This window comes from Xenopus laevis, chromosome 1S (genome assembly GCF_017654675.1).
Source record: "Xenopus laevis strain J_2021 chromosome 1S, Xenopus_laevis_v10.1, whole genome shotgun sequence".
Classification (NCBI taxonomy): Eukaryota; Metazoa; Chordata; class Amphibia; order Anura; family Pipidae; genus Xenopus; species Xenopus laevis.
In genome coordinates, this window is record NC_054372.1 from 161,667,597 (window position 1) to 161,739,685 (window position 72,089).

Consider the following 72,089-nt stretch of genomic DNA (forward strand, 5'->3'; position numbering starts at 1 on the left):
AGTCTATTGAGGGAGGCAGCTGGCCATGAAGCCTGCCCCCATTAAAACACAAAGAAAACAAAAGTAACAGGAGGCAATAAGGCTCAGGCCCCTAACTCATTATGCCTAAGCTAACTGCCACCTCCCTCACCCATCCATAAAAATGGATTGGAGGGGCCACATACACCACTGCCACTGGACGCCTTTTGGGCAGGTCGGGAGGGCACATGGATGGGGGGACAAGCACTTGCCACCAAATGCTCTGACAGCAATAAGGAAGGCAACTGAAACACAGGCAGGCAAGGAGTAGCAAATATTGCACACCAGTGCCTTACCTGATCCAGGAGGTGAAGCACAGGAAACTCCAAGATATGAGGTAGTGTGCTGGGGAACCAAAGGTCCCATGGACCAAAACCCCTGTCCCTAGGACGCCTTATGGGCAGGCCTGGTGCTTTCCCAAGGTTAAAAAGAAAATGTTGCTTCCAATGGGTACAAACGCCAAAGCAAAAGAGAAGGACAAAAAAAGATGCCAGTAAGTGGGCGTGGTTGGCCTTTTAAAGGTTTGGGGAGGGTCCTTCTGATGGGAGCATGGGGAGGGGCTATCACGATGAGTACTGACATGGAGTTCGACAAGGGAAATTGTCCTCCTTCTACAAGGCTTAGATCAACAGCCAGGTCTGATGTGGTGGAGCATCTTCATTCAGCATCCACTGTGATAATACAGTGACCTTTAGGATTCAGTTCAGTTCATTTTTCATTAAGACAATGTACACTTGTGTTCAGGTCTGGATTGAGAATTCAAATAGGCCCTGGCATTTCAGGTACACAGAGGCCCAATCAGCCCAATCAGCCCACACAGAGGCCCAAACAGCCCACACCAGCCCACTAAATACTGACTTTCTATGGCACCTTATAGCAGCCCCTCTGGCATTTGCCAGAGCCCACAGATTGCCAGTCCGGGCTTGCTTGTGTTCAGAATAATAGCAGTGTGTTACAGCTCAAAATCCTTATATATTCTAATACTAGGCTGTACCAAAAAGTAGCAGTCTGCATTCTTCTTTACAAACTCATTCACTGTATAAACTTTTCAAAAATGTTTCAAAATGTAGCTTTTCTTTGAATCACTGAATTAACATCTGTGTTAAATGGAGTCCACCAACTTCTGGCACCTGTTACATTCCACAATTCTTCTGCATTTCTTGATGTCATTCCATTCTATTGGATTAAGGTCTGGGGGTTGGGCTGGCCACTCCATAACATCAATCTTATTGGTCTGGAACCAAGATGTTGCTTGTTTACTGGTGTGTTTGTGGTTATTGTCTTGTTGACACCCCCATTTCAAGGGCATTTCTTCTTCAGCATAAGGCAACATGAAGTCTTCAAGTATTTTGATGTATTAAAACGGATCCATGATCCCTGGTATGAGATAAATAGGCCCAACACCATAGTATGAGAAACATCCCCATATCATGATGCTTGTGCCACCATGTTTCACAGCTTTCACTCTGTACTGTGGTTTGAATTCAGTGTTTGTGAGTCATCTGACAAACTGTCTGCGGCCCCTAGACCCAAAAAGAACAATCTTGCTTTCATCAGGCCACAACATGTTGTACCATTTCTCTTTAGGCCAGTCAATGTGTTCTTTGGCAATCTGTAATCTCTTGAGCGTGTTTTTTTTTTTTTTTTCAACATTGGGATTTGGTGGGAACTTCTTGCCGACAACTTGGCTTCACATAGGCGTCTTCTGATTGTAGCAGTACTCACAGGTAACTTTAGACCGTCTTTGTTCTTCCTGGAGCCAAGTCTTAGCCATTTTGGATAATTTTCAGTGACGCGAAACGAGTCACATTCGCTCATAACTAGGAACAAGCTATTATTATTTTAAACAAGCCTCAATGAGTGATTCAATTACACAGAATCAGCAGCATGTCGCGACTATTGGGTCTGTTGGGTTTCTATTACTCTACTACACCTACTAGTAAATTATTTGCCATATAGAAATATAATTTCTACCAAAAACAGCGATTCATCAGGTTAGTGATGTCGGACTGCTATTATTCTGAATACAACTGCATATACAACTTTTTATAAAGAGCTGCTGTACAATCTTATAATATGTAAAAGCACCCAAGGGAGGACAAATACAATAAATATGTATGAATACACAGAAATTATGTGCCATGTGTGAAGAGAGAGATAGTAGAAATGACGTCTCTGCCCCATAGAGCTTACATTCTTAAGTACAACGGAATGCTTTTGGTGGCTGCTTACCACAGGGACTAGAGAATGACTGTGGTTCAGGGCTAATGGCTGAAGTGGTTTAAAGCCCAACTTGAGTAAATGTTTTATTCTCCACTAGAACCCATATCAGACTGACCAATGTGAGCAAATGGATCATAACTCTAATGCAGCAATCTGAATCTGAATCAAAGAATTTATCTTTGATTCCTGAGAATACAAAACATAGAAGGTTAATAGGATTTTGCACATTTTATGAACTTTTGGTGGCAGATTCATCAAGGGTCAAAGTGAATTCGAGGGAATTTTCGAAGTAAAAAAATTCGAAATTCAAAGTAATTTTTTGGATACTTTGGCCAACAAATAGAATACTACGACTTCAACTTAGATTCGAAGTAAAATAGTTCAAATATTAGACCATTCGACAATCGAAGTACTGTCTCTTTAAAAAAACTTTGACTTCAATACTTTGCCAAATTAAACCTGCCGAAGTGCTATGTTAGCCTATGGGGACCTTCTAGAGCAGTTTTCTAAGTCGAAGAAAAATCGTTCGAACGATGGCTGAAATCCTTCAAAGCATTCGATTCGAAGGATTTCATCGTTCGATTGGACGATTTTACTTCGACCGCAAATGCCTAAATTTGATGAAAAAAAACTTTGACTTCGATATTCGAAGTCGAAGTAATTCAATTCGATGGTCGAGTTTTGAAGTATTTTCAACTTCGAAATTCGACCCTTGATAAATCTGCCCCTTCCGCAAGTCATCTTTGGATTTAGAAATGGCCTTGATGGTGTGCTTCATGGGTCAGTACCACTTTATATAAGGTGCTCTGGAAGATATAGGTGTGACGTTATAAATACATTTAATTCATAATAATGTGTGGTGTCAGTATATTGCTTTCTGTTACTGCATATAGCATAGTACTTGGGTGCCAGACTCAGCTGCTTTCAGTTAATGTTGTCTAACTCCCTTTTACTTTTTTTAAACTACTTGGGGTGCCAGTACCTACTGCTTCTCACTGAATATAATGTGATGGGGTGTTAGTACTCTGTGCAGTATATTGCGCTGGGAGTTTCAGTAACTAATACCTTTCATTGTATAATATGATGGTGATGGTATTACATATTGTTCTCATTCTATAGTGTGCTCATTGCTTATAACTCTAAGGGGAAAATTTACCAAAGGGCGAAGTGGCTAACGTTACAATAATTTGCCAGCATGACGTCATTTTGCCACTACGCCAATTTACTAACGGGTGCTGATGTAAATTCAATTGCCAAGAAGACCTACTCTAGCGCTACTTCGCACCCTTACGTCAGACGAAGTTGCGCTCTGGCAAAGGGACGTAACTACACTAATTCACTAACTTGCGGATTTTACTGAACGTTACCTCTTGCGCCAGACTTTACTTCACCAGCTCACAGCAGTCGAAGTGCAATAGAGTAGATAGGAGTGGCGTTTTTTACTTTTTACTGGGTGATAGGCTGAAAAAGATTGTAATTTTTTTTAGGGGTACCCTGCTTCCCCCTTACATTTGGCACCTAAACTGTACAGTGGGCACATGTGTAGGGCAATATAAGACCTCTATTACGTTTTTCTGGCCTTGTGTAGTTTAATGTAGTTGCTGCAGCATACACGTCCATTGTACTTTAACTGCACGCCGTATGCTAATTCGGCATCGCTAGCGTAACTTCGGACTGCTTATCGTATTATCGCTAGCGCAACTTTGCAACCGTTCAGTAACCTGTGCGCAACTTTGGATCTTCGTGAATTTGCGCAGCCCTGGTGAAACTACGCCTGACGAAGTGTGGCGAAGTCGTCGCTAGCGAATTTTCTGCGCATAGGTAATTTGCCCCTAAGGGTAGGACTACACAGACGTTTTCAGTGCGATCTGACGCGCTGCGACAAAACACCAAGGTACAAAAATAGAAATGAAGTCGCAGCATTGATCCGATGCGGCACGACTGTCTTCATCCGACAATGCATTCACTTAGCTTATTTCCAGCACATGCGATTTTGACACCACGTTTGGTTGCAGCCCGTCGGATCGCCCCGAAAACGTCCGTGTCTAACTCAACTCTGTGCTGGCAATACTATTCAATTTCTGATTATGCTAGGGAAGCCTTTCTTCTCTGCTGTCATTGAATAATGTGCTAGGGATACCATCACTTATTGCGATCACAACAAATATTATAAATTATACATCTGTATATTAAAACAATGTCAGATAAAGGAGATACAAGAACCCCCTGTTCTATTGTGTAATAAGCTGGGATTACACTACCATTATAATATGCCTAATTACTAATAGGCAGCTTCTGCTTAGACCAGGAAATAAGCACTCGGACGACTGACACAAGTATTCCTTGAACCGGAAACAAAAAGCTACTACTAAGAGAGTGTGGATTAAAAAGTGCTTCATTGATCAGCATCCCCCGTCATTACCCCCTTGCACTACTTGTCCCCTTGGGCTGCCTTATGGGTCAAATACCAGATACAGTTTATTTGTGGTGCAAATTTACAAGTGCAGAGCCTGCAACCTTACCCCCATCCCACCTCCTCAATGTTCACATCAATCTCTGTTTCGGACCCTCCAATTTGACACCTGTCGGGTGTTTCTAGGTTTTAGGTCGATAAACCATGCATTGCTGCTAAAACTATAATTAGTCTATATTATGCCCCTTTTACTGCCAGGACATTCTCTCATGTACACTAGGAGCAGTTTCTACAAGTCAACACAAATAATGATTCATCTACATTATTGTAGTAAAATAAACTTGCATTTTATATGAGACAGGCAACCCTGAGAGTAACAGTTGTTCATTTTCCCTAGAACTTGAATTAGTGATTCAGTAATTTAGACACAGCACTATTATGCAATCGGTATTGCAACAGAGCTTTGTGTGTGTATGACTGCTATTATTTACACCTCATCATGTTTTAATCGTTCCCGTCGTGAGTGTTGCATATTAAAGATGTCTGGAAGACGTTTATTAATGAAGGAATTGCCACATACAGGTATGGGACCTGTTATCCAGAATGCTCGGGACCTGGGGTTTTCCAGATAACGGATGTTTCTGTAATTTGGATCTTCATACTGAAATGTTTTAAAGTGCTGTGCAACTGTGGATATTGTTACACAGCACTTTAAAACATTTCATAACATGGACTCGACAAAATTAAAATGTTGGACCTTAGAAAAAACAAATCTTGGAATACGTAAAGGGAATTTAGAACAGGCCCTTCTCAGACGGGAAAACAATTGGATTTTTAAAATGGATACAGTGTCCCCTAAGGGAATTAATGAAAATAACCTATTTACAGCCTTTATTTAATTTGATTTTATTTGATATTTGAAATATGTTATAATTGGAACGCATGTCAGTTTTAATTTAAGTAATTATTAAAGGTTTTTTTTAAAAAAAAGTTATATTAAAAATCATATTATGATATGTAGTTCTAAGATTTAACATCATCTTTTTGTCCAAATCATGTGCAGAACACAGTGGGAAGACATTCTGGAATAGGATCATATGGATGCACTGGGCAGCATCTATTAGATGCAATAGATACGAGTGGCCTGATCCTTGGTGATTGGATAGTAATGATCAGGTGACAGCTCCGCGAGTAGTGACATAGCGCATGATGTAGAAGCATCACGGGGGATGGCTCTATAGATAGCAACTGCGAGATTTAGCCTATGACGCTGAACCCGGAAGTAATTTAAGCATGGTTTACCGGAATGCCTGCCATTCTCCTTGAGAAAGCCTTACTTGCGAAACGCGCGTTGGCGAACTCTGCTACATAGCTTTTTATTGTTAGTTTCAAGCTTTTTACATTTAATTAATCCGAATTGGTCAAGGGGGGTGGCTGTTGTTTGAAACTTCGCACTAAAACCTAATTCTCCTCTCTTTCTATTGCAATCCCACACTGGGATTCCCAAGGGGGCAGGATTTGTGTTTTTTTGAGGTTTAGACAGTTTCTTAATCCCGTGGGGCTAGTGTAATATCCGAGACCACAGTCCTGGTTTTCCTGCCTTTCTTTGCTTTCCTGGTCAGTGGACAATTGCACTTTATGTAATTTCAGCGTTGTTAAGTGATTGAAATTTTAACACTAATACACTTAAGGTAGTCTATCACTAAATTATTGGTAATTTAGTGAATGGTAGGCAGAGAATTAATTAGAATTGATTTAATCTGCTTTTTTTTTTACATGAACTTAATTAATTATAATAAGTATTAAACTATGGAATTCAATAAATTTTTCTTATTGAATTGAATTAATAGCGCTAGCACTTTATTTAATAAGTACAAATCCAGTTGGGGTGATGACAGTTTGGTGTTAATTTATAGTGGATAAATTTGGAAATCGATTAATCGAAACGGACCATTGGGGTACTTGATAGAAGAGGGGTTCTTTTTCTTTTCTCTCCGTTGTTATAGTCTGAAATCATACTAATCTAATCAGACCTTGTCTTCTATTGAGGGGATACATCATAATTAAGGGTATCATTTAATTATTGGGGATTATTTGGATAACATGGAGTCAGCCTTTCTGTAATTTGAAGCTTTTTGGATAATGGGCTTCCAGATCCCATACCTGTATTACTTTTTTAGTACCAAACAACTGGTGCATCATATGTGACAGATGCTTTTGTTACATGTAGGGATGCACAGACAATATCATTTTTGGATTCCCCCAACTGCTCCAATATATTTTACGGCTCATTTTATGCAGTGGACCATAGCAATCACTCCGTTTTCATCTATTACCAGTTAGTTGATCCAAATTAAACTGCTCTGGTACAATTAAACAACTATCTAAGTTAATAGGCCACAAGATCTGAAGCCTTATTTAGAATAGAACTTTGGTTCTCTTGAGCTAAGTCACATGAGATGGGGAGGTCTATTTATCAAAATCAGAGTTTGTGAGATATTAGAGTTTTTTTCCAAATAAACTTACATTTTTAAAAAACACAAATGTCTACTTGCAGTATTTATTAAAAATATAAAAAGCTCAAATAACCATGGAATTAAAGGAAAAGGAAAGGTTAAAACAAAATAAGCTATATCAGAAAGGTCTCTATGAATACATTAGTAAACCATTGATGTAATGCTGCTCCGAGTCCTCGGTCAAAAGAAACACCATATTTTTTACCTTCTATTGTGTACTCATTCTGTATCAGACGTCCTGTTTTCAGCTTAAACCTTGAGGGCTTGAGCATGCTCAGTTTGCTCCTCACCGTTCACTTTCCCCCCTCCCTTCCCTTTTGTAATCTGAGGCCAGAGCTATGACTGAGCAGGGAGAGACTCGAGCAGGAAGTGATGTAACATCAAGCTAAATTGACAGCTGTTATCCTAAACAAACAGAGACAGTGTCTAGAGCGGTTTGGAAAAGCTTTCTAAAGAATAAAAATTGTGTTTTAGTTTGCACTGTTGTGGCTAATCTATTGGCAATAAACTGCCTTGGTAGCTTTCCTTCTTTAATATGAATAAAAATAGTAAAACCTTAAAATCCTCATTTTTGTATGAATTTTCAAAGCAAAGAAATATTTGTACATTTGGAAAAAGACAGTTACCATTGCCTGTCAGTTTTTAAATAGCAATGTTTTGTATTAAAGTATTTTGTGGGGCTTACACTTTAAAATTATAAGATTTTGTGGTTTAGAGTAATTAGTCAAATAAACAATTATCAGCTCTAATAAGTTTGATTTGGGCAAACAAAAAAATATGAACGTTCGTAAAACAGAAAATGTATTAATTCTGACAATAGTTTCTAGATCATAATTAGGTGTTCATCCAACTACCAGCTGCTTATTTATGACAACAATTGAATGGGTTAAATGCGATCTCATTCAATCACAGAAAATCGCATTGCTCCATTCATTTCAGAGAGGCTATAAAACTTGACTGTCTAAGGGCTCTCCCTCAAAAGTGCAGGAAGAGCCTATTGATTTAAAGGGGCTGTACTGACCCGGGCACATGCGCTAAATGCAGGTGAGACACAACATACTGTGTTCCACCTTCTTTTGGTGCTTACACACACCTGTGTCAGTACGTGGCCATTTAAAAGAGCTGTGTGTGTGTTCCTTCCGGTGCTCCCCTGCAAATAAATAAATGGAACACTTAAATGTTGAAGTTTCACATCCTTCTGAGTTGTGTAGCATCCCAGCAGGTTATAGGTGTTGAATTGGTCAAGTCGTCTGTATTTTCTTTTTTTTTTTAATAAATCTTGAAAATTCAAGTTTTAAAAGCTCAATTATGAATACATTCAAGACTGCATTTTTTGTGTGTGATTTTCTTAAATTGCAATGAAATACTATGAAGTACCGTGGCACATTTTCTCCAGAATTCCACAGCAGGCACCTACTACGTAATATGTGCCACAAATCTTGTGCAGTTCACCAATATATATACAATTAAGGGTGCACTGTGGTAATTTCCTCTCAAATTAAAGTGTAGGTCAGGGCACCCTTGTGTCTGAATTCTGCAGATTTTGATCTTTTTTTAGGACCCTCAAGTTTAATGGAATATGTGGGAAACACATACACCATGTGAAAGTTCCATTGGATGGAAAAAGCATCTACAATATTTGCATCCTGATCTGGAGTCCACGATGCATACGCAGGCATTTGCACATTCTCTCTTTGCTATTAGGTCCAAGGAAAACAAACCCCATTTCATCTGGATCATCTTGAAGGCCCATGAGAAAATAAAATGGTCAAGTTGAACAAGCTCCTCGATCCTGTCCCTCCTTACGTGTACAAATATATCACTGATGTAATGTTTGAACCATTGTTTGAACTGACCAACACTGGTTTGCTGTAGAGAAGGTCTTGGAATGCTAAAAGTCCCAGGAAAATGTTCTTTGATTCCTTCCAGTTGGATGAATTGGTTACCTCTTTTACTGCCCATCTGCCCTGCATCTTGATCTCCATTGTATGTGGTCTCTAATCCCACTTGCTGGCATGTGTGTTCATTACCACCCACTCTGGCTGGCGAAGTGACACTGGTTAAAGAAGACTGTCTTCTTAAACTACATTAGTGATTGTGCGGACATTGGGGCCATCCGAATTGGCTGATGAGGCATAAGATAATCATGGTCCCACTTTGACAAAAATCATTTTGAAAAATACTTGTATGGGAGCATGCCCACTTCACACACTCAGTGAGATGAACGTTTGGTCTGGCCAAGAAAGCACTGACCAACTCCTGAACATCATTAATTCTCCTGCTGGAAGACTAAGATTGACATTGTCACCTTGATCATGACCCCAGGATTTCCCAGTTTATCACTTAGAGGCCATAAAGGTAAGTCACCACCTTTTCTAAATGCATAAAACCTCTGTCTTATTGCGCATGCACCAAAATTCAGCATTATAACGGACCGTGCTGGCGGCACACATGACCCAGAGACTCCTACGAGGCGCACCTTCATCACGGAGCATCAGAAGAGGAGAGCCACACTTCTAGTATGTTCAGGGGGAGCAACAGGGGCATTAAAGATGGCGGCTGAAGTTGAAAGTAGGCTTTTTTATGTTGGTATATCCAGTCTCACTTGCATGGCAGGAGGGATTGAGCATGTTGCTAAGTGTAGAAATGGTAGATTGTAAGTGTACTAAAAACTATTGCAACAGAGAACATGTTTGAACTTGACAGCTTTTCATCAGACATATGCAGAAGAATTTGGAAACAGGCTAAAGAAAAAAATTTCTCACAAATATTGCTAACTTTTGGCACTTTAAAGGAGAATTTAGTCTGCCATACTACTGTAGTTTTAGTTTTAGCAACTATGCTGTTATTGTCTACCTGTCCCTATCCATTGTTGTTTGGCAGTTCAGCTTGCCATTGCTTGGTTGACACATGGGGCCCTACTAAGGATAGATTTTAACAAAAAAAAAGAACAATAATTGCAGAGGGAATGTAAACTCATACAAGGTTTCAATTATGATCAAGTACAAATCATAAATATGGCCCTTGGTGAGTGTCATGTTTTTCCAGACACATTAAATTATTTTGTAGTTTTTGAGACCAAACCACCTACCAATTTGTAGGTGGTTTGTCTTCTTAGAACTCTGTTTCCTCATGCTGCTTACATAACAAAATACTTATTTTCTGAAATTCCCTTTTTGTCATGCTTATCACAGCCTATCTGTGCTGTAATGGGTGCTAGAAGACATGCAGGGAGACCAATATCTGTCACAACAATGGAAGGCAGTAAAATGGACATACTGTCAGACCAGCAGCAATGGAAGCTCTGTGTCAGTGCTACCCTTGCTGTCCAAACACTGGCCACGTACTGTATCTATCAGACCTGTTTCTAAATTGTGTTGGGTGTGGACCACGGGCAAAGATCTCATTGGCGGACGAAATGTGGCCATCCCAATAAATTTAAGATAGTACTACCTTTAGGCATATGAACTAGTATATCATAAGGAATGCAATAGAAAACGGTCTGTGTTCTGGACCAACAGCTATAGACGTGGATACATGGGAAAACAAAATTTACCAAAACGTCACGTATAATAAAGACGGTATAAATGTTGTTTTGTACAATCCTGCAAGTGGATTAAAATCTGCCGCCATTTTAGGAGGATGCTTCAAGCAAAAGTTATAGCATATGAGGTCTATTGGTACCCCCTTCTCTTTGTGGGCCCTGGGCTCTCATGGGTTACTCACCTGATGGGCCTGCATAGGCCTCCACACTACACAATTTTATTATTCAGTGGCTCTTCAGTGTCTTTAGAATAGAAATATAAATGTGGTTACTTTAGATATTTTGCTGCTTGAAAACAATGTACACGTTCAAGAACTGAAGACCCTGTTAACATTTTTTTGCACATTTATTTACAGAGGATCGGCAGTAATATTATGCAAGTCATTGGCAGAGAAAATGTCATTTTAACGGGACACTGATTCATACGGTTTAGGTACCAGCTTACATTTTTTGATAGAAAAAAGAAGAATTACTACGAAAGATGCACATTTACGAAAGGCCACGTTGTTTAGCAGCACTGGCAGTAAGACAATGTGTTTTTCACAGGACAAAACTGAAGTTCTATTCTGAAAATCTGATGCATAAACCCAGGTTGTATATGCCTAATTAGATTTCCAAGTACAACTGTTTCGCATGGGTGGAGAAAAAAATGCAATTTATTATTGTTATAAAAGAAGATGGTGGCAGCAAGCTGTTTCTGTGGATAGTATGATTCTATTAGCTAGCAGTTTGCACTACAGAAGAATAAATTATTTTAGTTATTTGTAAAACAATAGCATGAAGTGTATACTGTACCACCACAGCACCAAACCCTTTGTAAAATCCCAGTCCACCTTCTTCCCTTTTAATGGTATTGATGCAGTCTTTCAGTCCTTCATATTGAGTGTTGATTGGGACAACTTCATGGCCAAGGTCTGTATTGTCTATAATAGTACGTGTTCCCTGAATGTGAAGTCTGTGCAGTACGGTCTCTAGAGGATAGAGCAAAACATCAGCACAAAGGCTTGCAGCAAAATTTGCTATAAGTTCTGGGAAATAATCTTCTAGTTTGTTTTGAACAGTGTTTGAGCCATCTGCTGGAAGCCGTGGAGGACTCTTTTTCTTTATGAAGAACAGGACACACTTCTGGACGGTGGAACTGACGATGTAATGTAGAATGCCATGAAGAACAGTGGGAAATGTAAGAACAAGAAGTGGTAGCAGCCGCTTACTGTAAGGGACACCTAGGTTCAGTACCCTGCCCATTCCTTCTTTTAGGCAATCCAATATTCCAGGGTTATCATGTATAATTTCACTCTAAGAAAAATGATAGGAAAAAAAGAACAGTTGTCAGAAATGTACTGTAAGTGTCTGACTATTCTTCCATCTTTTTATTCCTGTTTTTTTTTAAATTTTTCTCCTCTATTCCTTCTGTTCTCCCCATTGCTCTTTAACTTTATACTCAGTTTTTTGGTTTGATGCAACATGCCATTGACACTTTACCTTCCTTTTGCCAATTATTTTCCTTTTACCGCTGAAACAGACCCTTATTTTGGCAGCATTTTATCTTGAGATATGGAGTCCAGGGCTTCCATGTGGGCACAATGATGACTTATGAAGCCCTCCTATTAGTTAAGTGGCAGGAGATGTACTTCTGCATTTGTGACAGTTTGGAAATATGAGTTCAGGGCTTGGCCTAAGATTGTAAGATTTAGTAAGATTTCAACAGTGTGCGCCCAAAAATGAAGACAGCCAATTTGAGCTATCAGTTCTGCAATTCCAGATATTGCTAAATCAACACATTTATAGTATTTTTTAAGGGGCAAAGGTAGAAAAATGTACGTTAATCCAAAGTGGGTATGCTTGTCTTTCTACTCCAAAGCACCAAGCTGCAAACCTTTCCTAAATTTGTCAATTTTGGTTACATTTCCAAAAATCACCTCAATTTTAGCTTGGCATCTTTTCTCCCACATAGTAAAGTAGAACCCCCATTTTACATTTTTTAAGGGGACCAGAAAAAAATGGTGTAAAATCCAGGAAAATGTAAAATCAGGGAAATGTATTGTGCATAATATATAGGTGGGACCACAAAACAACAATGTAAAATCAAGGAAAAATTAAAATAAGGGGATTTAAAATCAGGGGATGTAAAATTGAGGTTCCACTGTATAAGGTACCAAGATAAAAGACCCTAAATATGAACGCCTGGAATCTGTTGAACAGTTCGATGTCCAATATGTATAGGTTTACCCAATATGTGGCATATAGGGGTCCCAAGATGAAGACACCCCAATATGATTTGTCATTCCAGGTACTGCAAAATAAACACATTTACACCATTTTTTGATGGGCAAAGGTAGAAAAATGTACTTTCGCTCCTAGAAAACCATATATTTTTGGAAAGTACACATTGACATGCCTACCCAATTTGGATTCAGGGAAATCCACTCCAAAGCACTAAGCCGCAAATCTTCCCTAAATTTGGCAATTTTGGGGCCATTTCTAAAAATCACCTCAAAACTTCCACCTTGCAGCATCTTATCTCCCATATACTATAGGTACCAAGATAAAACAACCTAAATATGAACAGTTTGATACCCAATGTACATTTTATGTAAGTATTTGACCTCAAAATCTACCTTGTGCATATAGTACTTATTTGATGACTTACATTTACCCTTATTTATAAACACTGCTTATTTTATGTGGGGTAAAAGCTACAAAAAACTATGGCGACCTCTGAAAGCAATTTATTTTCTGTTGAATCCAAAATGGGTAACTATGTCTTTCTACGCCAAACTACAAAGCTGCACTAAAGGAAGCGTTTAATGACATTTCTGAAATTGCATAAAAATATTGCAGTTTGCTGCATTTATCTCACCCAATGTTTAACATTTACACAATGGTAAAACACCCTAAATATGAACACCAAGGGTCTACTGAACAGTTTGCTGTCCAATATGCATACATATACCAAAGCAGCGGACATGCGCGGTCCCTAAATGAAAATAGTGCATAAGAATTTTCTCGGCTGTCAATTCGCCTTCTGTGAACAAAGCACCCTGACTGTATATTATGTGCCAAAAGAGCCCCCAAAAACCATATATTTTTGGAAAGTACATATTCTCAAAATGGTTAATTATCTCTTTTCAAACTAGCAAACTGCAAATCTACGCTAAAAGCAGGGGTTTTTATGACATTTCTGAAAATCATCTAAAAATATTAAAATTTGCCAAACTTATCTCACCTAATTTCTGACATACAGTGGTAAAACACCCTAAATATCAATGCAAAGGGACTACATTAAGGATGTAATTAAAAATCGCAAGTGTTATTTAAAATGGTGTTTTCCGCTTGCAGTGTTAAGTCATTCACTGGCGAATTATACATTGCTAAGAAAAAGTCAGCGTTAACACCTGCTCTGGAGTTTCTTTAAATATTTTGTCTCAAAATATGTTTACAAAATTGATATTACATACACTGTGAATGTTAGCAAAAGCCATTGGTTTGGTTCTGGTCATTGAGGTCTGTAATCGGTCAAAAACTACGCAAACATGGCTGCTAACATTCACAATGGTCTTTATGAACGTTTGTTGCGCTAATGGAACATATTAAATTCCCCCATAAATGTCCTATTTAGAAAAACTGAAGTTAGGAGAACTGCTGAAGTATAAAAATTACTCCAGTATCAAAGCTTAGGAAAAAGCAACAAAGAATAATTAAATATTGTGCAGTATATTATCTAAACATGGGCAAAACACAAGTATACAAAAAAGGCTGAATGGTCAGAAAAAAAAATAAATAGGGTCTCTTAGATGCTGCGGCCAGGAATGGCTGTTAGCGGAGTTTACTTAAAGGGCATCTAAGCTGATAAATATTAGCAGTTTTTTTTTTTATTAATACCAGGCTTCTGGATATACAGTTTTTTTCAGAAGTCAGAAAGAGACAATCCGCCATGTTTTCTGGACATTGTGTCTGACCCTGTACTTAAAAATTATATTTTGTGTTTGAAAAAATTTGACTAATCGAAGAAGTATTGATGAAATAATTGCAATTTCTGTTACATTGAGTACTGCAAGATGTTGTGAATTAACCTGCCAGATACAAATAGCTCAACTCAAACCAAGGTTAAAGGATTCACATTCTGAAAGCGCAACACTTACATTTGGAAGCTCCAGCAGAAACACTGGTTTGAGGTGATCATAAAGCAAAGCCTTTTGCCAAGACTGTGGAAGCATTACACAGCAATTTACATACCAACGAGGCAGAAGCAAAAATGTACAATGGCATTCATTCAACTAAATCTGTCATTAGGATTGGAATAATAATGAATAATAACAAAGATATTAAGCAATACAAAAGTAGAACTATAAAACAAAAAATATATATAAAAAACTATTAATCCATTCTACCTCGTTTAAAAAAGTAATTGCGCTTAAGATGCATGCATTTATGCTCCCCATGTAAAGCAGGTGCAATCAAATGCAACCATAACTGGGATATTTGCTATTTTTTTTTATGATAGCAGAGAAATTCTCCAGTTAGATTAATATCTAAGGCTTAGGGCCCATGTTTCTGCCAAAAATGTAATATATAAAGGCTGGAGTGCTTGAAAGGCTAACAATAGCCAGAACATGGTTTTCCCATCCTCAGGGTTTAATAAATTCTGAAAAATTTGTGATTTTTTTTTTTTTTTTTAAAGTCCGATTTTTTTGAATTCAGAGTTTAGTAAATAACACCCTAAGAGCTGGAAGATGGCGACCGGGAGCTATGCAGACTAACTAAGTATTAAGAGAGCTGCAAACAGAAGCAGTATTCTGGGTATCATGTTAGACATCCAGTCACTCCAGCCTTTATACATTACATTTTTGTCTAACTAACTATATTAGAAATATTTTTTACCCAGTTTTTTTTTACACTGAACTGTTCCTTTAAATGAACAATTTATTTTTTTAAATGAAAACAGTAAATATAGGGTTCTTGGGTTAAATAGATTCTTTGATGAGGTAATTTTGATGCAAAATGCATGCTTTTTATTTATATTAAAGAGCGTTAATTTATATTACATTTTCTTAGAGAACTGTGTGTGTGAATGAGCTCAGCATATAGTCTGCAAGTCACAAAACATTGAAATCAATCTGTTCTTCGGATTAGCCCTGTGTATGGCTTGCAAAAATCAGTGTTACATTTAGTAACATTTTATATGCATTGTATTATTTATATGTTAGCAAGGCTATTAACATCTTCAAATGGGTCACTGGACCTCTACCATTGACTTCAACGTGAACTCGTTAGGTTTTAGGTGGCAAATTCAAATTGGTCCCAGGGTCCAGTTATGATAAATCTCGAATTCGAATTAGGATTATTCCCAACTGGAATTTGTGAGTTTTGACCACTAATCCAACTCGAAAATTCAAATTTCCAATTTGAACTAGGGATGCACCGAATCCACTATTTTGGATTCGGCCGAACCCCTGAATCCTTTGCGAGAGATTCGGCCGAATACTGAACCGAATCCGAATTTGCATATGCAAATTAGGGGTGGGAAGGGGAAAACATTTTTTTTACTTCCTTGTTTTGTGACAAAAAGTCACGTGATTCGAATCCTGGATTCGGTGCATCCCTAATTTGAACCTTAATAAATCAGCCCCTGAATCTTGTTTAGTGTATTGTAATAAATATATTTACTTTTCTAACACAATAACTCTACCCTATAGGGCTTAAAATGTCAGGGGTCTGGGGCACACAGTGAAAACAATTTGACAGTGGATCCCAGTCTTCGGCCATATTAAACCGGGAGATGATTATCAATAATTTACTGCTTTGACTCCCATAGACTCCATTTAAATATTTTTTCATTTTTCTCTTTAATAATAAAACAGTACCTTGTACCTAAAGGATATAATTAATCCTTATTGGAGGCAAAAGTATCCTATTGGGTTTAATTCATGTTTAAAAGATTATTTAGTAGGCTTAAAATATGGGAATTAAAATTAAAGAAAGACCCCTTTCCCAGAAAAGCCCAGGTCCAGCGCATTCTCGATAACAGGTCTCATGTCTGTATAACAAACACTGAGCAAGAAGCTTAGGATGTATAAGGAATTACCTGGACGGTTTCAATGAGACTTGCCGAATAAAAGGGAGTTACAATAACATAGACCAATCTGCAAAAAAATAAATACAGTTACTTAAGAACAGAAGCATCTTACTGTTAAGGGCACACTTTATTACTAACAGTATTGTAGTATATGGCCAGTAGCTCAGAGGTCATTATCTCCACTGCCTTTAAACACCTTATGGCTCCTTCATCAACACTGGGCAAATTAGCTTATGGGCAGTAACCTATAGCAAACAATCAGTAATTGGCTTTTTTCTGACAGCTGCAGGAACAACAATAAATGCAACAATTTGATTGTTTGCCACGGTTTACTGCCCATGGACAAATTTACCTGGGGCAGATTTATCAAAGGTCGAGGTGAATTTTTGAATTGAAAAATTTAGAATTTCAAGCTATTTTGTGTACTTCGACTAGGGAATAGTCCAAATTCGATTTTGCAAAAAAAATTTGAATATCGAAATTTATCATGTACAGTCTCTTTAAAAATTCGACCATCTAAAACCTGCAGAATTGCTGTTTTAGCCTATGGGGGACCTCCTAGAACCTATTTGGAGTCAATTTGAAAAATCAAAGAGAAGAGTAGTAAAGATAAACTTCTTCATTATTTCAGAAACAGTACAGAATTTTTATTGATTAGATTTAGAAAACGTCTTATTTCAGTATGTTGAAGCTTATATTAAACTCTCATTTTCGCAATAGTTCCCCTTTAAGAGGTTTTATTACATACACTAAGCACTATCCACGGTGCAGCTCTCTATTTATCCTCCCTGGCTATCTCCTTTAAAAGGCAGGGAGGAGAAATCAAGCGCAGCACAATGGATTGTAGCCCTGTCACCGTTTCTGAAGAGGAGTGCATGCAGAGAATTGGTAAGTAATTTCTTAATATAAGCTTTGCGATTTAAAAGTTAAAACTGTCTTGGTGTTTTTTTTTTTCGTTACAAAGAAGCACATTTTTTGTTACTGGTCCTTTAAGCCTACTAGCATAAACACAAAAATAAATTAAAGCGTTTGAAAGTAATTTAAATATAATTTGAGTACAAGCTCTATGGGGCAGGGATTCCTTCCTAATGTATTGTTTACTACATTGCGCTTGATTGCTGCATATGTATGATTTACAATTTTTTTTTGAGATCTTCCCTGTGTGTACGTTTCTATACTGCAATGGGCTTATTTATCAAAGTCCAAATTTATCTCAATATTTTCTGAAAAAAAAAAATTCCAAATCCAAATTGGGCTAAATTTATTAATACACTTTCCTGAAAATTTTGTTTGTGGGAAAAAAAACAAAGAATCGTGAAAAATCAGATTTTCACGATTTTTTCACTCGAAAACTCAGAATCTTGCCTGAACTCTGAAAACTTTGGATTATTGACAAAAACCCAGCGCACATCAAAAAATCATTGGGACTTCCCCATTGACCTATATGCAACCTCGACAGGTCTGAGATGCCGTATTTTGTCAATCTGACTTTTCCATCCTCGGGGTTTAATAAATTCCGAAAAATTAGTGATTTTTTTTTTTTTTTTTTTTAAAAGTCCGATTTTATATAAAAAAAAAAAATCACACATTTTTCATGATTTTTGCAATCTGAGTTTAGTACAGTTTTTTTCCCTACTAAGCGCGCAATTATAAAAAAATGTTCAAATGTTTGCTTATTTATTACAAAATCAGAATAGAAAAATACAATTGAGGATAAAAAACCACAATATCCTTGAATTTGTGAATTTATAAACTCAAAATAACAAAAAAATCTTGAATTACAGAAAATTGCTTCAAAGCAAGTTTATTTGTGGTTTTCAAAAACCTCTAAATCCACTAAAATGATAAGTAGTAAGTAGGCCCCCCCTATGCCCTTTTTAAGTGCAAAAATATAATTATATTCTTGAAAATATCAGGATTATATTTTGGAAGGCTTTTTGTATCTTTTACAGAGGAATAAACAGCATGCAACATGAATGAAAAAAATAGCACCATATTTCTAATGGTATGTCCCATATAAAGTATCCTTGCTTAGTAAATAAAAGAAAGGGGGGCAAGTGAATATAATTTTCATTAATGTTTAAATATCTATATACAACTTAGATTGCCTGTCTACTTGTCTCAGTGAACCTTGTCTAGCATGTAATAATTAGGTATCTTGTGAACACTTACCCTTTCAGAAGAAGATGCCCCCCTATTTGCTTTGGGTTCCATTTATGATTAAGTTCCCTATGAAGAACACAAACAATTGATAATCTTTAATGCTATTGTTTTTTTATGAATAGTAACAGAAATACAAGTTATTATTATACAGTCCCTCCCGCTGTAAAACACTGCACATTCTATATGCTTTCAACTGGCTGAGATGTTGCCAGTAAAAAAAACAAAACATGTAGAAAGTGATTCAAGTCTAATAAACTTGGGTAGAGGCCAGGGTAGTTTGTAAAACTTTTTTTTTAACAAACTACAGACTTTGCCAACGGTATTTTTTTAAGCAAAGTCTGGCATAATATAAAGTGCACCCAGAGTCACACCCGAATGTTACAATTTGTATTTACAATAATTTAAATACCCACCTGTATTAATATAAACCTCAAGGAGGAAAAAGAAAGATAGAAAAATAGTGGCAATTTCTATGCTCCACTGTGTGAAACTGCTTGTTGTCAACATTAACATTTACTGGTTAGTTTTGAATTATTCTTCCTTTCCAATTAGGGAATATCAGAACATTTTTGTAGAAGCTTGGCTAACAGTGTGCTGAGCAAAACACAGATTACAGTTGCGGACTCTAAACATGGAGGATAGTAGTAAAGAAGAGAAAAATACACTAAGCAAATCTGTAAAAACTAAAATGAAACAACCGTACCTTGGTAAATGAGTAAATTCACTAAGGATGCCTTCTGCTCCAAGACTTATGCCCTGAACAATAAATGTGCTTCCCATTCCTTTCCAGAGTGCTCGCAGGCCCTGTGATTTTGTACAAAAACACAAATGAAAATCCACCAATTAGATATTACTCAAAAATACTTTCCAAATACCTCTAATAGCAGGTTATCAACAATTTATGGGGCAAAGTGAAGGGAACAACCTGCATTGGACAAATATTTTGAATCTCTCATTCCCTCAGTTGACAGTATTTGTTCATTATTTATCACTATACAGGTATGGGACCAGTTATCCAAAATGCTAAGGACCTGGTGTTTACCGGACAACAGATCTTTACTTAATTTGGATCTTCATACCTTAACGCTACTAGAAAATCATGTAAACATTAAATAAACCCAACAGTCTGGTTTTGCTTCCAATAATGATTAATTATATAATACAGGTATGAGACCCGTTATCCAGAAAGCTCCAAATTACAGAAAGACCATCTCCCATCCATTATAGTAAAATAATCCAAATTTTTAAAAAACGGTTTCCTTTTTCTCTGTGGTGATAAAACATTACCTCGTACTTGATCCAAACTAAAGGTGTCCATACACGTAGAGATCCGCTAGTTTGGCGATATCACCAAATGAGTAGATCTCTCCCCGATATGCCCACATTGAGGTGGACGATATCGAGTTGATCCGATAGTGGGCCCTAGGGCCCAACGATCGGATCATAATGCAGGCAATAGGGGCAGTTGGATTGTGGGACCACATCAACGAACAGATGTGGCTGCAATCCGATGGGATTTTTAACCCTCAGATCGATATTTGCCCGACTTTTGGCCAGATATCGATCTGGGAAGCCCGTCGGAGATCCCCACACACAGGCCAATAAGCTGCTGACTCTGTCTATCTGCAGCTTTTATCGGCCCGTGTATGGCCACCTTAAAATATAATTCATCCTTAAAGGAGAATTCAACCCTAAACTAAGTAACACTTAGGCTGGGGGGAGGAGGGTCTATGTAGGGTAGGGGTTTTTTAAGTTTAGGGTTGAATTCTCCTTTAATGGAGACAAAAAAAGCCTATTGGGGCTAATGTTTACATGATTTTCTAGTAGACTTAAGGTATGAAGATCCAAATTATGTAAAAGATCAGTTATCCAGAAAATCTCGGCATTCTATATAACAGGTCCCATACCTGTAGTTTGGATCAAGTACAAAGTACTGTTTTATTATCAATTTAAATCATTGGATGCCTTTCAGAAACTACAATGATTGAAAGTGTCTTGAATTAAAGGGAGAGTATAGAATGGAACAAGAATAGAGGGAGGGAAGATTGCCCTTCTCGGCCTCCACAAGAAATAAATGTTTTTTGTGCTTTGCTGACAAGAGCATATTTTATAATGTATTTTTCATGAATTGTAATTTCTATGTATGGACTATTTTTTAGATAACCAAGATGCTGCAGTTTTTTTGGGGTTGTTAATATACTTATGGACAACAGGGTTTTTGGATATTGTTTTATTGGTTTAGAAATATAAGGATAACAGCAAAGAAATAGAATTTTAAACATACCTGTGTTTTAGTGAAGTTGTACATAATATTAACAATATTAAATGGCGACAACTGGTAATTTCGAGCATGATAGTTCACCTAACGAGAAATGAAATATATAACATTAACATCAATGAAGTCAGTGAAGAACAAATGGGCAAACAGATTCATTTCTGTTAAAAATTCAGTGCAGTTCATGATCTAAGCAGTTCTTTATGACAAGCAAAGAAGTGGAAACCAAACCACTATACAAATATAAATATTAAAATTTCCTTGTAAACAGGATCTTTGCGTGCTACACCGTTTAAATACATTGTAATACTGCCACCTAGTGTTATGTTAAAATAATTAACATAAAAAAATAACACCAAAGATATTAATTCAACATTAATAAAGGGACTGTAAACAATATATACACATACATACTAAAGAAAAACAAGGGGGAACTATCAATATTTTTCTACATGTCTGTATACCAGTAAAGTATTTTTTAAGTTGCTTAAAAAGCATCCAGCACTTTCTTAGGTTAATAGCATCTAGGCATTAAAGGGCACCTATTGGCAAATATATTATCCCCAACCGGGCACTCCTGTTGGGGATAAATTTTTTTTTTTTAATTGCCCCCACACCTGCGCTAGGACACTATTACCAGGAGGGAGAGCCCGGTGCGAGCACCCATGTCAGCCAAAGCGCATGAGCATAACAAGCTCCTGACGTCAAGTTGCAACATTTGCTCATTATGCGCATACACATGCCCCAACATGGCTGCTCATAATGGGAGCTCCCTCCTGGTGCAGGTTGCCTAGTGCTGGAGGCATTTAAAAAAAAAACAAAAACATTAAAACTACTGTTATACCAAATGTAGTGTGGGCTCCAATAGCCCACACCTTTTATTGGGGATAATATATTCTGCCAACAGGTGCCCTTTAAGATGGGCATCACCCTCACCCTCAGAGTGCAGCAATAAAACCTTGTTCTTCTGACACAAAACTCCTGTGCCAAAAGAAAAGCCCTTTCTAGTATACAGCACTGTCTGGTTTGCATTCATGTGTGCACCTGCACTGCAAACTTAATGAGGAAACTATACCTTTTTCACTTGGGCGTATGTAGAAAAGGTGCAGACACTATGGGGCAGATTTACATAGGATCGAATATCGAGGGTTAATTAACCACATTTATCATACCCTATAGCTTCTTTCAGAAGTGTACTTCTAAACTCTTCCGGACAAACGGCATTCATTTTACATGTTAACTGGATGAACACTATGTGGTATATCCATCCGTTTTTAAACATGATCATACCATCTGCTTCTTTTCTCCATACTTCTAACTTTAACTATAGATAATATGCAGGCTCACTGAACTTGTGTGTAAAAATTGTTCTATTACCCATGGATTTTACAGGACACAATGTATATGATACTATTATTGGATTAACTGGGTTAGGTATCTGTGCAAGCTTTCCAGGCCACTGAGCCTTTTTTTAGAGGTATGGGATCTGTTATCTGTAAACCCGTTATCCAGAAAGCTTCAAGTTACATAATGGCTGTCTTCCAATGCTTGACAAAGGGGTTCAACCCCAAAACGTTGCCTTATCTGAAAATAAGCACGCAAGGGCTTGTCCCTGCTTGCACCAGCCTTTGAGTGCCAGTGAATCTTTCTGGAATTGTCTCCCATAGACTCCATTTTATCCAAACAATCCAAATGTTTTAAAATTAATTCCCTTTTCTCTGTAATAATAATAATACAGTACATTTTACTTGATCCAAACAAAGATATAATTAATCCTTATTGGAGGCAAAACCAGCAAAAAGTGTTTATTTAATGTTTATACGAGTTTCTAGTATACTTAAGGTATGAAGATCAATTTTACGGAAAGTTTCATTATCCGGAAAACCCCATGTCCCGAGCATTCTGGATAACAGGTCCCATACCTGTAAAAACAATTGCTATTAAAAGCAACACCTGGATGTTACTTTTAACCAATGTTGCAAATGTCTTAGTTCCCCAGCAAAGCAAGATTTGTTAACCTGCTTGTCTTAAAGTGCTCCAAAAGTCAGAGCATAGAAAAACACAAAGAAACACTGCTTTCAACAGCATTACATAATCAAATAACTTAAAAATCATAGAAAATTTGTAATGAATGTATAATGTTTTATTTTATTGGGCATTTTTTTTTATTTCACATGGGTTTAAAACTGTAACAAAAAATAGCGTGTCTTGTAGAAAAGTTTAAGCAGGTTTATGGAGCCCATGTTCCGGATAGGGGAAACCGTATAACTTGAAAAATGCACCCTTGACCAAACCCAGGACACTGATTAAATTTGTAACAGATGCAGAAACCAGGAGATGTTCTGTGTAAATTTGTGGTCACCTGGAGTCTGTCACTTGCATGCAAATATTATTTGGGCTTTGGGCACTCATTAAATGTGCCCCAGCATGGCTGCCCACACTGAGAGTAGGCACCTGGTGAGTGCCACCACAGTACTCAAAAGGGAGTTATTTTTTCTACTTATACTATTGCATTCCCATTCTGAAGTGTGGACTCTACCTGCCTGCAGCTGGGGGAGATAAGTGGCATAAAAGGCTAACAAGTCTGTTCATTTGTATTTTTTGGCTGTGAAAAAAATACTGAATGGATTTAACATTTAATTGCTTAGAAAGCAGTTCTTTAAACCACTTAAAATAAAACATTTGTATCAGAAGGGCATATTAAACATTAAAAAAAAAATAATAAAGACGAAAAATATGAATTACCTGGCACTGGCGGCGCAACACAATGCATGGATGAGCTAAAACATTCTCTGTAAAAAGACTTGAAGAAGCGAAAAACAAATTAAGAACTACAATGCTAGAAAATCAAAGCTAGTTTTGTATGGAAAATAAGCACACATTAAAAAAAACAAAAAAACCTTATGATATATACATGTCAAGAACTTTGGAGTCCCATTATCAAACTCTTCTGTTTGCAAGTAATCCTCAGATGACTCTTCTGTAAAGAGCAACATGCTAATGATAGCGACATTCCATTTATTTATACAGACAAATATAGCGAGTCTCCTGAAGCTCTACAGTTACAATAGAGCATACATGCACACCTGGAAAATCAGTGAAAACCATGCGTTTACCCACTGCACATTTCACATACTCTGGTAATTTGTTCAAATGCATACAGCAAAGTCCAATAGTTATCAATATTAGCCTGCTTCAGAACTAAGTATTAATTAACTATGCAACATGACACCCTTATAGGTGACCAGAGGTAGGAAAATATATTGTCTTATGTTGATTATTATTTAGCCAAGTACCAAGCACCACCATGTGTTCCATATGTCATACAGGCTGTAAGCTCTTTAGTCAGGGACCTCACTCCAACTCTATACACATTTTTTTGTTTCATTTCACTAAGTTCGAGGAAAAATAGTTCGAATTTCTAATGTTTTTTTTGGCTACTTCGACCATCAAATTGGCTACTTCGACTACGACCTTCGAATCGAACGATTCAAACTAAAAATCGTTCGAATTCGATAGTCGAAGTACTGTCTCTTTAAAAATGTCTTCGACCCCCTAGTTCGCCACCTAAAACCTACCGAGGCCAATGTTAGCCTATGGGGAAGGTCCCCATAGGCTTGCTAACAATTTTATGATAGAAGGATAATCCTTTGATTGATGGATTAAAATCCTTCGAATTGTTCGATTCAAAGGATTTAATCGTTCGATCAAACGATTATTCATTCGATCATAAGATCGAACGAATTGCGCAAATTCCTTCGACTTCGATATTCGAAGTTGAAGGATTTTAATTCAGCAGTCGAATATCGAGAGTTAATTAACCCTCGATATTCGACCCTTGATACATCTGCCCCTTTATGGTTTTTTTTGCATTGTAAAGCACTACATAATTACACTGCACTATATAAATACTAGACAACCTCTCCTTTAAAAAAAAAAACAAAAAAAAACCTAAGTGCAATTATAAGTATTGAAAAGCAAAAACTATATATTTAAGGGGATGGCCAACCATATATAACCAATATTTTGAGCTATGAGACAGTCTTATGTAGTGTTACAAATGATTTCCACATTCCAAGGTTTAGATAAGAAAAAAGGAATGAATTTGACTACAAAATAACTAACTTCATGGAAAAAAAATATACAAATAGTCTAGCAATTGTCTTCATATTGGCAAATTCAGTTTGCAGGAATTGTAATGGTTTTCTAAACAATATAGCAAAAAAAAAACTCATCATATAAACATCCATGCGTATATTATAATTACCTTGCAAGACCAATGCCAAATCCAGCAAATCGATTCAGTTGTTCTACAAGAGATAAGAACAAAATAAAATACTATTTAAAGAATGAAAAATGTGAGAAATCTAGAGTCGTAATACAGAGTAGATTCATTACATACAGGAACTTATTGCTTGTACTTCAAGCAGTGTTAATGCAGAGCACATATAGGGGCATTAACATCCCTATAATTTACATACTGAGCAGGGCATATTTTCCTACGCCTTCCAGTTCAACATATTTTTAAGCAGCATATTTGCTTTCCTATACATATATAAGGATTTATATGCTTTTGCTTATACTGTAGACTAAAGTAAAAATTACAGTGATTTTTTTCTGGCTTAAGCAGTGAAGTAAGCACACATTATTTGAAATCCAGGTACACTAGAAATTTTATTTTCTTTGGATTTAGGACTATATGAGGCTAACAGTGAAGTGTATTGCAACCTTTACTTTCAAAAGAGCCATTTTGCCCCCTCTTTCACTAAAGAAAAATAGTCTGGAGCCGCAAAACATATCAACGCTTTTAAACTTTTAAAAGTTTTAGCCTTTTTTTAATTTTACCTGTTAACAACAGAATAAAAACAGAAGTGCAGTGTGCATGTGTAGGCCTACTTTGAAATAAATTAAACACTGAATAGCCCTATTAAATGCTAGTGTTCTCATCTGTTTAATGTGACTTCCGTTACTGAAGCTCCGTGCTGATCTTCCTTCTCTTGTCTTGAGTGTGTGACCGCGGTAAGAACCATTATGAATCATCTTCCTGCGGCTCGGTCTTGCTGGTCACTCCTGGGACGTCTATACAGCCCTCGCACTTGCTGGCGGGTTCCTGAGTTTGCGACTGCGGTCCCACACTGAAGAAGCCTTCGGCAGGTGAGAGGGCTGTATAGACGACGTGACAGGCAAAGCCGCAAGACCGAGCCGCAGCAAGCAGGATGAAGAGCCACATGAGGCTCCAGAGCCGCAGTTTCCTACCCCTGCTCAGTGTTGGACTGGGCCGGCGAGACACTGGGAAAGAACCCGTTGGGCCCCAGCCCTCATGGGCCCCACAGGCCCAGACAGTTTCAGTCGACATATCCTGTGCTCCTGACCTACCCCCACCCGATCACGCAAGGAAGACACGATACTTGAAGCAGGTAGGGGTCGGCGGGGAGGGTCAGATGGAGCCCGGCGACTGGGGCAGTGGAGGCCCTGCCACTGGGAGGGGGAATGGCAGGGGCCCTGCTACTGGGGGGGGGGCATGGTGGGGCCCTGATTGGTCAGCAGTCCGACCCTGGCCCAGATCTGCTAGATATAGCCGGTGCTCTGACCTCCCCCCGCCCGATCGCACGATGAGTGAAGCATATACGCGGGGAGGGGGAGTTCGGGGATGGGGAGCGGCAAGGGTCCCGGATACTGGGGGGGGGCAGCAGCAGGGCCCTTATATAGCAACCCCGGTGGGCCCTGGTCCCCCCCCCCTGCTCTAGAGTCTGCACCTGAATTACTGAGCTGCCACACTCAAACACCAGAGACAGGGACATTACATATTAAACTTACATTTTGGAAAAACAGCAAATAATGGAAATTAATTGAAAAAAGTCTATTTGTGGGGAACAATCTGAAACAATGGAAAAAAGTGTTTGGAAGGTGAAAACCCCTTTAAGTATCAGGGGGTGACTGGCCCTAGGAATAAATATTACATCGCGAATGTGCCCGGTTGGCAACTACGAGCAGGGCTGAGGCACAGGCCTAGTGAATGAATTGTTGGCAATGGATACGAGGCGCTTATTGCAGACAATTGCGCAGGTGTCACGCGGTGGGAGAAGGGTTTCAGGCCACTAGAGGCTGCGCACATTTAGCGCGGGCCCTGCAGCTGCTTCATATAGAGGCGACTGAAGCTTCTCACCCCCGCTATTGGCGCTGTTGCTGTTCTCCTCCCCGAAGGCGGGCGGCCCAGCGTTACTATCGGCTCCACCATACTGCGGGCTCTTGTCTCCCCAGTGAAGGTTGCGGCTGCCCGGGATATCAGGCGGAGTGGTTACCCAGTGCTGTGACAGGTCCCCGGAGGAACTAAATGACCTTGCGGGGAAACTGGACTGATAAGGCGGAGGGTCTCCTTCTCCTCGTCCCCACGACGTCCCTCGGTATTCTAGGCCATCAAACCTATCAGGGCGCCGTGGCTGCATGCTGCTCATCGCCCCTCGCTTCTACACCCTCTCGCCAAAACCTCAGCTGTCAAACAGCAGATACGATCCCTGGGCGCAGAACGTCAGTGCACCGCTTCCTACAAGGGAAATATGGGTCTGACATCACAAGGCCGCGAGGTGCATGCTGGGAAATGCAGTCCATAATATCGGCCTATAATATAAACAGGTTGCACGGTGCAAAAAAAAAAAAAAGGCTTGATTGGCAAGCTTACTAACCAACCACATTCAGCTTTCGCAAAAGCGTTGCCAATAGAGCTTTAGTTGATTGGCTGAAGAGGAAGCGATTAGTTCTGACATTATGAATCGTCTGTGTCCATAGCAACCGCTGTGCAGTTCCTCCCAACTGTAGGGACATACTGTACTGAATTTTATCCCAGCCCCAAGGATAATTTTTTGGAGCAAAAACCGCTTGTGATTTCTCGTGCTTCTCTCTTTTATCCTGCCTTTATAAAACAGAGCTCTCTTAGGGATATATTTATCAAAGATTGAAGTTAGAAATCACCACAGTCCTCTAGAGTGAAATTCTGCCACTCACCTCTGAACTGTCCCTTTTTCGGAGGGACAGTCCCTCTTTTGACAGCTCAACCCGCAGTCCCTCATTTGTACTGGAAAGTCCCAATTTTCTCTGCACTGAACAGCCAGAAAAACATATTAAGTTTCTAGCTTAATTGGTTTTAAGCAGAGAGCACAGAACAGCTAACAGTTGCAAATAAGATACTTTGTAACAATTTTGAGACCACAAAAAAACAGTTTAGATAAGGAGAATTATTCCAAACCTTCATAACCTGCCAAATTTTGTAAAATGAACATGGTAATTAGGGGGTGTGGCCACAGAAATGGGCATGGTCACAAAAATTGCTGCACTACGTGTGAAAATTTTTTTTGTCCCTCTATTAACTTCCGAAATGTTGGGAGGTATGACTCTCCATTTATTTCTATGGGATTTTGAAAGGTGTATTTATCAAAGGATGAACTTTCATTTTCACTCATTGATAAATACTCTTTTAAAAATCCCAAAGAAATGAAGAGTAGCAGAATTTCACTCTAGAGGAATGTGGTGATCTCTAACTTCATTCGTTGATAAATATACCCCTTAGCGCGCATATAGGCTGAGAGATTTGAATAACTGTCAGCTCTTTCCTCAGTAGCACCACACAGGCTCTAATAATGCAGAAGTAGAGCAAGATTAAAAACACTAGCTTAGTAAAAAAGGAGAAGAAGAAGAAAAGGTTGGGATGCAGAGGATAAGGAGGGCTTAAGGGGGAGGAAAAATGAAAGGCAAAGGAATGTGGACACAAGAGAAGAAAAAAAAACATGGGATACTGGGGGAATCACAGAGAAAAAGCCAGAGATTGGAAATTGTGAAATTGGGTTGAGGGAAAGAAGCAGAACTCAGAACTCTATGAAGATAGAAATTAAATCTATTATCCTCTCTCATTCCATCAAACAATACACTGCTCGCACTGTCAAATCTAGGTCACACCTTGTCTCACTCTCATTATTACTGTTACTTGCAGCTGGGGACGTCTCCCCAAACCCTGGTCCAACTCACTCATTTGTACCCTCACTTATTCCTACTCTCAGGCATTCAACAAGGTCTTTTCCAGTCTCTCAGACTTTACGTACTTCTAATATTGCAAACCTAATTCACATAAAACCAGCACCCTCCATACCTTTCTCATGTGCCCTCTGGAATGCACGGTCAATCTGCAATAAACTAACAGCAGTCCATGACCTCTTTATAGCTAAATCCCTTCACCTTCTTGCAATCACTGAAACATGGCTCTCACCCTCAGACACTGCTTCACCTGCTGCCCTCTGCTATGGAGGCTTTTCACTTACTCACACTCCTAGACCGGATGGCCGTCATGGCGGTGGGGTGGGATTTCTTCTCTCTCCCAAATGCAGGTTTCAAAATCTAACTACACCGTCTTCTCTCTCCTTCACTTCTTTTGAAGTCCACAGCATACGTTTGTTTTCTCCAATCTCTCTGCGTGTTGCTGTCATATATCGCCCCCCAGGTCCCTACTCCACCTTCTTGGATCACTTTGCTGCCTGGCTTCCATACTTTCTCTCCAGTGAGACACCTGCTCTCATTTTAGGGGACTTCAACATCCCCATTGACAACTCTGCTTCTGCTGCCACCTCTAAACTTCTCTCTCTAACAGCTTCATTTGGTCTCTCTCAGTGGACCGACTCACCTACCCACATTGAGGGTCATGCTCTTGACCTTATATTCTGCCACTCATGCTGCCCATCCAACTTAATAAACTCTCCCTACCCTCTGTTTGACCATCATCTACTCTCCTTTCAGATACTGCTTTCACCTGCACCTTCACAACCATCTCTCTCTACCCATACGTACAGAAACCTTAATGCTTTTGAACCACAACAATTATCAACAGTATCAGCACAATCCATATCTCATATTAATACTCTCTCCTGTCCCAATATGGCAGCTTCTCTCTACAACGATGCCCTTTCAACAGCACTTGACTCCCTTGCACCTTCTACCACCCGTCACAGCCGGCCAGCTAAACCCCAACCCTGGCACACTAGTGTAACACGGTACCTCAGAAGATGTAGTAGATCAGCTGAGCGACGATGGAGAAAGTCACGAACTGATCCTGATTTCATCCACTTCAAATTCATGCTCTCTTGCTATAACCGAGCTCTATCATTAGCCAAAGAACAATACTTCTCTTATCTAATATCTAATCAGTCTGGTGACTGTTACCTGTGACCCTACTGCATACAATTCGTCGGCTTCAATCCTTGTTAAGTACCTCCACCTGGGTACACTTCAAACTGGAACAATAAGATTTAGGCAAGGAAGAGCCTGAGAGGCAGAACAACTGCTCAAGTGAATTTATTTATGTTTCACACTACATGTTTCGAGCCTCCTGGCTCTTTGTCAAGTGTAATACACAGAATGCTCAATGAAACTTTTAAAGCATACAAACAGGAAATGACCTCAATGTGATCTTCATTACCAATTATCACCCTCCCCCTAAAGGTGAGTATTAAATCGAATAACAATGTCCATAAAGTCCATGTAAATAGTCCATTGTGCAAAAGGTGTAGTCCAATTAAGAACCCTGTGAAAAGTGCTGGAAGTAAAAATTATTAAAACCAGTTAAAAGCATTATATAAGTAAGATTTACATGGTACTGTTACCAAACTATTAACCTACCACTTACTCATAATCAATTTTCCTTGCACAAATAGCTATCTAAAATCTTCAATAAATATTTCAAATTTTTCAAATTTTAGCGGAAAAATAACCCATACTTTACCATTAGAAGTACTCAAATATTTCTGAATGGGCAAACTTTCAAGGCCTGCGAAAGGGGATAAACAGCCATTAATATTATAGAAAGCATTTAACACTCCAATTTTCATTTAGACCCTTAGGTGTAACCGTATCTAGTTTTTTAATCCAATACATTTCTCTTTGTTGGATTCTTTGGAGTAAGTTTCCACCCCTAGATGGCGCTCTAATCACTTCCAGTACCAGCCATTTTAATTGTGATACATTGTGTTAAATGGAGTGTTAATTGGAGTGTTAAATGCTTTCTATAATATTAATGGCTGTTTATCCCCTTTCGCAGGCCTTGAAAGTTTGCCCATTCAGAAATATTTGAGTACTTCTAATGGTAAAGTATGGGTTATTTTTCCGCTAAAATTTGAAAAATTTGAAATATTTATTGAAGATTTTAGATAGCTATTTGTGCAAGGAAAATTGATTATGAGTAAGTGGTAGGTTAATAGTTTGGTAACAGTACCATGTAAATCTTACTTATATAATGCTTTTAACTGGTTTTAATAATTTTTACTTCCAGCACTTTTCACAGGGTTCTTAATTGGACTACACCTTTTGCACAATGGACTATTTACATGGACTTTATGGACATTGTTATTCGATTTAATACTCACCTTTAGGGGGAGGGTGATAATTGGTAATGAAGATCACATTGAGGTCATTTCCTGTTTGTATGCTTTAAAAGTTTCATTGAGCATTCTGTGTATTACACTTGACAAAGAGCCAGGAGGCTCGAAACATGTAGTGTGAAACATAAATAAATTCACTTGAGCAGTTGTTCTGCCTCTCAGGCTCTTCCTTGCCTAAATCTTATTGTTCCAGTTTGAAGTGTACCCAGGTGGAGGTACTTAACAAGGATTGAAGCCGACGAATTGTATGCAGTAGGGTCACAGGTAACAGTCACCAGACTGATTTGATTGTATTTTCCACCAGACTGTTACCATTACCCCAGCGTTAAAGAAATGACAGAAAGAGATTACTCAGAATTATCCAACAAAGGCGCAAATACTTTTGCCTACAGTGATGAAGATATTAATCGAATCCTGTCTAGTTTGGAAACTGAGCAACTTATACCAATTGAATCAATCCCACAGAGCGATGTGGCAAAAGAATTACTAAATCTACAAAAGAAAGAAATACATACAAGTCTACATGTGAGCACATTAGCGGAATATATCAAGACTAAACGAATACCGAGGGGTCTGCGCCTCGATATTAAGCCTAATTTGTGCGCAGAAGACCAGCTTTTACAACAGCGCTGGCTAGAAATATGCAATAAATGCAGCATAGACCTGATGGTACTTACTGTAGAAAGGCTTACCGTGAAACTGCATGAAATCAGAACAGCCATAACTGCTTCTACTGCGAAACTGACAGAGGAAAGAGGCGCTGAGCAGTGCAACAAAATCCTCAGCGACCATAAAGATATCCTGGAGAGACTCCGTTCCTCCATAACTGACAGGAAGCGCGCAAAGTTCAACAGAGACGCCAAGGACTATCAGGAAGGAAAGGTGTACACGTGGAGAGAGGAGCGGAAGTGGCAGCGCTCCGAACACCAGCAGAGGACCGGACTGCCAGCTCCCTTCAGAAACCAACGCAGAGGTGCATCGCAAAGCGCATCATACACCCAGAGAGGGGGCAGGAAAGGATTTCCGACACAACTACAAGGCGCCTCAGCATATTCCACCTCTAGCGGGGAAGACCTACCTTCGTCCTCAGGCTCGGCTCCTTTTTTAGAACAGCGCTCCCCAACACAGGAGGAACATCGGAAAGACAAACACGGCGCAAAGAAGGCCCCAGACAGAGAGAGTTATCCGAAAAGGAATCGCAAGCAGATCAGGTAAATAACCTAGTTGTGAATATCTCTACGGTTAACCTGACTAAGGCTGAACTCTCTCTGTTAAATAAAGGCTTAAACTTTGTACCTACATATACTCTGGATCCCATAGAGTGGGAGATTGACTTTCAAAAATTCATTAGGGGTCTAAAACTTAAACATTACTTTGCTAATATGTCTGATATTAAGTTAAGCACTACAGATATCACTACTGATGTTATAATGACCAGCTTTAAGACAAAAAGTAATTTTGTACCTGAATCTACTAATGACTCACTTAGAGCATTTGAAACTATTGTGTCTCATCAAGTTAGGAAACTATGGGATATAAATACAAGTAACATGGGGCATAGTAATTTATCATTCACCGAAAGGAAGGCCCTCACCTCACTTAAAAATAATAAATCTATTGTAATCCGTAAAGCGGATAAAGGGGGTGCTACGGTGGTAATGAATAGAATGGATTATATGACAGAAGCATTGCGGCAACTATCAGTGCCAGATCACTATGCCTTAATTGATTTTGACCCAACCATGACTATTAAAAACGAAATTGATAATTTTGTCACAGATGCATTTGAAAATGGGGTTATCACTCCAAATGTAAGAGAGTTTCTCACAACTGAGTATCCACGGACGCCTGTACTATACCTTCTTCCCAAAATCCACAAAGCACTGGTTAACCCTCCGTGTAGACCAATAGTGTCAGGAATAGGATCGGTTTTAGAACCATTGTCGAAGTTTGTGGATAAGTATTTACAACCGCTTGTAAGTGAAATACCTACTTGTTTAAAAGACACCACAGACTTACTATGCAAATTGAATGGAATTAATATCGAACCAGATACCATACTATGTAGCATAGACATACAAAGTCTGTATACATCCATTCCACAGGAAGAAGGTATTAGTATAGTGGAAGAAGTGCTCCTGGATACTAATCTCTCACATCACTTAATTTACTTTATCGTAGATTGTTTGGCTATGGTTCTACATAAAAACTATTTCAGGTTTGGGAATGACCACTATTGGCAACGCCAGGGGACCTCGATGGGTGCTGCGGTCACACCGTCCCTCGCCAACTTGTTTGTTTACAACCTGGAGAAAAAATTGTTCCTAGAAAGTAAATTTAAGTCATACATACAGGGATATTTCCGCTATGTAGATGATATCCTGGTGTTATGGAAAGGCCCATTACAATTGTTTGAAGAAATGATATCAAATGCAAATGAGGCCCATAAGACCATTAAATTCACAACAGAAGTTGGACTAGACACACTTAACTTTTTAGATGTCCAACTTAAAATCATAGGAAGGCAAATCCATACCAGTTTATACCGTAAACAAACTGATAGGAATAATATCCTTCATGCTACTAGCTATCATGCCCCAAATGTCATCAAAGCTATACCTAAAGGGCAGTTTCTGAGAGCTCGGAGGATCTCATCAGACAGCAGCCAGTATATAGAAGCAGCTGATAACTTAAAAAACAGATTTGCCAATAGAGGTTATAGTCAAAAATCCATCAAAAAACATGCTCAAGAAGTGTCACAAATAGACAGGGAGAGTTTGCTCACCTATAAAAAGAAAGGAAAAACAACATTAACCCCGTTGGTCTCGACATACGGTGCACAAAGTAGAGGCATAGAACAAATCATCCGTAGATACTGGCCAATAGTCTTACAAGACAAAATCTATAGTAAAATACTCCCAGAGTCAGTAACGTTCAGCTATAAGAAAGGGAAAAGCATTAGAGACACCTTATGTCCAGCTGAAATTGAACCCATCAAAAAGGATACACAGAGATTCCTTGGTAAACCAAAAAAAGGCACATTCCCGTGCCTAAATTGCATTTGTTGTCCATCAATCATAAAAGGGGATAAAATTAATCATCCTACCAGAGGTACCCCACTACAAATCAATAGCTATGCTACTTGTGAGTCACGCAATGTAATATATCTTTTGAAATGTCCATGTGGCATGGTCTATGTTGGACAAACCACAAGGGCTGTAAAAGCTAGAATAAAGGAACATCGGGGCAACATTCGTAATTATAAGAAAGATACTTATACTGATACTTCGGTGTCTAGACACTTCACTGAAAAGAAACACAATGTATCACAATTAAAATGGCTGGTACTGGAAGTGATTAGAGCGCCATCTAGGGGTGGAAACTTACTCCAAAGAATCCAACAAAGAGAAATGTATTGGATTAAAAAACTAGATACGGTTACACCTAAGGGTCTAAATGAAAATTGGAGTGTTAAATGCTTTCTATAATATTAATGGCTGTTTATCCCCTTTCGCAGGCCTTGAAAGTTTGCCCATTCAGAAATATTTGAGTACTTCTAATGGTAAAGTATGGGTTATTTTTCCGCTAAAATTTGAAAAAATTTGAAATATTTATTGAAGATTTTAGATAGCTATTTGTGCAAGGAAAATTGATTATGAGTAAGTGGTAGGTTAATAGTTTGGTAACAGTACCATGTAAATCTTACTTATATAATGCTTTTAACTGGTTTTAATAATTTTTACTTCCAGCACTTTTCACAGGGTTCTTAATTGGACTACACCTTTTGCACAATGGACTATTTGCATGGACTTTATGGACATTGTTATTCGATTTAATACTCACCTTTAGGGGGAGGGTGATAATTGGTAATGAAGATCACATTGAGGTCATTTCCTGTTTGTATGCTTTAAAAGTTTCATTGAGCATTCTGTGTATTACACTTGACAAAGAGCCAGGAGGCTCGAAACATGTAGTGTGAAACATAAATAAATTCACTTGAGCAGTTGTTCTGCCTCTCAGGCTCTTCCTTGCCTAAATCTTATTGTTCTCTTATCTAATATCTACTATGTCCTCCAAACCACAGCAGCTGTTTGCCACATTTAAATCACTCCTATGCCCCCCTCCACCTCCTCCACCTATTAATGTTACTGCCCAAGACCTTGCTCATTTCTTTAATGAAAAAATCGATCTCATTAGGCTGAGCATACCGTCCGACAACAATCTCAGACCAACGTGCAGTCCACTCACATCTACTTTGCACTCCTTCACCCCTGCAACTCTAGAGGAAGTCAGCAAACTTCTAGCCAGCTCAAAACCCACCACCTGCTCCCTTGACCCCATACCCTCTCGCCTTCTCCACCCAATCTCTGATACACTCTCTCCTGCACTTACCCACCTATTCAATCTTTCACTCTCTACTGGTACCTTTCCATCATTATACAAACAAGCACTAATCACTCCTATCCTCAAAAAACCTTCCCTTGATCCCAGCTCTCCCACTAACTATCGACCGGTCTCCCTTCTTCCATTCGCCTCCAAATTACTAGAAAGGCTTGTTTATAAACGCCTGATCCAGCATCTCACTCACAACTCCCTCCTCGACCCCTTGCAATCTGGCTTCCGCCCATCACACTCGACTGAAACTGCCCTCACCAAAGTAACCAATGATCTTCTATTGGCAAAGTCTAAAGGTCATTATTCCATTCTAATTCTACTAGATCTCTCTGCAGCCTTTGACACAGTTGTCCACACACTCCTCCTTGACATTCTACACTCAGCTGGCATTCGGGACACTGCTCTTTCATGGTTTACATCTTATCTGTCTGACCGTTCCTTTAAAGTTTCCTTCTCTAACTCTACTTCTACTACTTTCCCACTCTCTGTTGGAGTTCCTCAAGGCTCTGTTCTTGGCCCCCTGCTGTTCTCGCTCTATACAACTTCACTAGGAAAACTCATTCAGTCATTTGGACTTCAGTATCACCTTTATGCTGATGACACCCAACTCTACTTGTCTACTCCTGATCTTTCTAATTCTGTCCTTTCCCAAGTCACAGACTGTCTTTCTGCTGTCTCCTCCTGGATGTCACAGCGCCACCTGAAACTGAACCTTTCTAAAACAGAACTCATCATATTTCCTCCAAGATCTTCCCCTGTCCCTCAGATATCACTCACCGTAAACAACACCACCTTTCATTCCACCACACAGGCACGCTGCCTAGGAGTTATCTTAGACTCTCATCTGTCTTTTTCACCACACATTCAAACACTTGCAAAATCTTGCCGTATTCAACTGCGCAACATTGCTCGAATACGACCCTATCTCAGTTCAGAATCAACTAAAACACTGATTCAGTCTCTCATCATCTCCCGCCTTGATTACTGCAACTTACTCCTCACAGGTATTCCAACAAGTCACCTTTCACAACTCCAATCTGTTCTAAACGCGGCCGCTAGACTCATTCATCTAGCTCGCCGCTCAACATCAGCTGCTCCCATTTGTATGTCCCTTCACTGGCTCCCAATCTCTTCTAGAATCAAATTCAAATTACTTACACTCACATTCAAGGCCCTTAATAATGAAACCCCTCCCTATATTTCATCTCTAATCTCCAAATACACTCCTTCACGAAACCTACGCTCTGCTTCTGATCTTCGCCTCACTTCTCCTCTGGTCACTTCTGCCCATTCTCGTCTACAAGACTTCTCTCGGGCTTCTGCTTTTCTCTGGAACTCTCTGCCACAAGCTGTCAGACTTTCTCCTTCCTTCCAAACTTTCAAGCGCTCCTTAAAGACCCATCTGTTTAAAGAGGCCTATTCGTTGTACCTTAATTAATCATTGCTGTATCAAAAATGACAAAGTGTTTATATAATCCTAATGTCTCAATTGTACCCTAACCTTTTAGTTTGTAAACCCCATTGTACTCTGTAATCCTTGTCTGTTAGCCACCATTTATTCCCTGTTTGCTATAACTGCAGTAAAGCACTGCGTATCTTGACAGCGCTATATAAATAAATGATGATGATGATGATGATGATGCATTTGCGTGTACCTCCACCCCATGACCAACACACATGTGCTCTACAACCTCCTCCCCTTAGATTGAAAAGTCGGAGAAGTCCAGAATGGGGATTGTGGACTTGAGGGGAGCACAAGTGGTTGGAACTGGGATTGAGCTCACTGCTAGTTAACTGGGTACAGGATAAGAATTCATGGAAGCAAAAAATGAGAATTGAAGGAGAATACTTTGCAGACTAGGGAGAGATAGGCAAATATACAAATAATGGTGTATGGCTCTGTCTCAAAACAAAATTAATTAATTCAATAATTAATGGTCCACAGTGGAAAAATATAATAAAGTTTGTGAAATGGTTTCTCACCAAGACAACCCCCAGTCCAAGGGTTGCCAATCAATTTACAATGTGCAAAAATCCAGGTAAGGTGAGATCCATCTCCCAGTAAAGCTAGTAGCTCAAGTTTGTATGAGTTAAAAAGACTTTATTAGGACATGTATAAGCCTAACGCATTTTGTGCCTGTGTGGGCACTTACTCATAAGCTGAGAGGGAGAGATAGGGTTGCCATCTTCGACCTTCGTACAAACAGGACAAGGGGGCAGGCATATGACATCAGGGGTGGAAGTGGACATTGGCTAAAATTTTGTTCAGGTTTTAATCAGTTGTGATCTGAACAACCCCTAGAAAAACAGTAAGGTTCTAAAAAAGGAGAAAAATATAAGGTTAAGATGAGTATGAGGGGAAAATTATATAGAAGCACTTGTGTAGAAAGTGGTGGTGTAGGAGAGAAAGGATAGGGACAAAAGGGAAAAAAGATCAAATAATAAATATAGGAGAAAGACAAGAAAATAGTAGTGTTAGATGAGTAGGACACTCAGGAGAAGGAAGAAGTAAAGTAGGTTTGGGATTCTATATAGGCTATATGGGCCCCTAGACGACCAACACACATGGACTCCACAATTCTTCTCTTCAGATTGAAAAGTGGGAGCGGGGTCCAGAATGGGGATTGTAAAGTTGAGGGGGCCACAGGTTATCTGGAGAGTGGATTGAGGGTTACAGTAGGGGTCTTTACCAGCCCCCATGTGGTCAAAATAGGTAGCCATAGGAGATAAAATTGGGTATAAGGGAAAAAGTTTATAAAAGCACTTGTGTAGAAAATGGTGGGAGTAGGATATAATTGATGATAGGGACAGAAGGGAGAAAACTCAAATAATAAAGTCAGGAGAATGAGAAGAAAACATAAAAATGTTAGATTAGTAGGACATTCAGGAGAAGGAAGCAGTTTGGTTTGGGATTCTTTATCAGGTCAAAATTTGAGCTTGTGTTTTTTCTCAATTTAAAAATAAACAAGCAGAAATACTGCTAATGTAAAAATGCACCGTTTCTATAGAAATCAGAGACCATTGTCTCAAGCAATTTTATTTTTCAGTCTGATCACCATCATTTATCTATATAGCATGGTTTGCAGCACATTATATAGGTTATTTTGAAAAGTCAATATTTTCAGCATCATTGTAGTTTTGATCACTAACCTGAGCAACCATAGGCAAATCTATTGGAAAGAATAGGCCAAAATCACTCCTAAAGAATGTGTAAAACTGGTACTGTAGACACTTACAAAAATCTAATGTAAATTGAGAGAGTGGGTCAAGAGTCAGAATTGTAAGTTAATGTGTATATGTGTGTATCTAGTAGGTAGGGTTCTTGTGGTCATTTCATCTTTGTCTCTTCTGGTCTAATAAAGCATAGTATACAGTGTAGGTTTGGCAAGTGTCATTTTATACCCAAATCAATTATAGTGATAAATAAAATGCAAATGATCAGAACTAAAACCAAAGTGCTGAGATGCAGTCAGTTTCCCTGTTTTGAAGAACTTGCAGGTTCATTTTAAGAAATAACAATGTGATATTTTTCTGTTTGGTGGTTTTCTGCTTCGATGTGGTAACTACCCAGATACTTTGTAGCAGAATGTGCAATTGTACTTGAGAATACTTGTATTCCTGATGATTCAGGAGAAACCTTGTTACCTTATTGATTGTCAATTCATTTGGATTTTTGAGGGCCTGAAATGTTTTCATGTGGGGGGGGGGGTCACGGCAGATCCCTAATGTTATGCCACTGATAGGACAGGGCCCAAAAATGGCACATGCTGTTTATGGCGGGTCTTCATGGTTTCCTGAATGCAGTGAAATTCAGTTGCAAAGTTTTCCCCTTAGGCCAGTGCTCCTTTTAGGAAAAAGAAAAACTCCAGCAAAGTGGAAATTCTGCCATTTCTCATAACTTGCACAGATTAGTTCTAAACCAATATTTGATTATATAATTTATTTGGGTCCTTAGAAACACTCACCTAAACTAATATATGCATGACTGTCCTTTGCTATCGATCTTAGATGTAGCTGTAAGGAATACAATCCTGAGAAAAATCCAACCTAATTTGTATCTGTTGTCAAGTCAAGCCTAGTTGCATTAACAATATTTCAACACTAGATGGCAATGGCTAACTTTAGTGATGTTTCAGCAAGCAGGTAAAAATAAAGCTTTTCTTTTACAGTGTAATTTAATGAAGAAAATGGTAGTACAAGTAATTCGAAGACTTGCTTTCAACTGTTTCTTATGCCTGCCACATTCAACGATAAAAACAAATCCATTATCCTGAACTCGTTAGTACATGTCTTTATTATGGCAAGAAATCTCAGGTTAGAGGTCTTTTCTACAGTCTCCAGTCATACAGTACTGCAAATGATGGTCACTGTTCCATAGATTTCCTTTGAGAGTGTGTAGCGCAAGCCCTAAATGAAGAATTTGGAACTGCAAATCCAGCTGCTCCTTTCTTCCTTTTCCCAGTTTACTTTTTGTACCACTCATTTTGCATCCATACAAAAGGACTTGTAAGGTGCTTAAACATGGACAAAAGTTTGCCCAAGTCTAGTAGTACAAAACAATCAATCATACTCCTTTGTTCACCTTTACATTAACTTTTAGTATGATTTAGACATTGTAGACATATTCTAAGACAATCTGCAATTGCTCTTTGTTTATTTTTGTATTGTTTTTTTATGGTTGTTCTGTTATTTAGCTTTTTTTTTGACAGCTTGTTCTGGTCGCTAATATCTTATTTACCATAGCACCAGGAGAGGGGAATATGAATAGGAGATCTCCTGAAAAAAAATATATTCAATAAAATGTAACAATAACAATAAAATTGAAGTCTCACAGAGCAATAGTTTATTAGCCGCTGGGGTCAGGGTCCTACATTTGAAAGCTGGAAAGAGTCAGAAGAGAAATGCAAATAATTAATATACTGTAAATAAAAAAAAACAATGAAACAAATTGCAAAGTTGGTAGGAATATGCAATTCTTTAACATACTAACATTTAAGTTTAATGGTGAACCACCCCTTTAAGTGCCCAGTAAATAAACCCAATAGGATTGATGCACCGATGCTATGGATTCATGCAGCTTAATTACCATCATGTAGAAGATACTGTTAGGGGGGAGTTGCACTTGGCACAACTGCGTCCAGTTGTTTTTTTGTTTTTCATAAATTGGACGATATGATGGTGAAAGTCCGGTTGGGCAATTTCCAGCATTTAGCATCAGAATGTCTACATCTGATTCTTAAAAGGCATGTAAAGGCAAAAAAATAAAATCCCATTTTCACTTTCTTTAACGAAAAAGAAACCTATCTCCAATATACTTTAATTAAAAAATGTGTACCGTTTTTATAAGAAACCTGACTGTATGCAGTGAAATTCTCCCTTCATTTACTGCTGTGGATAGGAATTGAATCATACTTATGAACAGCAGGGGGAGCCCCCGCCTTACTTACCAGCCATGCAGAACTCAAGCAGCTTTGTTTATGACGATCCCTAATCAGCCCAGACCACACTGAGCATGTGCACTTAGTCTTAGTCTTGCAAAGATGTTTAACAAAGTTATAAGATGGTGACCCCCTGTAGCCAACTTTGAAAGCATAAATTATTTGTTTGATTAGGCTTGTGGTGCAGTAAGTTCATGTTTATATTTAGTATACAAAATACAGCATTTCTAGCCTTATTCTATTTTAGACTTTACATGCCCTTTAAAGCACTTTTCAGAGTGATTTGATGCAGTGGGAACCCTGAAGCTACTGCTACCAATGCAGTGGCGATAGCTACTGGGTTTTCCTGAGTCAATTGCGGCACATGCATGAGATTTGTTTCAAAAAGATTTGCTGGGTGCCAAAGCACCAAACATCAAAACATACATGCTCAAGCAGCAGGTTTTCCTCATAAGTAGCTTCTATGATGGCATCAATTCAACTAGTAGAAATGCAGCAGTAACCATATCTGAGTAAACAACAAACAGCTGTGTTTAAAGCAAAACTATATTTTCAGAATGAACCCACAGGTAATATATACCATAATAAGTGACTTATTAAAAAAATCTTACCATATTGGCGTGAATTTTCAACTGGAGTGAATGAGCGTCTTTGACTCTCACACTTGTTCCTTACTGGAATTTGCATTATTTATTGTCCAGTGATCTCTGAGGGAGTATACATACCATAAAAAATGGCGGTTCAGGGTAAATTGACAATATTTACTGAAATACAGTATATACAGTAAATTGTTATATATATCTACTACTATATAGGGGTTAAATATTGTGGCAAAAGGAGGGGACTGTTTTGTTTAATAGTAATATGCAGCAAATATATATATATGGGGCAAATTCACTAAGATTCGTAGTTGCGCCAACGTCCGCTTCGCCGAACTTTTTCGTATTTTCACCAGCGCTACCCAAATTCACTAAAATCCGAAGTTGCGCTCAGGGGAAGCTTAAGGTTGCGAAGTTGCGCTAGCGTTAATTTGCCAAGCAAATCGAAGTTACGATAGCGATGCTTAATTTGCATACGGCGCCAAATTGAAGTTACAATGGAGGTATATGTAGTATCACTACACAAGCCTGGGAAACCTTTAAAACAGCAAATAACATTTTTATTTTGCCCTACACATGTGCCCACTGTATAGTTAAGGTGCCATGAGTTAGGAAATGAAGGGGGGAAGGAGGGTAGGCCCAAAAAAAAATTTGATCTTTTTCAGCCTATCACCCATAAAAAAAGAAAAACCGCCAGCGTTTTTTGGGACTTAGAATTTTTTTAAACTTTTTTGGAAGCAATCCCTATCTACTCTATTGCACTTCGCCTGGTCTGAGGTGGCGAAGGAAGTCTGGCGTAAAAGGTAGCATTCAGAATAATTCGCGCGTTAGTAAATTTGCGTAGTTACGTCCGTTGCGCAAATTCGCCAGGCGTAAGGGTGCGAAGTAACTAGCGAATTTACGCCAGCGTGTGTTAGTGAATTGGCGAATTAACGAAAATGTGCTACGCTAGCGAATTAATGAAAATGTGCTACGCTAGCGAATTAACGCTAGCGTTAGGTGCTTCGTCCTTTAGTGAATTTGCCCCATAGAGAGAGAGAGAGCGAGAGAGAGAGAGAGAGCACTAGGGGGTGCCAGAAAAGAAACAACAGGAAAATTTAACATTGAGATTATGTGGCACGGTAGAGCACGATAACCTCCTCCAGCATCTAAGGCTCTGCATCTACAATTCCTTTAGTGAGACACTCCTTCATGTTTTTTTTTTTTAAAGTAGGAGGTGTTTGGAAGTTTAACGTGATCTACCGTGCTACATAATCTCAGTGTTTTATTTTCCCTGTGAATTTTACTTAATGAAAATAAAGATTGGACATTTAATTTTATTTATTTTCTGGCAGCCCCTAGTGATTATAATTGATAAGCTCAGGCCCCACGACATTGCTCCTCATTGCTGAAAAATGCACCACATTGGGAACTTTTCTAGTCATGTTTCCTGTCCATGGAATCCATGCTGCCCTGGGCTGCCCACATGCATAGTATAGAATATGTTTTTCTTGCATCCAAATTCCAATGTTACTGTACTGTGCATGGTCACAGCTCAAGACAAAATTCTGATGTGATTTTTACTAAAATATTGCCCAGGGCAGGTGCTTTTGTTCAGTGTTTAGGAGTGCTGGCCAATGTTTGAGGCTGGCAGTTTTAATCACTGTCGGGTGCCTAAAAGTGGCCATTTCTGGGCCAATTTAAAGACTAAATCAGCATCTTATTCGGTAGTGTATGGGGCCCTCCGACGATCCAGTCAAATCAAAGGACCACATTGTTTGGTTGATTCAGTCGTTGGTCTGACCACCTGTATTCTCAGCCTTATGATCTGATCGTTGGGTCCTAGTGCTCATAATCGGATCTGCCTGAGGTGGGCATATTGGGGAGAGATCCACTCGTTTGGCAAGGTTGCAGGTATGGCCACCTTAAATTGGCATGGACCCATTGATAAACCTTTTCATTCTACTTTAAATAGGTACTTGATAAGTCAAAAACCTTCTAATGCACTTTTGTCAAAGCTCTATATAATTTTGGTCGCTAGTGCAAATATCATTCGCAATTCTTTCACAATGCGAATAAATGTTTGCAAAATGAAAAAAATTGCCTTCTTTGCCCCACACATGACATAGTTACATAGTTAAATTGGGTTGAAAAAAGACAAAGTCCATCAAGTTCAACCCCTCCAAATGAAAACTCAGCATCCATACACACACCCCTCCCTACTTTTAATTAAATTCTATATACCCATACCTATACTAACTATAGAGCTTAGTATCACAATAGCCTTTGATATTATGTCTGTCCAAAAAGTCATCCAAGCCATTCTTAAAGGCATTAACTGAATCAGCCATCACAACATCACCCGGCAGTGCATTCCACAACCTCACTGTCCTGACTGTGAAGAACCCCCTACGTTGCTTCAAATGAAAATTCTTTTCTTCTAGTCTAAAGGGGTGGCCTCTGGTACAGAGATCCTCTTTATGGGTAAAAAGGTCCCCTGCTATTTGTCTATAATGTCCTCTAATGTACTTGTAAAGTGTAATCATGTCCCCTCACAAGCGCCTTTTTTCCAGAGAAAACAACCCCAACCTTGACAGTCTATCCACATAATTTAAGTCTTCCATCCCTCTAACCAATTTAGTTGCACTTAGTCTCTGCACTCTCTCCAGCTCATTTATATCCCTCTTAAGGACTGGAGTCCAAAACTGCACTGCATACTCCAGATGAGGCCTTACCAGGGACCTATAAAGAGGCATAATTATGTTTTCATCCCTTGAGTTAATGCCCTTTTTTATGCAAGACAGAACTTTATTTGCTTTAGTAGCCACAGAATGACACTGCCCAGAATAAGACAACGTGTTATCTACAAAGACCCCTAGATCCTTCTCATTTAAGGAAACTCCCAACACACAGCCATTTAGTGTATAACTTGCATTTATATTATTTTTGCCAAAGTGCATAACCTTGCATTTATCAACATTGAACCTCATTTTCCAGTTTGCTGCCCAGTTTCCCAACTTAGACAAATCACTCTGCAAAGTGGCAGCATCCTGCATGGAACCTATAGTTCTGCACAATTTAGTATCATCTGCAAAAATAGAAACAGTACTTTCAATGCCCACCTCCAGGTCATTAATAAACAAGTTGAAAAGCAAGGGACCTAGTACAGAGCCCTGCGGTCCTCCACTAACAACACTGGTCCAATTAGAAAATGTTCCATTTACCACCACTCTTTGTAGTCTATCTTTTAGCCAGTTCCCTATCCAGGTACAAATACTACGTTCCAGGCCAACATTCCTTAATTTAACCAGTAACCTTTTGTGTGGCACTGTATCAAATGCTTTAGCAAAGTCTAAGTAAATCACATCCACTGCCATCCCAGAATCAAGGTCTCTACTTACATTCTCATAAATAGTTAGTCTGGCAAGATCTATTACGCATAAAACCATGCTGGCATAAACTCATAGTATTATGATTTGCTATGAAGTCCAGCATCTTATCCTTTATTAACCCTTCGAAAAACTTTCCTACCACTATGACAGTAAGACAGTGATTGAGAATTGTATAGTTTGCGAACATTCGCAGTGTATTTAATAAAATTTCGGAATCATATTTAACAAATATGCAGAGCAGGTGTGAAAGGTTCGCAATTCAATAATAAGATACGCAATGCAATAAAAGCCTAATAAAAAATATTATATTGCGACAGGTGAATTTTTTTGCTCTTTGTGAATTTTATTACATTTACCCCTTTATATATATAAAATATAAGATAATAAATTAATCTGCACATTTTAACTGCTACATTGTTTATTTCTCTTTACTTTACAGTACCCCAGTTATTCCAAGCAAATGTAAAATGTAACGGGCATCATATGCATTTGTAGTATTCCATATTTCTATAATGCACCTTTTCTTCACTATGTATGGAACAGTAAAAGGTACACTGGAAAGGTTACATTCTATTTAGTGCCAACTATAGTGCCAAAATAACATAATTAATTCTTTTAAAGATGTTATATTTAACACTAAAACCAGTAAGAAGAAAAAGGATATTTCAAAGGCCAACAGATTCAATGACGAGTTAATCCTTTTTTCACCAAGGGATATTTTTCTTTTCTACTACTTAGGAGAAATCAATACAGGATTACGTTTATGGTCAGTAAGTGACATTTAAAATCATTGCTCTTCTTGTGATCTTTATTTTGAAGACCTTTGGAAATCACAGAGGATTTCATCAAACAGTTTAACAGTGCAGAGAATTCAAAGGAGAAGGAATGCATGCTGGATACTGCTAGGAATTCTTTTTCTTAGATGCAAGGTAGTTAGAACCATATTGCGTTTTCATAGCAATGCATAAATCATGTTCAGCCTATCCTAAGTGAATTGGATTGTGCCAATATCGAATTCATACAGGTAAAAAATAATCACATCCAGAATGAATGTGGCCCTCCTTGAGGAATGTTTCAAGGGTGTGCCTTATTATTCATATATGAGTTATGCTTATCTCTAAGTTACATTGTAAAAAATACAAAAAGTGAGAACTCAATCCATTTGAGGAAAACTTGATGGCATGCTCCTGCTTTGTGTACTTAAATGGTAATTGGGACAAATCATTTTTTAAACTAATTGATTATATTTCACACAATTTCTGTAAAAAGGGTGCAGGATATTTTAATAAAAGTATTTGTTATTCATTCATTTAATTTATGGTTACAGAAGTAAATGTTTGAGACTGTAACTTACTTGTTTGAAAATTCTTTATTTTCAAATACAGCGCTCTTTATTTATACATCTATTATCCCCTCTTTAAAGTGCCACCCTTTCTTTCTGCCAGGTAAATCCTCTTTACAAATTTGTATTCAATTATACATTTTTAGTATTTATCGCCCATTTTTAATAACAACCCCCTATTTAAAATACAAATTTGTTATCTGTTTCATAGAGGATGTTTATAAAGGGAGCACTTAGATTCGTGAAACATGGGCAGGTTTTAAAATCTTTCTTTTCGGATTAGGTTGGAGAAGATACAGCCAACTAAACTCGTTAAGTTATTTGTCAATTTTTCCTCTATCAATATTATTTTTATTGGAAAATGCAAAAAATTGCATTGTTCTATACATTTTTACAAATTCAACTGATCTAAAAGAACTGAAAAGAAAAACAGCATACACCACAGACTTGTAGGGTGTATTTTCCCTTAAAATACTTATCTTTCACTTCCATAGATGATATTCACTTTAATGGGCAGATTTGTCAAAGTTCAAATTTTGAATTCCTGTGAATTTTTTTTTTACTCTAATAAATTCAATTCACAACTCGATTGGTAGGTTATTTAGGAAAAAATGTGAACGTCTAATATTCGATTGAATAGTCCTGACCCAAAAATTCAAATTTGAATCGAGTTTTCCCCTCCGAAAAAAACTTGAATGTCAGGAAGGCAATTAACATATTCAAATGATTCCACGAACCTCTGCCATTAACTTGTAAGTAAATTTGGCAGGTTTTAGGTTGCAAATATTCAAATTAGAACTGTTTCCATTGTTGATGTGCGATAAATCTCACGTTTTAATTTAATTTGGGGGATTACAATTTGAATGTGTGAATTTTGACACCAAAAAATATTAGAATTAGGATTTACTATTTGACCCTTAATTAATCTACCCCTTAATATTTACATTTTTAGAGAAGATCAAAACTTAATTCAAAAGGTTTTGGAAACATGTGGATCTGCATCTTGCATAGACAAAACTGTCTATGTAGTCAATAAATATGCTTTCAAATGTGGTACTTTTGTAGACTTTTGCTATGCAGGTACATTACTAGCAAATATGTCTGTACTTTATGCTGCTTCTATTCCTCCCATTGAAATTTTGTGTTGTTATGTAAAGTGCCTCCAAAGTACTCACCTTTTAAAAGTAAAATAAAACAATACAAGCACTTGGAACTTTGTTTTCACTATGAGCAAGTGCATGAGCCATCATTTGCCATTTAATTGTTATATATTTTATACAATTTAGTATACATTTCTGCATATGTTGTTCTTGTCTAGATGGAAAGATAAATGTCCTTTTACCTTCCTTCTCAGAAATCCTTTTTCTGCACTATGAAAGGTACAGCAAAGAGCTTATCAAGTGCAGTGTTAAAAGAGCAGTCTATCTCATAAAAGCTAGTGAAGTTCTAAAAGGGCACAGTGTATCTCATAGTGTGTAAGGTTCTCAAGCTCTTAGTAATCCATTATCCTACCTAAAAATAGAAATTGTAGGGTCAGGATGCTGAGAACTTTTTTCATGTTTGAAACCACCCTTTGGTTAGTTAATTGCACTACAATGTACAATTGTTACTTGTATTTTATACTTTAATGGATTAAGGTTCTTTAAATAGCAATGACATACTGTATTCCAAAGCATATTTTATCTGTTTTTTTTTTTTAGAAGCTATTGATATCTTACTTATTTCGATGGATCAGGTTAATTTTAATCAAGAAAACATTTCTGAGATGTACTTCATGGCAGAATCCATTCTGTATAGAATGTGTTGTGATGTTGCCCAAAAACCATGTCTGTGCTGTGTATGCTTGATAAAGGGTCCAGTGGGGCCCAAAACGTTGTCCTTTGTTTGCTTGTATATGAGCTAAATAAATCACTAAAGATTTTGCATCAATCCCAGAGTGCTTCTGGATTTCTTTTCTATGGATGTATCAGTTGACCCAAAAAGCAGGCGAGGGTCTTCCAGTGTAGCACATGAAACTTACACAGGTACTCAAGAGGGTAGAGCACTCCTACTTACTACTATATATACACCGCTGACCTATTCATACCTGGATATATACTTTATATCACGGTCTATGTATTACTCAACAGTATATCTGATGCCACACTGAGACCTATATAACTACTTTTTACCCGTATCACCAGTCTTGTTTTATTACTGATGTTGATGCGCAGAAGATATAGTCTATAAGTTATTGTAAGGAACTTACCCTGGTGGTCTAGCGGCAGCGGGGTCCACGCCGCATCCTCGGCGTGGACACCCGCTGTGCTGCTTTCTTCCTGTGCCGGCTCCCTAGCGCGCGCATGCGCACTCTGATTTAAAGGCGCAGGCGCGCTGACGTAATGACGTCAGCGCGTGAGGCGCGAAATTCAAAAGTATAAGAGGGGAATTTGGGTTTTAGCAAATTGCCCGTTGTTAGGTTCAATTAGTTTGTTCCTGGGTGTTTGCTTTGTGTATTTCCTGATTGATCTACTGTGTCTTGACCCTTGCTTGCCTGCTGACTACTCTGACCTCTCCAATCCTGACCTTGCCTGCTTTCCGACTATTCTACGATATCTAATCCTGATTCCGGCCTGTCTGACTAACTGCTTGTGCTGGCCCGGCCTGCCTGTTCCTGGTGGCTTCCTATCTTCCAGTATCCTTGTAAACAGTCGTGCCCCATTGCCTGCCAGAACTTATGCCTTGCACCTCTCGTTAAGTCCAGGTGGCATCTGAGTACGCCGAGGGCTCCTCCCGAGGCCAAAGGCGGTCACTTAACTGGTGAAGTCGAGCCGAGACCAGGGTGCTTGGCATCTGTTCTGGTGTAGGGTGCCGACCGCGACAGTACAACGGGCCCATGAGACGGAAAAAAATGGAAGAAGCTCCTGCTATTCCGCAAACCACTGAACTGCTGTATTCGACCCTCCTCCAGCGCCTCGATGAACAAGAGGGGAAGCAGAATTTCATTATTCAAGGTCTGCGGTCTCTCTCTGAGAGGTTGGATGCACAGCAATCTGAGATTCCTGAGGGGTCTACTTCGTCAGTAACTCCCGGTAATAGAGATTTTTCCCATGACCCAAAAATCCCCTTTCCTGATAAGTTTAGTGGGGATAGGGGTAAATTTTTTGTTTTTCAAGAGGCTTGTAATTTATACCTCAGTTTTTTCCCTCACAACTTCCCTACTGGTGAGGATGAAGTAAGGTTCGTTATGACCTTACTACAAGGTGACCCACAAGTCTGGGCACTAAGATTACCCTCCTCTGACCCTGCCCGTTTATCCCTAGAAGCATTTTTTGCTACCATGGCCATGTTATACGATGACCCGGATCGTGCTAGTTCTGCCGACTCCGCTATTCGTAAACTCCGTCAAGGGAGAAGAGTTATTGAGGAGTATTGTACTGAATTCCGCCGCTGGTCAGTTGAGACGGGGTGGAATGATACAGCTCTTCGTAGTCAATTCCGGGTGGGTCTTTCTAGCCCTGTCAAAAATAGCCTGGTTAATTACCCTCCTTCTTCCACGTTGGATGACCTCATGTGGTTAGCCATTCAAATTGATAGGAGGCAAAGGGAAAGACGAGCTGAGGAGGATATAGTTTTCCCTACTACATATATTGACGAGTCTCCAACTCCCTCGTTTCCTAACCCTCAGGGGGAACCCATGCAATTGGGGGCTACACGCCTGTCTTCCGAGGAAAGGGCCCGTAGGCGATCCCTGGGTCTATGCATGTCTTGTGGGGATAAGGGGCATTTCCTTAAAAATTGTCCCAAGAGGCCTGGAAATTCTCAAAACCTTTGTGGAGAAGGGAAGCTCCATTTGGGTAGCGAGATTCCCTCTTCCCAATTCGCCTCTAAAAACTTAGTACCTGTAGTTTTATCCTGGCCTGGGGGTTCTGTTACAGTTTCGGCCTTAGTGGATTCGGGGGCTGGGGGAAATTTTTTAGATGCTGCCTTCGCAGAAAGGTATAATATTCCCCTTAATCCCCTCACACCTCCTATGAGGATTTCTGCTATTGATAAAAGCCAACTGGGGTCAGGTTTGGTAACCCAAAGATCCAAAGCATTATCCATGTGTGTGAACAATATGCATTATGAAAAATTAGCTTTTCACATTCTTGATGGTTCCTCGTCCCCGTTAATTCTGGGGTTACCATGGCTACAGGTGCACAACCCCCACATTGATTGGGTAACTGGGGAGGTTATTCAGTGGGGTTCCAAGTGCCAAGATTCATGTCTAGCTTCCACTCTGATGGTAGCTGGTACTTCCTTAGAGAAACTCCCTTCTGTTGAGCATAGCTCTAAGTCTTGTTCGGGGGTACGTAGTTCCCTATCAGCAGTTCCATCCGCTCAAAAAAGAGCAGTAGTTAAGTCCCATAGGGAGGTACCCAAATTTCAGGTTGGGGACTTGGTTTGGTTATCCACAGGGAATATTAAGCTTAAAATTCCAGCTCTTAAGCAGGGACCCAAAGTTATTGGTCCATACCCTATTGTGGAAATTGTGAACCCAACCTCTGTCCGCCTTGAGTTACCTGAGATATTTCTGTTATCTAACCTGTTTCATGTTTCTGTGTTAAAACCAGCCATACAGGTCCACCAACAATCAAGTCCTCTTCCAGTGTTGGTGAAAAATCTGGTCAAGTCTGATGCCAGGGTGGACTACCTTAGGAGACAATCCCATCCCAGGTCTCCTGGTAAGGTTGAGGGTCCGGTGGCCCCTCCTAGAGAGGGGGGTACTGTAAGGAACTTACCCTGGTGGTCTAGCGGCAGCGGGGTCCACGCCGCGTCCTCGGCGTGGACACCCGCTGTGCTGCTTTCTTCCTGTGCCGGCTCCCTAGCGCGCGCATGCGCACTCTGATTTAAAGGCACAGGCGCGCTGACGTAATGACGTCAGCACGAGAGGCGCGAAATTCAAAAGTATAAGAGGGGAATTTGGGTTTTAGCAAATTGCCCGTTGTTAGGTTCAATTAGTTTGTTCCTGGGTGTTTGCTTTGTGTATTTCCTGATTGATCTACTGTGTCTTGACCCTTGCTTGCCTGCTGACTACTCTGACCTCTCCAATCCTGACCTTGCCTGCTTTCCGACTATTCTACGATATCTAATCCTGATTCCGGCCTGTCTGACTATTCTAACTGCTTGTGCTGGCCCGGCCTGCCTGTTCCTGGTGGCTTCCTATCTTCCAGTATCCTTGTAAACAGTCGTGCCCCATTGCCTGCCAGAACTTATGCCTTGCACCTCTCGTTAAGTCCAGGTGGCATCTGAGTACGCCGAGGGCTCCTCCCGAGGCCAAAGGCGGTCACTTAACTGGTGAAGTCGAGCCGAGACCAGGGTGCTTGGCATCTGTTCTGGTGTAGGGTGCCGACCGTGACAGTTATTTGACACTACAACAACTCCTTAAAGTGCCTCAGTACTTTTGTGTGAACAGTATTTGAAACAAAAATCATCCCCAAAGTACTACTTTAATTATCAAAGTTTGAATTTCGAAGTTATGTGAATTTTTCTTAACTCTAATAAATTCGAGTGTACTCAGAACTCGAATGGGAGGTTATTTATGATAAAACTCAAATGTCTAACATTTGTTCGAATAGGAACAACTTGAAAATTCGAATCAAATTCTAATCAAGTTTTCCTCTGAAAAAAAACTTGAATGTCAGGGAGGCAATTAACATGTTCAAATGGTTCAACTGACCTCTGCCATTGACTTCTACATGAACTTGGCAGTTTTAGGCAGCGAAGTATTGAATTTAAACTGTTTCCAGGGTCAAGGTGTGATAAATCCCACATTCAAATTCAAGTTGATAGGTTTAAATTCCAAATTGTGAGGTTTGACCAAAAAAGCAATTTGAAAGTTTGAATTAAAATTTACCATTCGAACCTTAGTAAATCTGCCCCCAAATGTATGGTATTGGAAAGAAAATGTTCATCAAATCCAAACACGGATTGAAGCATTGACTAGTAGGTTTATTTACTGTCTGCTGAGGAATTTATTTACTAACAGTGTATAGGTGCACATACAGTATAGATTCTGGCATTATTCCTTAGAGTTTTTCTACAACAATCAAAAGTATTTGTAATATGAATTGCACGAAGATGCATGAGATCTGAGAAGGAACCTTATTCTGGTTTGGTTTTATTGTCAACGGCTTGGATTTCTGACATTTTTAAAACTTTATATTTGTCTTGGACTTTTCTTGGAGTGTCTTCTTGGACAACTCTAACCTTATCATGAGGAGAAAGAACGCCTTTCCACATACAAGGTAGGAATAGAACTAATATTTTGATATGTTATACAGAACATGGTACCTAAACCTGAGCAATGATTTTTCAGATTTGCTACAAATGCACTTAGCACTTAGCAAGCCTAATCGTGCCCTCTCTTTCTCTCTCTTTCTCTCTCTCTCACTTTGCGTATGGGCTAACCATACAGTGACTGTATCGTTTCGTGCAGCACTTACGCAATTGTCACTTCTAAGCTGCAGGGCAATTGAAGGTACTGCTGCAAAACTCCTTGTCCAATATTCATTTAAAGAAGAACACAGAAATGCAAATTTCTGCTTGTAATGCTACTACTTTAATAAACTGATATGTTTTTGAACACAAGAGCCTTTATCCAAGTATATATTTATTTTAACTAACCTTTGTTCCCTGACAGTATCAAACCATTTTCCCAATGGTTTTCCTCTACTGTATTCAAAACAGATTCACCTTAAACTTTTTGGGGATCTGAATTTTGGAGTCATAAAGGATTGATTGTGCATCATCTCAGAATATCTGTGATGGAACAATTTTATCTACCCCATTTTGTTGCCACAGTCAAATGTTAAAACTATATTTATTCTTATTTTTCAAACCTTCAGCTTCCTTTTATTATATTTTAACTGTAACTAAGACAGTGGTCATAAATAAAATACTCATAAAGGAAAACAATAAAATTCTTAAGCTTATACTGCAAAACTTCCCTTGTGTGCAAATATGATTTCTAGCCTCAAGTTGCACAGTCCTGCTGAGCTAGACACTGCTAACAGACATACACCATCCTTGTGCGCTACTGTTTACTTACTTTTCTCTTATTAACCCCACAATACTGCTTTTCACTTATTAAACTGGAGACTAGACCAAATGCATACTATAGAAATGTATACTATATATAATGGCTATTCGTATAACAAAGTTCATATACATTTCTTTGTGGAAGCAATGGCACATACAGTACAAAAAAAATATGTGGTCATTAAAAGGCACCTATCACATGAAAATTGTTTCTCCCCACTAGAGGTTCAGGCTAACATAGCCAGTAAACTCCTGGTGTGTGTGGCTCTGCTGGGGCACATGCATGTGCATTGTGAGTGGCCCAGCTTGCCACATTTCCATGCATGTGACATAGGATCGGTGGATTCATTGAGCTCCTACGTTGCACAACATGGCTGCCTGCAGCAGGGGCCCCCTCATATTGCGGGGGGTTTGCCTTAATGGACAGCGAACATTTTAAAAAAACGTTAAGTGAACGTTAAGTGATTATAATCGGATTGCCATCTCCAAACAGGCTGCATACAGTGGTAAATATATGGGATGGGGGGGGCATAAAACTATAGTAGATACAGTTGCCTTACCAAAATACCATGTGTTTTTTTTTCCAACCAACTGAAAAGTCCATCAGGGATGATAATCTTCGAAATACCAGGATCTAAGGGTTATCAGTGTGAATGGCCCCATGGCTGACAATACATGCCCAGATATTTTGACCGTATGGTGCAAAGCAGCCTTTTTGCCAGAGCAATTGTATATCTAGCTAGGAATATTAGAACAGTACCAGTTTTGGGTAAAAAAAGCCTTTATTGCTGCAAGGGCATTACAGCAACGTTTCAAGCCGTGTAAACTTTTATCAAGCTTACTGACATATAATTACCAGTACTCTAGTAAACCATCTAGTGGCCATTAGTGAGCAAATAGTTTTATCACAAAACAATTAAAAAATAATTTTTAACCTATTAACACCGAGGGGCATATTTATCAAGGGTCGAATTTCGAATTTGCAAAACTTCAAAATATGAATTCAAAAAGATCAACCGAAATTAAGTCAAAGGTTTTTTTTTGGCTGAATAGGTCCTTTTCCGATTGAATAGGTCCATATTCGTCCAAATTAGAAACATACGAATCGAAGTAATAGCGCATTCGATCAAATTTGAATTTAAGTTTTTCCCAAAAAAAAGTTGACCAATTGACACCAAATAGGTTCTAGGAGGTCCACCATAGGCTTAAACAGCAATTCGGCAGGTTTTAGATGGCGAATGGTCGAAGTCGAATTTTTAAAGAGTCAGTACATGATAAATTTTGATATTCAAATTTTCTATTTTTTTTCAAATTCGAATCGAATTTGTACTATTCCCTAGTCAAAGTACACAAAAAAATAGCTTGAAATTCGAATTTTTGGAATTTGAAAACTCACCTCGACCTTTGATAAATCTGACTTCAAGGGGCAGATTTACTAAGCTCGAGTGATAGTTCGAATTTAAAAAAGTTCGAAGTAAATTTTTGTGTACTTCGATTATACAATAGGCTATATTCGAACATTCGACTTTGATTCAAACTAAAAATCATTCGACTATTTGACCATTCGATAATCGAAGTACTGTCTCTTTAAAAAAAACTTCAACTTCATACTTTGCCAAATTATAGCTACCGAATTACAATGTTAGCCTATGGGGACCTTCCAGAGCACTTTTCTAAGTTTTTTTTAGTCTAATAAAAATCCTTTCATCAATCGCTAAAATGTAATCGTTCGATTGAATGATTTTTATTTGACTGCAGGATTGCAAAATTTGTTGAAAAAACTTCGAATTTGATATTCGAATTCAAAGTTTTTTAATTCAATGGTCGAATTTCAAAGTTTTTTGTACTTCGAAATTTGACCCTTGATAAATCTGCCCCCAAGTGTCCAAATTAATATAAAAAACATGTGTTGGATATCCAACTTGAATACTTGATATGATGTTTATAGTAAGTCTATCTGTAAGAGATAAAAATATAAATTATGAATAAAAAACTGAAGATCTAAAATCATCTGTAAATTGGACTCATATTGTCTATTTAAGCCCCATGGTTCTAGGGTTTCAAGTTTTCTGATCCAGAATGCCTCTCTATATAACTCTTTTTGTTTATTTCCTCCCCGTCGTTTGGGTTCAATAGTCACCACAATCTGGAATTTTAATTGATTCACCCTATGGGTACACTCAATGAAATGGCTGGCCACTGCTTGTTCCTTTTTTCCTGTGTTAATTGCCGATTTGTGTTCCCTAATGCGTTCCCGGACAGTTCTCCTAGTTTGACCAACATTTGATCACATACACAGCATATGTTGAACTATGAGAATAACGGCCCTTTATTTTTATGGGATTACTTTTTCGGGGGTGAAAAACACATTTCCCCTACATGAACATTTGAACAACAATTACAATTAAAAAAGGGGAATATCCCCACTTTTCCCTTCCTTTCTTTGTTCAAATCTTTGTTATTTTTTCCTATATCCGAATGTACCAACATAGAGCCTAGTGATCTACCTTTCTTATAAGCGCTAACTGGGGGTCTATCAAACGCTGTGATTTGGGGTAAGTTTTCTTTTATTAAAGGCCAATGGCGTCGTAAAATACTCGCAACATATTTACTCAAGGGGTTATATTGTGTCACAAACATGACATGACATGGCAAATGATCTACTTTGTCTGCCCTTTTTATATTTAATGCATATGGGTTAAACTCATCACTTTGTCTGCCCTCTGTACAAACCTTTTAAAAAAAAAATAAAAAATCCTCCTAGAGAGCATGTCCAACTATGTTTGAGAACTAGAAAAATTGAGCAATACTGTGCAATCATATCTGGATCCATTCTAATGTGCTTCGATCTTTTTTTAAAGTTGTTCTCTGAAACGTTGTCGCAGTGAAATTTCATTCAAAAGAGTAAACACATTATAGTAAAATATAGCAACATTTTGACGAATATTCCATTTGCAATGGTTTTGTGTGGCAGAATTATCCATCACATCATTCTTTCCGTCGAGCTGTTTAAGAGAAAGGTGGCAATTTACTGAGCTGTGGATGAAAGAATAAAGCGCACCATGAAAGTCTTCTATGCATATAAAGACAAGCGAATGCTTTAATGGCCCAAAAAAATCTTGAACAGACAGGAAGCAATAGTTTAAAATTACTGAATTTATACTGAAAAGGCAAATGTGGTGGTTTTAAGATATTGAAACATATTGATTCTTTTTATAAAAGGACAGACCACAAGAAATGGAAACTGACTTTTTGATTGCATAAAATAAATATTTATTTCACTTTGCTGATTAAATTACAGTGATCTGAAAGGTATTTTTAATAGACTGATGCAACAAACATATATTTCTAGGTAGAAGAACATGTCAAGTTTACAAAATGGATTTGTCGGATAGGATACAAATATGCAGTAAGAAATGAATTCCTTTAAAGAAGTTTCTTTTTCTGCTTCTGCAGTAAATGATTTTCAATATTCAATTTTACTACTGGTTACACAGGCCCTAGGTTATAATGGAACACAGAGAAATACAGAATACGGAATCCATTATCTGGAAACCCATTATCCAGAAAACTCCAAATTAAGGGGAGGCTGTCTCCCATAGATTTCATTTTATCCTATTAGTCCAGATTTTTTATAAATGGTTTCCTTTTTCTCTGTAATAATTAAACAGTCACCTGTACTTGATCCAAACTAAGGTATAATTAATCCTTATTGGAAGCAAGCCCAACCTGTTGAGTTTATATAATGTTAAAATGATTTAAAAGGTAGACTTAAAGAATGAAGATCCAAATTACAGAAAGATCCATTATCTGGAAAACTTCAAGTACCGCACATTCTGGATAACAGGCCCCATGCCGTTAATGGGTTTAGACAAGGTATGAGAAAAATGCTGGAAAAAATACCCATAAATGTAAAACACAATCAATTCAAATGCACTGCAGTATATACTAATAAATAACAATTGCTAAATACTTGTTTTACAATGTATTATACCCTTACTGTACATTGTAGTGATGTTAAATTGTTGTGGTATTTATTAAACTGCAGTGTATTGGTGCTGTCACTCAAACAAGGTGAAAGTTAAGCAGAACCAGGGTCACAGACATCTATAGGGTCTCTCAGCTTCCAAAGTCATGTTCAGTTTCTATTTATGCTTGTAAAACAGATTGGTTTTATTAAGGTTTGGGGGGTCCTACAAAGCATTTGTTGTGGGGCCCATTCACCTTTAAAGGGGGCTTGTTAACTTAAGAAATCATTTCAACTACTTTACACTATATAATCTAAACCTTGTTTCCTTCAATCTTGGAATCACACAATCACAGCAAGCAGGAAGTTGCCATTTTGTGATCACTGTTACAAAAGGTGGCCATACACGGGCCGATAAAAGCTGCTTATTGGCCCGTGTATGGGCCCCCCCGACGGGCTTCCCCGATCGAGATCTGGCTGAAAGTCGGGCAGATCTCGATCGGAAGGGACTTAAAATGCCGTTGGATCGCAGCCGCATCTGTTCGTTGATGCAGTCCCGCGATCAGACCGCCCATGAGGGCCCACGATCGGATCAGCCCGATTTGCCCACCTCAAGGTGGGCATATCGGGGGGAGATCCGCTAGTTTAGCGACATCACCAAACGAGCAGATCTCTCTGTGTATGGCCACCTTAAGACAAGCTTTGTATCAACCCAAGATCTTGTTTATATGCCAGAATAGGGGACTTGATGAACATGCCCATGCATTGGCTACACTAATAGATGGTTGAGAAGGGAGGGGAATGTAAGGAGTGCAGAATGGAAAGTGAAAGTACTTGCCTGCCCTGCTTCTATGCCTGAGGCATAGAGGTGGGGAAAGCAATATATGTTTGACAGCTGAGATTTTTATGGGTAGGGAGGTAGGGTTTTTTTAGTTAACGGTTGAATTCTCCTTTAAGGGGAAGTAATAATTTGAGTTTTGTGGTCCCTGTAGGTATGTGGACTACACCAGTAGTAGTATTGTCCCTAAATAAAGAAATAACATATTTATTGGTCATAAAGTTTTACTACTGGTTCAGTTAATACCTGACATCAATGCTGTGTAACCTGCCCAGATGTTCATATCTGCAAATACAGTTGTGCTCATTTGATAGCTGATATTGTATTATACCTGTAAGCCAGTTTGTTAAACTGTTGGTATAACATGTATGGATTCTGGAAGGAAAATATATTTCAAGTGATGATTTACTGTAAACTCAGGCTTTCTTATTAATTAATCTGACAAGTATCAAAGGATGTGACACCTTTATATACTAAATCTAAATCACGGCTGGCTTCAGACTCTTAATTAGAGAGAGAGAGGTTCCTATTACATATTTAGTTTTCCTTTCTTTACCAGCAAGGTAACATTTGAATACCTTGAGCTGCTGTAGAGATAACCTGTACATGGCCTTGAACATCAGACTTACAACCTTTTATGTTCTGTTTCCATACGGTCTAGGTCACAAAATGGACTGGATCATTCATTATGGGACAGTGTATAATTTGGTTAAAGTCTGCAATGTACTCCACATGGATGTGAACAGGAGTGATTTGAGAAATGCAATTTGGAAAGCCCTGAACAGATGCAGGGAAAAAGATAATGGAATTATAGATGATATTAAAGTAGCTGAGGTGTGTGTTTCAATGAGATTTACAATTGCTTTCCTACTCAGTGCTCCAGAACCAAATCTATCTACTCTTCTTGGTTGCATCTCATTCACATTTGCTTCCAACTAACCAGTTTTATTTACATTATAATACTCATATTATTTTCATATTATTTTCTCATTTGTCATTTACCTTTATCAATGTATTGCTCCTAATTTGGAAAACTCAAGCACAGAACATATTTTTGTTACTTTTGCCATCCACTTTCATCTCAGCAGTGTGTTTAAAAGAAAAAAAAAATCAGCACTGCTGTTTTTAATGTTTACATTAAAAGAATGGTTTATTCTGGGTAAATAGGCTGTTAAAAATGTAAAAAAAAATGTCAATATATTTAAACAAAAATGTAATGTATAAAGACTGGATTGAACAGATGTCTAACATAATAGCCAGAACCCAACTTCTTTGCATCTATCTATCTATCCTCTGTCTGGTCAGAAACTAGTTGAGGGGCCACATGAAACGTAACTGTTCCATAACATAAATGTTCTTTTATCCTGAGCATGCAGAATCTTTACTGTAGTTTGTTACTGTATTGTTAGTTCAATAGAAACCTTACCTTAATTTATTCTTCCAGCTCTGTAAAACTGCCCACTACATACTTTTCAGATTTTCAACCATTAACTTATTGGCAGTGAACACAGCACTGCTGACATAATATAATAACAAAGCAAGCTTAAGCTGGTCAGGCTGGGCTAATGTTGGCAATCAGTACAGTGCAATGAACATCTTGCTGGGCCAGGGCCATATATATGGTATAGGCATGGGTTCCTATATATAAAAAAATGACTAAAAGAATTACTGAAAGAAAATCCTGGCTGGCTGCTGGACATTGCAGCAAAATCTGGCATGCAGTGGCGGATTAAGAACATGTGAGGCTACACTTTCCACAGGGCCCCCTTCTAGGGTACCAAGTTTTTTTGCCATGGTCCGCGGCACGTTTTTTTTAAAAAAAGCTGAACGCCGCATAAATACTCTAGCGGTTTCAAGCTTAGGCAATGGTACATGGCGCTAGCGTATTTACACAGTGGTACGCAGCTATTGCCTGGGAGTGGGACCAATGCTGAGCCCAGCAGTGGTGCACAGCACCGCCAGCGGTACCTGTTTGGGCCTGGCTGTATTTTTTAACTGATCTTTAAAAAAAAAGATTTCTCTTAGATTGCGTGTCTTCTGCCGGAGACTTGGACCGCGTGTGCTCGCTCAACTCTCCAAACGTGACGTGTCTGCTTCGGGGCACACCAGTGACGTCACTGGTGCTCGCCAAATCTGCCAAAGACAGCCCGGCTGTAGAGAAATTTGCATGCATGGCTTATAGACATGCAGCACCCGGGCGTCTTGCCTAATTTTTCTCCCAGCCAGCAGCAAGCATCGGCAAGCACCAGGCAGCTATAGTGGACAGTGACATTAAAAAATTTGCAAAAAAACCCCATGGGCCCCTGACCACTATGGGCCCCTAGGCTATAGCCTAGGCTAGACTATGCATTAATCCGCCTCTGCCGGCATGGGGAGTGGTACCTGATTCTTTGGCTTCAGAAAAGGAATGTAGAGTTTGGATCAAGCAAAAAACCATCAATATTACAAATATCAAAATTGGAAAAGATGTTAAAATGCTTTCCGTAAAGCACCTGAAAAATAGGAGGTATGGAGCAATTTCATTTATTCACTTACTACATGTTTAATTAACCCATGAGCCACTGGACCTGCAGTTTTCATAGAGCTTACTAAGATACAATGGGCTGTGCACATACCAATTTATATTAAAAATAAATAAAAAATAAATTCAATCACATTTGGCCAAATATCCCTGCGAAACTGGGTTGCCATCTGTCTGGTTTTGAACTCACCTTAAACTTCAAAGCTCTGTCTGACATCATCACACCCGATCCCTGATGAATTTAAGTGGAGGCAAAGCTGGCAACCCTACTATTAAAGGACAGCTTGATTCCCTATAATTTAATGTAGTTTTACATGTCATAAGCAAATAGCTAAAGGGTATTTATTTTATCCAGGAAATGCTCTGTGCATTCAAAACAAATGCACAGATCATAGAGCAAAGACAAATCATCCGAAATATGAAAAGTCATCTCCATGCTTGGTAACCTTTAGCAGCAGTCTCTGCAGAGCCATTTACTTGCTTATTCTGCATAAAATGCATGTTCATGTATCTTTTTATATTGTACAAAGTTAAATTCAATTGTAAGAATTATTGGTATTACTGGAGCATGCAATAGGATTGCCTGAGGAACAGTATTGTGTTTATGTGCGACTGAACGATTCATTCATAAGCATTACCTGAATTATAGGGCTTACCTTATTATCTTAGGTTCCGATCTGAATAAATAAGGCAGACCATATCAAAGAGAATCTATAACCATTTCAAATTTAATGTACAGTAACAAGAAAAAATAAATTAATGTAGATACAAAAACCCTCAAAGTTCCATTTTAAAATAGGAAGATATTTCACTATTTAACATAAACCAGTTTAATAGGTTCATATTGAAAACATGTCCTTTCCATTGTTTTAATTTAAAGGGACTCTGTCTTCAAAAAATAAAGATTGTATGTGTGCTAGAGAACAATGTACTTATGAATAAAGTTTTACTCTCAGCTGTTCAAATTTACCATTCAACCTTAGTAAATGTGCCCATTAAAGGAGAATTCAACTCTAAACTTAAAGGGATACTGTCATGGGAAAAAAACATTTTTTCAAAATGAATCAGTTAATAGTGCTCCTCCAGCAGAATTCTGCACTGAATATATATGCTTGCAGAGTGCTCTCCTCATTTCTTTACAATTCTGCACTGAAATCCATTTCAGATTTTTTTTATATTTTTTTTTTATCTGACATGGGGCTAGACATTTTGTCAATTTCCCAGCAGCCCCAAGTCATGTGACTTGTGCTGTGATAAACTTCAATCACTCTTTACTGCTGTACTGCAAGTTGGAGAGATATCACCCCCTCCCTTTTCCCCCCCAGCAGCCAAACAAAAGAACAATGGGAAGGTAACCAGATAACAGCTCCCTGACACAAGATAACAGCTGCCTGGTAGATCTAAGAACAACACTCAATAGTAAAAACCCATATCCCACTGAGACACATTCAGTTACATTGAGAAGGAAAAACAGCAGCCTGCCAGAAAGCATTTCTCTCCTAAAGTGCAGGCACAAGTCACATGACCAGGGGCAGCTGGGAAATTGACAAAATGTCTAGCCCTGTGTCAGATTTCAAAATTGAATATAAAAAAATCTGTTTGGTCTTTTGAGAAATGGATTTCAGTGCAGAATTCTGCTGTAGTAGTACTATTAACTGATGCGTTTTGAAAAAAACATGTTTTCCAATGAAAGGATCCCTTTAAAAAATCCCTACCCCTCTACACTACATAGACACCCTCCCTCCTCCCCTCAGCCTAAGTGTTACCTTGGCCAAATGCTCCTAACGTTTTACTCACCCCTCGGTGCAGATTCAGGCATCGGAGTTCACGGGCGGCATCTTCTTCTCTTCGGAAATCTTCGGAATGAGAACGGCATGTCGGCACATGCGCTGTTGGAGCAATTTTCTGCTTCGCAACAACTGCACATGCGCCAAAACTCACGAAAATAGCCAAAGCGCCCGTCTCATTTAGAAGATTACCGAAACGGCTGAAGATGGTGTCTGTGAACTCTGATGCCTGAATCTGCACAGAGGGGTGAGTAAAACGTTAGGGGCATTGTATCAATCAACAGTAACAGAGTTGGCAACCCCCTCCCAGAGCTCCTTTAGAAGGTAAAAAATTATAAAAACAAATAGAAAATAGAAGGAAAATGAAAAAAAGTCTTTATTTTTGGTGAACTATCTGGAAAAAATTTAAAAACAAACTAAAAAACGAACTAAAATTTTTTGAAGGTGAACAACCCCTTTAATTCACTTAATTTTCTTTGTTGTGATATTTTTACACATTACATAGTGATTACATAGGGGCAGATTTACTAAGGGTCGAATATCGAGGGTTAATTAACCCTCGATATTCGACCAGGAACTAAAATCCTTCGACTTCGAATATCGAAGTCGAAGGATTTAGCGCAAATCCTGCGATCGAACGATCGAAGGATTATTCGTTCGATCGAACGATTAAATCCTTCGAATCGAACGATTCGAAGGATTTTAATCCAACGATCGAAGGAATATCCTTCGATCAAAAAAACGCAGGCAAGCCTATGGGGACCTTCCCCATAGGCTAACATTGAGTTCGGTAGCTTTTAGCTGCCGAACTAGGGGGTCGAAGTTTTTCTTAAAGAGACAGTACTTCGATTATCGAATGGTCGAATAGTCGAACGATTTTTAGTTCGAATCGTTCGATTCGAAGTCGAAGTAGTAGTCGAACGTCGAAGTAGCCCATTTGATGGTTGAAGTAGCCCAAAAAACACTTCGAAATTCGAAGTTTTTTTAATTCGAATCCTTCACTCGAGCTTTGTAAATGTGCCCCATAGTGTTGGAAACTGGGCAGGTCTGGGGCTCTTGGATTGAGAGTGACATACTACCCTACAGTGGTGTCGCTAGATATTATTTGGCCCCAGAGCAAATTTTTTTCAAGGCCCAAAAATGTGTAGAGGTTGCCTTGTTTACCAATATGTATTGAAATTGTAGTTGAAATAGGGTTTCATGGGGCCCCTATTCCTCATGGCCCCCTGCAGCTGCAGGGTCTGCTTCCAGACAGCAATAAATTATATTATTGTATTTATCAAGAAATGTTGGATTCATATTCAAAGTGATGCTGTGCAGCAAATACCTGTATATGCTAATACAAACAGTAAAGGCAAATATAGGTCAGAGTTAAAATGAACACATACAGTATACTAGTGTATGCTTCCCAATTCAATTACAGTACAGTAGCTTCTTGTAAAGGTGACAAAACCCCTATAAGTATTTGTCTGTTCTGACACCGGAAATAATGTTTTTACTTCTATCTTTCAGCCACAGTGCCTTGCATGATTCTGTCAATTGTCTGCTTTAGTTACTTTGTTTCAATAGACAAAATGAACAGTGCACATGTAGGGGCACATTTACTTTGGGTCGAATATCGAGGATTAACCCTTGATATTCGACCGTTGAAGTAAAATCCTTCGACTTTGAATATTGAAGTCGAAGGATTTACCGCATTTAGTACGATCGAAGGATTAAATCCTTCGAATCGAGCGTTTCGAAGGATTTTAATCCATCGATCGAACGATTTTCCTTCTATCAAAAAAAACTAGGAAAGCCTATGGGGGCCTTCTCTATAGGCTAACATTGATGCTCGGTAGGTTTTAGGTGGCGAAGTAGGTGGTCGAAGTTTTTTTTTTAAAGAGACAGTACTTCGACTATTGAATGGGTGAATAGTCGAACGATTTTTAGTTCGAATCGTTTGATTCTAAGTCGAAGTCGTAGTCGAAGGTCGAAGTAGCCAATTCGATGGTCGAAGTAGCCAAAAAAATACTTTGAAATTCGAAGTATTTTTTATTCTATTCCTTCACTCGAGCTAAGTAAATGTGCCCGGTAATGAATGAAATGTGAAATGAATATATATTGGAAGATTGCATAAAATTATAATTTCTTTTGTTTTCTTAAATGTTAATTTTGGTTTTGCAGTTATGTCATTGTATCATTTTCTGGAAATTTTGCCAAAGAAATATTTTTTTTCTATAAATACTTTTGATATCCCAATTTGACACCAAGCGCTAACAAAGCTATATGTCAAGTTTGAATATCAAAAAATAGCGAAGAATGATTCTAATGATTAGCAATGAGTTTTGACAGCCATATCTTATCATTTACTAGATAGATAGATAGATAGATAGATAGATAATAGATAGATAGATAGATAGATAGATAGATAGATAGATAGATAGATAGATAGATAGATCTGGAATCAAAATTCTGACACACTTTTCTACATTTTATTAGAGAAAGAAAAAGTGGTAAAACCCCCCACTCTCCCAGATACAATGTAGACAATATGCTCACTTGAATAGAAAAGACCTTGTCCATGAAGTATCACTTTAATTAAAAAACTTGTGAGTACAATTGATTTAGTGTTGATTATTATAATCTTATTGAAAATCTAAGAAATTCTAAGTAGTGTACAGAAGTTAATTAATTAAAAAAGTACTAAATTAAAAGATACAGTTTTCTACCTGATGATAATAACAATTAGATTGATAGAAGATTAGAAGATAGAAGATTAAGTAGTGAAGATAGTTTCCCAACAGATTGTAATCACGCACTGTACCCCTACTTATGAATTAACTTACTGAGTTCTATAAAAATAGAGTTGAGGTATTTAGTGAATTTACAAAGTGCTGCTGCTAAATTGATAACAATTATAATAAGTTATCAATGTACAAAATTAATTCATTAATTTAAAGTGCTAGTGCAAATATAATTGATTAAAAGGTGAATTGATTTATCGTACAGATTAAAAATATGTATCCAAAACCGTCATTTAAAAGTAGAGTCGGAAAAAGGAAATAAAAAGAGGTGGAGAGGTCCTAAAAACTTCTATAAGATGATTTACTAGGCCCTGGGACTCCACACGGGGAGAAAGTCAAACACTGGGGACTGTGGTCTCAAGGTAACCGTATCTATCTCGAATTAGAGAGGCTAAACTTGTCTATTAAAACCACAGATCCTTCAGTGTCATTGAAAGTGAGAAGAATTAAGTAGAGAGAGATTTTAAATGCGGTTATTTGAAGGCTGAACAGCGCTCAAAATTAAGTAAGGTAAAAAACCAAGCCAATTATTATAAAAGGATTGGTAAAAAACAAAGCATTTAAAATCAATTTAAACGGCATGTAATGCCAAAAAATTAAATCCCATTTTTACTTTCTTTAATGAAAAAGAAACCTATCTCCAATATACTTTTATTAAAAAATGTGTACCGTTTTTATAAGAAACCTGACTGTATGCAGTGAAATTATCCCTTCATTTACTGCTGTGGATAGGAATTGTCAGACGGTCCCTAACTGCTGAGCAGGGAAACAATCATACTTATGAACAGCAGGGGGAGCCCCCGCCTTACTTACCAGCCATGCAGAACTCAAGCAGCTTTGTTTATGACGATCCCTAAGCAGCCCAGACCACACTGAGCATGTGCACTTAGTCTTAGTCTTGCAAAGATGTTTAATAAAGTTACAAGATGGTGAACCCCTGTAGCCAACTTTGAAAGCATAAATTATTTGTTTGATTTGGCTTGTGGTGCAGTAAGTTCATGTTTATATTTAGTTTAAGGTTAGGAGGCTCTGCCGACGAGTTTCGCTGTGTAATTTTGTCAAGGCAAATTACTTTCTCCCTGTCTGGAGTCCCAGGGCCTAGAAAATCATCTTATAGAAGTTTTTATTTCCTTTTTCCGACTCTACTTTTAAATGACGGTTTTGGATACATATTTTTAATCTGTACAATAAATCAATTCACCTTCTAATCAATTATATTTGCACTAGCACTTTAAATTAATGAATTAATTTTGTACATTGAGAACTTATTATAATTGTTATCAACTTAGCAGCAGCATTTTGTAAATTCACTAAATACCTCAACTCTTTTTTGATAAGTAGGGGTACAGTGCGTGATAACAATCTGTTTGGACACTATCACTACTTAATCTTCTATCGATCTAATTATTATTATTATTATCATCAGGTAGAAAACTGTATATCTTTTAATTTAATTAATTGATTGATTTTAAATGGTAAACAATTAATTAATTCTGTAATCACAGATATTGATTTTATTTTTCAGGCACTAGCAATTTATTCAATTAATTAACTTCTGTGAACTACTTAGAATAAATTTTCAATAAGATTATAATAATCAACACTAAATCAATTGTACTCACAAGTTTTTTAATTAAAGTGACACTTCGTGGACAAGGTCTTTTCTATTCAAGTGAGCATATTGTCTACATTGTATCTGGGAGAGTGGGGGGTTTTACCACTTTTTCTTTCTGACTGATACCAGTAAATTATACCTCCCTCTTTCCCAAAGGTGAATTTTCTAAAATAATAATTCTGCCTTCTCTTCCTGTTTTAAACACTTTTCTACATAGAAACCATATAGCTTAACTCTTTACTCTTTGTCAGAGCTCACTAAATGGAAGATATGACTTTAGCAGATAGTATCATTGCAAACTTTTTCATTTGGAAAATAATGTTATCTTGTTCTTACATGCAACTCTTTTGTCAGCAGGCACAGTTATCATAAATCCCAGGAGGAAAATCAGTGGATTTAATGTTATTTGTAAATATAATTGCAACTGAAAGCAATAACAGTATCTGTCCCTTACTGTGGTGTTGGTTTTCACCTTGGTTTTTTCCTACAATGCCTTTCATAACCTTTTGACAAGTCAACATGTGGCTTCTTCAACTTTCTTTCAGAACCAGCAGTGCAGAGAATAGCATCAAACAGATGATACTACATTTAATAAAAATGACATACAAAACAATTGAAAATTTGTGAGAATGAATATTGGGAAATACTTGGAATAACACATTTTGTTTTAGACAAATTTAGTTTAAAGCATTTTAGGTTTTACAACATTAAATTCACTGATTTTCCACCTGGGATTTTTAATTAATATATTAGAAGTAAGGCTTTTGCTGCAATAGAAGCACACTCTTTCAGAACTACTATCTAAGAATATATTTCCTTTACTTTCAATACATTATAATATTTAACCGCATTATGGAATATAATCCTGTTTGTGGTAAAAGTTTTGGAATAAATGATTAGTCTAATATCCTTCAAACTTGTCTTTAGTTCAACTTTTTCAGTCATGAACTTTGCTATTAATGGCCTTTTCTATTTGTAAAATACAGTATATCTAGTGAAAAGGTATTTAACTTGTAGATGTCATCAATAAATCTGCATTTCCAAATGCTAGCACAGAGTGCTACTTTGTCATTTAAAAGGGTTGATGTTAAAGTACTACTTCTCCTTGATATAGATGATTTTTCGGTGGTGTTCGATGGGAATTCCACATTGAGTGGAGTGTTTTTGGGACATAAGAGACATGCTTAATGCTGATAGTTCTGAAGGACCATAATTTTGTCTTCTTAAAGGATGATGAAGACATGATTACAGATAAGCCAGAAACTCTCTCTATCTGTTTCTAGTCCATGTAAAATGACTATTAAAATGACTTAAGCAAAACTGAAAGCCAAAAATAACTTTAATAAAAAAAATATATTTATCTTAAAGGAACAGTTCAGTGTAAAAATAAAAACTGGGTAAATAGATAGGCTGCGCAAAATAAAAACTGTGTCTCATATAGTTAGTAATCTATACTAAAAATGTAAACTATAAAGGCTGGAGTGACTGGATGTCTAATATAACAGAACAGAACACAACTTCTTGCTTTTCAGCTCTCTAACTCTGAGTTAGTCAGCAACTGTTCAGTGCATTTGCAATTGATCCTCAGCATTCGGCTCAGATTCAAAAGCAACAGATATGACCCATGTGGCCTCCCCTCAAGTCACTGATTGGTTACTTCAGTGGAAACCAAGAGACTTGCAATGCAGGAAGTAGTATTCTGACTGTTATGTTAGAAATCCAGTCACTCCAACCTTTATACATTACATTTTTTTGGTTAACTATATTTTTCTTACTATATTGGAAACATTTTATTTACCCAGTTTTTATTTTTACCCTGAACAGTTCTTTTAGGTGTTTTTCCCACCCAACATTTAACATTTATTTTATTCTGATTTTGCCTGTTGTATGCACATTTCTATTATGTTATACAAGTTAAAGGGATACTGTCATGGGAAAAAATTTTTTTTCAAAATGAATCAGTTAATAGTGCTCCTCCAGCAGAATTCTGCACTGAAATCCATTTCTCAAAAGAGCAAACAGATTTTTTTATATTTAATTTTGAAATCTGACATGGGCTAGACATTTTGTCAATTTCCCAGCTGCCCCAAGTCATGTGACTTGTGCTCTGATAAACTTCAATCACTCTTTACTGCTGTACTGCAAATTGGAGTGATATCACCCCCTCCCTTTTCCCCCCAGCAGCCAAACAAAAGAACAATGAGAAGGTAACCAGATAACAGCTCCCTAACACAAGATAACAGCTGTCTGGTACATCTAAGAACAACACTCAATAGTAAAAACCCATGTCCCACTGAAACACATTCAGTTACATTGAGAAGGAAAACCAGCAGCCTGCCAGAATGCATTTCTCTCCTAAAGTGCAGGCAAAAGTCACATGACCAGGGGCAGCTGGGAAATTGACAAAATGTCTAGCCCATGTCAGATAAAAAAATAAAAAAATCTGTTTGGTCTTTTGAGAAATGGATTTCAGTGCAGAATTCTGCTGGAGTAGCACTATTAACTGATGTGTTTTGAAAAAACAAAAAATATGTCATTTAAAACATTTTTAAAACAAAAATATGTCATTATAGACTTGTGGCATATGGTGAAGTGACTGAAGTGTTCTGGTGGGGCAAAGTGCCATATGCTCTTTTGCATGCAGCACGAGATCTATTATTTGCTCTTGTTGGTAGACAATACTAATACCTTCTTTTATTATTATTAGTAGTAGTATTAATAATAATAAAAATACTGTAATTTACTTTTAGCCTCTCATTGAAAAGTAGTCATTATCCATAACAGACAGACAGAAAATTTTACATGTTCCCTTAAGTGTAACATTAAATGCTCTTGACATTTTAACATAGATAAAAATATATGATGAGTTCCATTTGCTTTAGTGCTATTATCTGGCAAGTAGTTTTTGTAAAGGTTCTTTTACATAAATTAATTACAAGAATACCAGTAGATGGCACTCAAACAAATACAGTGTGACAGTATGAAGAGATCTTGATAGTCCTGAAATTCTATAAAATGTCATTCTGTGATAGTGAATAAATCATGTTGTTTATAGGAGTAATTAGTTTAGAGTTTGTTAATTGGGATGAATTAGCATTTACTTTGCATATATAAACACATACTTTTCATAATGCAGTATTTTTATTTTGGATTAACCATTTAATTAGAAGATTTGCAGTGTGCAGTTTATACAAGATTTTGCATGGTTGATTTATGTTTCTATTTAGTATTTTTTAAAATCAAAATACTTGTCTGTTTAATAATTAGCTGGAAAAAAGGTAATTTGCTGTACAGTATGATATCTGCAGTAGTAGTAGACTGGCGTGGCTTAATACAAACATATGATAAAATAGAATAGCTGTACTGATCATATTTAACAGTATCAGTCTGATGAACAAGACGTGTTTTCTAAAACAGCACGGGTACCAGGGTCAATCCCTTTTTTAGGGTCTGTACTTGGCACCAATTTCCTTTATTTGCTGTATCAGATACAAATGAATGTATAGCATACAAAAAATAACATATGTACCATTATCTAGTATAGGTCAATCTAAAAACAACTGGACTTGCTGAGTAATCAATGAAGACGTTTCACTACTCATCCGAGCAATTTCTTCAGTTCAACTGACTGGTGTGGGAAATTCTCGGCATATAAACTCTTCCACTAATCCAATCACAAAGGCCCATTGTAACTCTTCAAAGAGGTGACATCTGAAGAAACTCACAGAGGTGTTGATTCTGTGTAGTTACTGTGATAGGATTATCCAATGTGTCATGCAACTCCTAGATACAGGTGTTACTTGTGAGAGTTGCATGAATGGGTGTGTGAAGTGTTCTGAATCCGCCAGGGTACAGATGTTAGAACAGCATTGTATGTAGCAGACAGGTGGTGTCGAAGGCCCCCGTCTCTGTTCAGGGATGGTTTCTCCACCTTGACATGAATCGCCTCTTTCACGCCTCGTTCAAACCAGCGGTCTTCTTTATCCAAGATTTGGACCTTGCTGTCTTCAAAGGAGTGTCCCTTGTCTTTTAAGTGTAGAAAGACAGCTGAGTTTTGCCCTGTAGAGTTCTCCCTGCTGTGCTGAGCCATTCACTTGGTGAGCAGTTGTTTTGTCTCCCCAATGTATAGATCTGTGCAATCCTCGCTACACTGGACTCCGTATACCACATTGCTTTGTTTTTATTTTGGTGTTGGATCCTTTGGGTGTACCAGTTTTTGCCTCAGTGTGTTGCTAGGTTTAAAAAACACAGGGACATGGTGTTTGTTGAAAATCCTCCTGAGTTTCTCTGGCACTCCAGCTACATATGGGATGACTATGTTTCGCCTACTATGTGTCTCCGGGCGGTTATTTCTATTGGTGTTCCTGTTGGGCTTAGTTGCTGCTGTTTTGACAAAGGCCCAGTCTGGGTAGCCACACGCTTTCAAAGCTCCTCTGAGATGTTTTTGCTCTTTTTCTTTGGACTCTGTATCAGTTGCCACACATTCCGCCCGGTGGTGCAGGGTTCGAATGACACCCAGTTTGTGTTCCAGTGGATGGTGGGAATCAAACAACAGATATTGATCCGTATGAGTGGGTTTCCTGTATACTTCCGTCTTCAAGTTACCTCCCTCTTGGATACAGATCAAACAGTCCAAAAAAGCAAGTTTGTTCTCGTGGACATCTTCCCTTGTGAACTTGATGTTATTGTCCACTGAGTTAATGTGTTCTGTAAAGGCCGCCA

At 38.2% G+C, this 72,089-nt stretch overlaps 2 protein-coding genes across 2 annotated transcripts; one reads left to right on the forward strand and one right to left on the reverse strand.

The window, feature by feature from the left end:
* Nucleotides 1–11,047: 11,047 nt before the first annotated feature.
* On the reverse strand, nucleotides 11,048–27,812 carry slc25a46.S (solute carrier family 25 member 46 S homeolog; the record flags this gene model as incomplete). Its single annotated transcript, NM_001091695.1, is given in 8 exon segments — nucleotides 11,048–12,010; nucleotides 16,800–16,857; nucleotides 18,963–19,019; nucleotides 19,657–19,757; nucleotides 21,238–21,315; nucleotides 23,974–24,031; nucleotides 25,496–25,538; nucleotides 27,395–27,812. Coding segments are annotated over 8 exon segments (1,254 nt in total). The 3' UTR covers nucleotides 11,048–11,431.
* A 3,479-nt stretch (nucleotides 27,813–31,291) lies between these two features.
* LOC121399504 lies at nucleotides 31,292–35,683 on the forward strand. The gene is made up of 3 exons (XM_041580443.1): nucleotides 31,292–32,857; nucleotides 35,164–35,208; nucleotides 35,396–35,683. The coding sequence occupies exons 1-2, from the start codon at nucleotides 31,980–31,982 to the stop codon at nucleotides 35,168–35,170; spliced, it is 885 nt and encodes a 294-aa protein (XP_041436377.1). The 5' UTR covers nucleotides 31,292–31,979; the 3' UTR covers nucleotides 35,171–35,208; nucleotides 35,396–35,683.
* Nucleotides 35,684–72,089: the final 36,406 nt, after the last annotated feature.

Excerpts from the sequence above, each read along its gene's own strand:
- LOC121399504 (XM_041580443.1), top strand. The coding sequence starts at position 31,980 with ATGACAGAAAGAGATTACTCAGAATTATCCAACAAAGGCGCAAATACT.